The following is a 72,089-nucleotide window of genomic DNA, read 5'->3' on the forward strand; positions in this document are numbered from 1 at the left end:
CTAATGTGAGTATCATCTCAATTTGCATAACTTCACCATAATCAAGATTTTTTAAACATGGAAAGAGGTATCAAGTTGATGCTTTCCCCTAAATCACACAATGTTTGCTCTATCTTTAGTTTACCAATGGTACAAGGGATGGTAAATCGCCCCGAATCTTTGAGCTTATAGGGAAATGTTCTTTGGATAATCACATTACACTATTTTTTTAAAGCTATCTTCTCATGGTACTTTGGATTTTTCCTTTTGGTCAAAAAATATTTTTCACACTTTTCACCTCCCATTATTTTCTCTACAACTTCACAAAAGGGTATTCTATACAGCCCTCTAGAACATAGTTGCCATTAGTATGCCCCTGACCATAAAAATCACATCGCATTTTCTGAACTTGACTAACGTTGGCCTGGACAATAGAAGTTACAACTAACTGTGTTGAAATAACCTCTAGTTGTGCTAGAACTGTTGTATACAAGTCTAATTCAAGCACACCATTTGGTTTGATTGTTCAGTCACTTATTGAGCCATACTCATTCTAGCACATTATTTCAATTAAGTCTTTTACCTTGTCTTCATTCTTAGTCCTTATGATACCTCCAACTTATGCATTCAAAAGAATTCCCATTTGAGCTTTAAGACCTCCGGTAAAATGTTACATCTTATTCATATTTCTCATATTTTGATTCAAGTATCTTCATAGTATCAATAATACCCGACAAATGCGTAAAAAATTGTGTTCGAATACATTTGAACTAATTAAAAAAAAGATTGTCACCACAGGGCATGCAAATTTTAACAAGTTTATAATTATACAATTTAAAGTAAACACATGGGGTTTTCCGATAGGTTGGTAAAAAAAATTACATGAATAAAAGTTAGTAAAATATACGATAGTGAGAGAGATAAGATCATATTCGAGTCCCTTAATTTACCCCTATTGATGGTTGTGCATTATTTGAATCGTGTTGACTTATAACTTCACAATGAATTAAAAATATCACTATACCAAATTCCTTGGTGTACAACTTACTAATTAAGACTAAAATTCCCTAACTCCTTAGTCAAATTCAAAGTAAACCTAGGTGATTTACGTGCGTTAATTCTATAGCCACATCTTATAGTTTTCTATTCCTAGTTAATTACAAAGTTGAACAATTGCCCTATTTCTATTTAGTAGACTTACAGTTAACAATCCTTATTCATCTAATTTAACTTTGTGTGCTCGTCAACACAGAAAGAGCATTATGAATAAAAGTACTTGAATATAAAATATATAATCATAACATTCAAATAACATCAAATAATCATATGATCCAACATAGTAAAATCAAATTCATCTTTTGAGACCTAATAAAGAGAAATCTAGATATTCATAGTTAAATAATGAAATACCGTGAGTTTAGATGAAGGGTGTATGTAAATAAATGAAGAAATAGATCACAAATGGCTCTAAAGACTGGCAAAATCTGTGATGTAGAACTCCTTGTTGTCACTTTCTTTTCTCCAAAATCAAAATCCTTTCAAAAGTGGCCCTTTTCTCCTTTTAAAGTTGCCAAAACGCGTTTGACACGTGGACTATCGCGACTGCGATATGCAATATCACAATCTCAATACTTTTCCATCGTGCCCACAAAAAGATCATCGCGGTTGCAAGAATTCTATGGGAAATTCTTGCTATTTTGCTAGCTATTTTTTCTTATTTTTTGTAAGTCCATAATTTTTCTTCCTTGGGAATTTTTTTCTCATTTTTTCGTCATTATAGCTCATATTTTGCTCAAAATTTCACTAATTCTATCGAAAATACTCGTAAATATTACGCAATGACAAAGTGACATAAATTAGAAAATGTATTATAGGTTTGTTGAAAAACTTATTGTCCTGGCGCAAAAAATAACTGGGAGTTCACACGCTCGAAATAATAACTGAGTCGCCACTGAAGTTTATTGATTCCAAAAGGAAAGGAAAATATCCATAAAACTATAAAAATAAAAATAAAATGGTCGTCGCAACCAAATTTGGGTTCGGAAGTTGGTTATACGAGGGGAAGGTATTAACACCCCTCACATCCATTGTACTCAACAAAAACTGTTTTGTTAGATTTGTGAATATGAGTGCTAGCTTAATGTCTATGGTTTCTTTTTCTTATTAAAAAATTTAATGGAAAAAGAAAAGGACTAAAAATAAGTTTTATTATGAGGGTGCTTAACAAGATTGTGGGTCTAGCTCCGACGTATCCTCAGGTGGGATGAGGAATTCAAAACTACTTAGTTCTGGGTTGAAAATATATTTTTGGATTTTTATTATAGTGTTTGACGAGACGTTGAATCTTGCTCCTACGTATCCTCTAGTGCAACGAGGAATTCAAAGCTATGTATTTTTGGGTAGTAAATATTTATTTGTTGGTCGATTTTAGAGAAATATATTTAGTCACATTCGAATGAAAAACATTGTTTGCTACCAAAAACATGGAGAAGTGAACATTTCCATTGCCTCATAATGGACAACATAATCTGGATTCTTACAGATTTACGTTCTCATTGCATTCGAGCGGAAAATGTTGTTACTTCTTGTGAATGGTAGGAACAAAATGTTGTTTGCATCATCTTGTAATAGGCTAAGCATCTTTTGTTTATGAAATTTTTTGCGTCACGCTAAGGCGAAAAAAAGGTTTCATTGGTTGAGTTTATTTTAGGCGGAAGACGAATATTCGAATGGTAGACTAATTACGACCATCATCCCAATACTCGGGGACTAGGATGGATAATCACGTCCAACTAATCATTTTTTGTCCAAGTTATTTTTTAAGTTTGTGAGGCTAATTAAGTAATGTTTCCTTAACGAAAGACAAGTATTTGAACGGTAGGATAATTACGGCCATCATCCGAATTCTCAAGGACTAAGATGGATAATTACGTCCAATTAATCATTTTTCATCCACTAAAGAGATGAACTAGATTCAATTATTTATTGTGTTTTAAACATATTTATTGTGTTTTAAACAAAATACAAATACTCAAACGGTAGACTAATTACGATCATCATCCAAATACTCGAGGACTAGGACGGATAATTTTAGCCAATTAATCCTTTTTCATCTGATTGTTTATTGTGAAAAAGATTTCAAAGTTTTTTTTATTAAGTGGAAAATAACTTGATGTTGGTCAAGTATTTGATTCGCAACGTATGAAATGATTTGATTACGAAACGATTTTGAATTTGAAGAGTGATGAGATGTTTTTGAAAATTACTTGATGTTGATCAAACACTTTTTGTTTTAGAAAATTTTGATTTTAATAGCTTTTGACTTTATTAAAATTTATCAATTAAACAATTACCTAATAAAAAAATCAAAAAAAAAATCATAAAAGATAAATAAAAGGAATGGGTGCACTATCAATACTATGGTAGAGTGGAAGTAATGAATGATGGGCCTAAGACCCAAAAAAAATCTAAAATAAAAACAAAGGAAGAAAACAAATAAAACAAAAAAGAGAGGGGTATATGAATGAATATGGGGGTATGGGTTAGAAAAAATGCAGGAGGCCCACTAGGTTAGGCTCATTAGTCCAAACATAAAAAATAAAAAAACTAGCTATAATCTGAACCACTTGATGGATTCAAGGGCGAGATCTGGCCATAAGATCCAATGATTTAGGCCCTTTAATCTTAATCTTGTGATCATAAGATGAGGGTCTATGATAGACCCAATGGGGGATCCTATACATGATCTCTTCATTTAAAATATAAACCAACCAAAATATTCCCGACATGTGGCAATCGTAATTAAAAAAGAAGAAGAAAACAAAACAAATAAATAAATAAACAAGAAAAGAAAAAAATACTAAGTAACTTCCCTCTCTCTCTTCTTCGTCTTCTACTTTTCACTTTTATCATTTCTCTTTCTTCTTCACTCTTTCTTAAATATCTCTTTTTCTCTTCAAAATCAAAATCAAACAAATCAAACTTTCTTTTACAACAACAATTCAAACGCATATGAAGCAACAAAAAATTTATCTTTCTCGATCAAAAAAAATTAAAGGGTAAAGGAAGGACCTAGGTTTACTTGTGAGCTCAATGGAAGTGGCAACAAGTGCAATGGAAGAATGCGCACGAATGGAGGAAGGTGGCCGGAGATAGCGTTCTACATAGTTGATTCACGGTGTGGTGGCAGGGTTAGGAGTTGTGATGGCCGGTGGTGTAGAGGTTTGAATTCTGCGGTGGCTATGTTGGCTCAAGTGGTGGTTGTGTTTGCGTTTCGGTGTTGCTTGCGTCTGGTTGCATTTTGTTCTCCTTGTTAGAAATAATTCATATTGAGTAGTAGTAGTATTAGTTTTTTTAAAGCTTAATCTAGCTAGTGTAGGTTAGCATTTTTCCTACATGGAATTATTGTTGTGTATATAAACAAGTGTAGCTGTCAACAGTGGTGTGAACAGTGGGTATGTGTAACCATTTGCTGTAACTATTTTGTAAGAGTAGTGAAAGTTTATTATTCTCTCTCTTCCCTCTCTTCTTTAGTCTTTAACTTCTTCATCTTGTGCACCAAAAATTGGTATCTAGAGCTCCAATTCAGATCCATAAGGAAACACGTTTGAACGGTGAGGAGTTGTGTGATTGATTTCGTTTCTTGAATTTGTGTCAAAAAAATTTCTCAGAATCGCAACAGAATCGCATTTTTTGATTCTACGGGATTGGAAAACACTAGTGTTTTGGTGAGATCTGAGTGAATTGCACAAGGTTGAAGATGAATGAAAAGGGTAATATGAGTACTAAGCTTCCAGTGTTTGATGGAAAGAACTGGATTCGATGGATAACTCAGATGTGTGTGTAGTTTGGCGCTCAAGATATTCTTGATCACGTCAATGGCGATTACGTTTCAGTTTCACTTCCGGAAAATGCAACGGATGCACAGAGGAATTATCATCGTGATCTTAGGAAGAAGGATCAGAAGGTGTTATTCTACATCCATCGGTCTATGGATGCAAACATGTTTAAGAAAATCGTTGATTCGACAATGTCGAAGCCTGCGTGGGACACACTAGCACGGTGCTATGATGGTGATGCATCAGTGAAGATGGTGAAGCTTCAGTATCTATGTAAGCAGTATGAGAGTATCATCATGAAGAATAATGATAAGGTACCTGACTACATCTCTAGAGTGATTCTAATCACAAATGAGATGAATTCATATGGAGAAACTTTTTCTAAAGAAAGGATCATTAAGAATGTACTTAGGTCTCTTACTCCTAGTTTAATTACATTGTTGTGGCAATTAAAAATTCTAAAGGATCTTAGCACCATGTGAATTGAAGAGCTGCAAAGCAGTCTAGAGGCACAAGAGTTGCGTCTGACTGAGAGAAACTCTGAAATAGAGATAGAGCAACAGGCTCTAAAAATAACTTATGGTAAGAAATATCAGAAGCAATCTTGGTAAGCAGCCAGGAAGAGATCTGATGGTGTTCAGAAGTCAGAAACCTCAACTTCTGAAAGGCAGAAGAGTGCTCAGAAGGGGAAGGATAAGTATGACAAGAGGAAGGTTCAGTGCTAGTGTTGTAAGAAGTTTGGCCACTTTGTTACTGATTGCTGGTCAAACCAGGAAGGAAGTCAGAAGAAGCAAACGTAGGCATATGAGATTCTGATGATGAATCTGCGTTATTAATGGCTTCTGAATCTAATGATGCGTATTAGGCAGACTGGTGGTATATTGACACTCGCTGCTCAAATTATCTTACTGGAAATAAGAAATGGCTGGTTGATTTTGACTCTAGAAAGAGGACAAAGATCAAATGTGCTGATGATAAGTATTTGAATGCTAAAGGAATGGAAAATGTTAGCATACTTCAGAATAATGGTAAAAATTGCATTGTTTTAGAACGTGTGGTATGTTCCTAGCATCAAAAGCAATCTAATTACTGTAGGTCAATTAATTGAGAAAGGAATTTTCTGTTACCATGAAGGACAATCTTTTGAAGTTGTATGACTGTAATCAGAAGCTGATTATGAAGTCAGAATAAGGAAGGAATTGAACATTCAAAGTGAATATTAAAACTGCAGACTCTGAATGCCTTAGTGCAACAAGTGTTGTGAAGGAAAGTGAGTTGTGGAACAAAATATTTGGTCATATGAACTCTAAAAGCTTAGGGCATTTGAATTCAAAGAAGTTGGTACATGAAATTCTTGCAATTAAGAAGCCAGAGAAGTCATGCAATGTGTGCATAAGAGGGAAACAACCAATATTGCCATTTGCATCTGCAATACCTCTAAAAGCAAAACATGCTCAAGGTGTGGCGCATTGTGATGTGTGTGGACTATTTACAGTACCTTCAATTGGAGGGAAATACTTTGTGTAATTTGCTTATGAGTTCACAAGGATGACGTGTGTATCCCTTATAAAGTTCAAACATGAGGTGTTTGCTGAATTTAAGAAATTCAGAATCAAGGTTGAGAATCAGAGTGGTCAGAAGTTGAAAGTTCTCAAAAATGATGGTGGATATGAATATAACTCTATACAATTTAAGAAGTATTGTGAGGAGAATGTAATTGAGCATGAGGTGACTGCTCCATACACTTATCAACATAATCGTCTTGCTGGAATAAGAAATTGAACTTTGCTTCATATGACAAGGAGCATGCTGAAGAAGAAGAAGTTGCCTCACACCTTATAGGGAGAAGTTGTTGCCACTATAACATATGTGCTCGATAGGTGTCCAACTAGAAAGCTGGAGAAAATTGTTCCTTTAGAGAAGTGGACTGGAGATAAGCAAAGTCTGATCTATCTAAAAGTGATTGGTTCTGTTTGTTACAAACATGTTCCAAATGCTAAGAGAAGGAAGTCGGATGACAGGAGCAGAGTTATGTTGCTTTTAGGGTACCATAATACATGTGCTTATAAGATCTATTGTCTTGTCACTAACAAGGTTGAATTCAGCAGAGATGTCATTCTGAAGGAATCAGAAGCGTGGGATTAGAGTAAATCTCAATCCAACTCTGGTGTAGTGCCAACTTATGAAGATACTTCAGAATCTGGAGGTTCTAAAGATGAGTCAGAATTAGAAGATGATTCTGAAAGTGACTCTAAAGGCGAGCCTGACTCTGAATGTGGATATGCTTCTGACCAAAACTCTGATGGTGATTCAGACTCTGGTGGAGATCTAGACTCTGGGAATATTCCAGACTCTTAAGGTGGTTATGCCTCTGAAGTGGTACTTTTAGGGTTCCAACATCTGATACTATTCCAGTGTTCGAAGAAGATTCTGAACAAGTTCAGAGGCCACAAAGAATCAGAAACATTCCAAGAAGGTTTGTAGAGTTTGACATGCTGCAAGATACTGAAATAGACTCTAAAGGAGAAGTCATTCAATGTGCCATATTAGTAGACTCTGAACTAGTTAGTTTTAAAGAATTTCTCAAGAAGAAAGTGCGCTGAAGTCCGTGAAAGAAGAACTTGAGGCTATAGAAAGAAACAAGTCTTGGGAGTTGACTGAGCTTCCAAAGGACAAGAAAGCCATCAATGTCAGATGGGGTTTCAAGGTGAAACTAAAGCCAAATGGATCAATTGGCAAACACAAAGCATGATTAGTAGTAAGAGGTTTTCTACAGAAACCTGAGTTAGACTGCTCTGAGGTGTTTTCTCCTATAGCGAGACATGAGACAATCAGACTGATGATTGCGATAGTTGCTAACAAGAATTGGCCTTTGATGCATTTAGATGTGAAATCTGCATTTTTGAACGGTTCATTGCAAGAAGAGGTATATGTGTCACAACCTCTTGGATTTCTAAAAAACAATCAGAAAGGGATGGTGTGCAAGTTACATAAAGCGTTGTATGGGCTGAAACAGGCTCCTAGAGCTTGAAATCTAAAAATTGATTCATTTTTCAGGCTCAAAGGATTGAGAAAGTGTGAGATGGATTATGGTGTCTATGTTCAACATACTTCTAAAGGAAATATGATTCTAGTATGTTTGTATATTGATGACATATTGCTAACAAGAAGTTGTAAACATGAGATAAATAAGTTCAAGAAGGTGTTGATGAATGAGTTTGAGATGACTGATATAGGAAATATGACATATTTTCTAAGGATGAAGATTATGTACTCTGAGAAGGGTATCATTATGCATCATCTTAAATATGAACTTGAACTTGTGAAGAGATTTGAGCTGCTGAATTTTAAGATTGTAGTCCCACCTTCAAAAACAAATCACGAATTGGATTCTAATCCCGAGGGTGATGATGTAAATGCTAGAAATTTAAATAAGTTGGTTGGATCTCTAAGGTATTTGTGTAATACCAGACTTGGTATTTTCTATGCAGTTGGAATGGTTAGTAGGTTCTTGAGTAAACTGAAATGGTCTCATTACCAAGATGTTATAAGGATTCTAAGGTATATTAAGGGGAATCTGAAGTATGGAGTGTTGTTCCCTTCTGGTGAAAAATCTAATTCAGATCTGATGTGAGACTCAGACTTTGATTGGCGTGGAGACAAAGTTGATAGAAGAAGTACTTCAGGATATTTGTTTAAGTATTTGGGAGGTCTTATTTCTTGGTGTTCCAAGAAGAAAACCATTGTTGCTTTTCCTACCTGTGAAGTTGAATACATTGCAAGTGTTGTGGGTCTATGTCATGCTATTTGGCTTCTGAATTTATCGTAGGATCTGAAGACCAAGTTAAACAAGCTTCTGAAGCTGATGATTGATAACGAGTCTGCAATCAATCTTACCAAAAACCCAATGTTTCATGGGAGAAGCAAGCATATTGAGACTAAGTATCACTTTTTGAGAAGTCAGATTCAGAATGGAGTGCTAGAAGTTATGCACTGTAGCACCCATAAGCAACTGGCAGATGTTCTTACGAAAGTGATCAAGATCGATCAATTTCTCCACTTGAGGGATGAAATTGGTGTTGTCAGTTTTGATTAGCTGAATATGAATCAAGGAATGGTGTTATAAATAATTCATATTAAATAGTAGTAATATTAGTTTTTGTTAAGCTTAACCTAGTTAGTGTAGGTTAGCATTTTGCCTATGTGGCATTATTGTTGTGCATATAAGCAAGAGTAGTTGTCAATAATGGTGTGAATAGTGGGTGTGCGTAAACATTTGTTGGAACCATTTTGTAAGAGTAGTGGAAATTTGCTATTCTCTTTCTTCTTCCATCTTCATGTTCTTAACCTTGTGCACCAACACTCCTTACTCTTCTCTTTCTTTTCACTTCTCTTCTTCCCCTTTTTCATAATTCTCGCTTCGTTTTTGCTTGGATAGTTGTTGTGATTTATGAATGGATTATGTTTGTAGGTTTATGTTAGATTAATGGTGGTTTTGTTTGAATTTTGGGGGGTGGGGGTAATGTTGGCGTGTTCATGGTTGATGATGGAAAGAAGTAAGGTTGTTATGAAGATGGTGGAGGAGTGGTGAATGAAGGGTTTTGGTGGAAAATGAAGAAGAAGTGATGATGAAGATTATGGAAGAGATAATGGTTGGTGAAATGGTGTTGGAAATGAGTTATGGAGGAGGTTGTTTGTATGGTTTAATGGGGGTTTGTGAAAGATTGAGGAGAGGTTTTGTTATAATGATCAAGAATGGTTGAAGTTTTTGAAGGTTCAAGAGAAGGAGTAGAGTATGAGATTATGATGGAAAAATTTGAAGGTGGTTCAAGAGAGTTAAGGAGGAAGAGAGTGCAAAAGTAGTATTTTCGTGAGATACATTGTGTAGTCTCTTGTGTTAGAACAAGATTTTGATTCTGCAATATATCTCTAAGTTTTAATGATAATAAAGAATAAAAAAATTTGGTATCCTAATAATTTTCTCTAAGTGTGAATGTTTCTAAGGAAAAATGAATCTGAGGAAATGAGGAAACAAATATCTGGCATCAGATATAGTCCAGAAAAGTTGAACCAACACGAAGAAAACAGATCTGACTCTAACAAGAACACTCTTAAGAAGCAATCACATACAAAATCTGATGCTGCAGTTCAACTCTAATATCTGAAGAATCTACATCTGAATGTCAGTCGAGATAACATCTGAAGACTATTCAAGAGAATCTATCTGAAGACTATTCAAGAGAATATATGAAGACTGGAAAACTCTGCTCAAAGACTCTGACTCCGCTCACTCTGATTCACGCTCAACACTTTATCTGACATCACCAGATCAGAAAACTTAATCAAGAAGCATTCTAAATATAGTACAATTCTCTCTAAGGAAATTATGGATTATGTTCCAAGACTGCTATGGAAAGGACAAGGAAGTTAATACCTTTAATTCCCATAGTTGGCAAGAAATCTATCTTGATTTCCCTCCAACGGTATCATCTCAAAGTACTATATGAAGGCCTCATCACAACATGCTGAAAACACACTTCGATCTGCAACTCTCAATACACAAGATATTCTCATATCTCTCATTGTAATAGTCAATGTTTGTACAAGAGTTGTTACTCATATTGTATGGTCATTGTGTCATTGTTCTTAAACGCGTGTTTATGCTACTTACCTAGAAGCACCTAGTTAAACTCTTGTATTCCTAAAAATCTTTATAATTCCTCAAGTGACTTGTTTAGGTCTGTATACTTGAGAGTGTCGCATTACGTGAAAAACCGGCGGGAAAACAAGAACAACAGAGCCGCCACCGTGCGTTATTTATCCCAAAAGAGGGAAAGGAAACGCTCAGAGTAAACCTGGGAAAAGACATGGTCTCGCGACCAGAGAGAATGGGATCGGGAGTCGGTTATGCGAAGGGAAGGTATTAGCACCCCTACGCATCCGTCGCACTCGACGGGATCCACGCACAATAAGAAGGAAAAGGGTTGCTAAAAACGCTGCTCAAAGCACACACACACTGGCTGAAAGAGACACAAGAAAACTGACTGAAACTGACTCGGCAGGATACCGCATCCTGGGCCTACTTAGTCTATCAGGCATAGACATCAGAGTCGAAGTAGTTCGGACTGGGGAAACGACACATGCTCGCTAGGATATCGCATCCTATGCATACGTATCTCCTTGGACGAAGGAGAATGAGAGCATTCGTAGCTCGGCTGACACGCACACAAACGAACACAGGCAAAGGCAAACATGGAGCCCGACTGCTAATCACTGGACTTACATCAGCATCCGAACCAAAACACACCCACACTGGAACCCGAATGCCACTCGATGGACTTACATCAGCTTCCAAGCACACAACAACACACACAAAGAGGCAAACATGGAGCCTGAATGCCAATCACTGGACTTACATCTGCATCCGAACCAACAAACCCACACTGGAACCCAAATGCCACTCGATGGACTTACATCAGCTTCCAGGCACACAACAAGACAAAACAAAGACACAGGCGCCCGGAGAGATCAGCTCATCTCCTGCCTACGTACCTCATCTGGTATGAGGATCAGGGCGACGTAGTTCCCCTACGGAGGGATAAAGGACTAGCCTAACCAGATAACAGAGGGAGACACAACTAGGGAGACTACGACTCGAGCCTAGATGTTATCATGCAAAATCATCCCTAAGTTAAGGTTTCTAGCTAACTTACACAGGAAGCAAGCCTATCCTAATCATGACTTGCACAGGGAGCAAGCCACACCTAACTTGCACAGGAAGCAAGTCAAACTAAACCTAACTTGCACAGGAAGCAAGTCAAACTAAACCTAACTCGCACAGGAAGCAAGCTAAAGCAAACACACAAGCACAAGTAGCACACACTATATGCAAGCAATGGGCTCAAACAAGGTCAGGTTTTAGTCGAGGGGTCATATCAACCTCAACAAACAAACCACTGGAACTGGGTAGTGTTAGCTCTTAACCTTGCCATTGAGGGGCTAAGGTGAAGCTGATGAAAGGTGGGTGAAGATGAGACTTCACAGCTCTTATCCCTGGCCTGGGAGAGCTTAAGACAAGAATGTGTGGGTTCAGAAGGTGGGAACCCTCCTACACATTTGAAACTGACTCAACTGTACAATTGTACAAGATCTTGGGTTTGTATCTGCAATGCATCAACACAGTGGTATGAGCAAAGCAGATGACACACAGAATAGCAGGGGATAGATTGCATATCCCTTGTGTCTGCCAATGCCTCTTCACTTAGGAGGTCTTTGACTCTATACAAGGACAAATGTAAACAGTCACAAACATTGCCTCTTAAGGAGGACTTCAGACAGGTGCCTGGCCAAGTAACCGGCCAGGTCTTCCAGACTACATGGAGATTAGAAATATACCTCAATGCAAATTGCTTATACAAGCAAAGCAAAGCAAAAGTTCACAAGGAACTGAGCAACTAAAAGCACCTGAAATAGTCAAGCAAACATTAGTATGCAACTTCAAAACAAAGCAAAAGGAAACAGAAGTCAACCAGTCAACACAAACAAACTAAGTGTGCAATGCACAAGGCTCAAGGCATGTGAGCCAAGCAACCTACAATTTTTGAAAGTTTTGAAGTTCAAGAATTTTTGAAAATGAATTGATCATATCTTGCCAACCATACATGGGAATTGAGAGTTCTTGGACTTTTTGGAAATGGGAGAACAAGATCTTCAACTTTCATGTTGGGAAAAAATTCATTTGAAGCTTGTATCATGATGTAAGTTTGGGATCAAGAAGTTTCCATTTTTGGCAGGTTTCAATTACAGGTCCAGTTTCTATTTTTGGAAATTTCTTATCTGGCTTCAAATTCTTCCATGATGGTCTTTGACATGATACATGAGGCCTATTTGGACATGAATGAGCTCTCTCAAACCAAATCCCATCATCAAAACCATAAAAATCAGTAACAGTTGACCAAGTTTGACTTTTTAGGGTTTCTGGCAAACTGAGCCAAGACTGATGACTTCTGAACATCCAATCCTTGACCAAAATACTTCAAAAGGACCCCTAGGTCATGTGAACATGTTGGACAAACCCTAGGGCCTTGGCTCAATGAGAATTGCACTTGCTTGCTTGATTGACTGATCTCCTGACCAGTTTGACCTAATTCTTCTGATGACTTGCACTTGAGGCAAAGGGGACAATGCAATGTTATGCAGTGGACCATGTTATGTTATGACCAAATATGAAAATGTATGTACAATGATAGGTGCAAATTTGAGGTGCTACAGCTGCCCCTATTCAATCAGCTGGGAACCCGAACGGATGATAGCAACGGCTGTCAGACTTTCAGGGTAAGCAGGGATTGAATACCAAGAACCGTAGAAATTTGCACTCTGTCGGATATGATACAAGAAGAACCACGTCATTTACTGATGCCGCCTGCAATTGATAACTTCAGAAAAACGAAACCATTTACCGATGGTCAGAAACTGGTAACTTGATATTTACCGATATCAACTTCAACTCGACCATTTACCGACGGCTGCTGGGAAACAACTCTGATGTAAAAGGAAGCAAGACCATTTACCGATGGCGGCTTCAAAGAAAACTTGACATTTACCGATATCAACTTCAACTTGACCATTTACCGATGGCTACTGCAACTGGGGATCCGATATTTACCGATATCGAAGAAAACGGGGCCATTTACCGATGGCGGATAAAACTGGGCATTCAATATTTACCGATATCGAAGCATACAGGGCCATTTACCGATGGCGTCTCCACTTGGGGAGGAACAAAATCTTTGTGGTGTAATCAGACAAGACGTTTACCGACGACTTCTGGGGATCTTGATTTTATCAACAAGGAAACAAAACATGACCAGACATTTACCGATGACTGGGATGAGACTCGACGTTTACCGACATCGAAAGATGATGTTTACCGACATCCAAAAACGACCAGACATTTACCGATGACTGGGGAACACTTCACTAAGGGAAAAAACAAATATTTGCAACTGGAAACCAGATAGGACATTTACCGATGACTCTACTGGGGATCTCTAGCTGGGGATTATCAGACATTTACCGATGACTGCAGAAAAGACTCGATGTTTACCGACATCGAAAGATGATGTTTACCGACATCAAAAAATGACCAGACATTTACCGATGACTGGGGAGAAAACCCGATGTTTACAGACACCGAAACAATGGTGTTTACCGACACCAAAAATGATGACCAGACATTTACCGATGACTGGGGAGAATACCCGATGTTTACAGACACCGAAACAATGGTGTTTACCGACACCAAACAAAGAAACACACGTGGGTGCTGGCATGACACTTACCGGTATCACAAGAACGTCATCTTAGATATGTCAAGGCAAGGTTGACCACTTGCTGGGGGTCTCACTGGGGAGAAACAAACTTTCTGTCGCCAACGGGTGAGGTAATAAACCTCTGTGGGGATATCAATCCTGAATGCTGTTAAGAGCAACTGTAGCAGACTTGCTGTGCTGATGTTGAATGAAATGATCCGCCTCTGCCGGGGATACGGTCTGGTGAGGTTAACACATGAATGCATATGTTTGAATTTTTCTATGGCGTAATGCTCCATATTGAATGGGAATGCTACGCAGTTTGAGGATGCAATGATCACTAAAATGCAAAAATGCAAAAAGGATGAAAAACTCCGGCTGGGGAGCCAAAACTGATCGGGTACTCCAACTCTGCGGGGAGACTCTGTAGGGAGAGCAACGACTTCTCACTCATGTTGGAGAATAGCACTGCTGCCGGGGAAAGGTAAACTCCGCTGGGGATATCCTTCAGTCCACAGATAGGATAAATGCTGGAGATAAATTTCAATGAACCTGCCTCACTCGGGGAGGAAATCGGCAAATACAGGCCTGCTGAGGGATAGGCAATCCTTAGATCTGTTGGGGAATAGAAGGCACTATCCACAGACGTCTCCGCAGGGGAACATAGCTCTGATAGCTTCCAAACTTGCTTGGGGAAAATATCTGCTGAGGAAACGTCCTCACAGATGCCAATCCTGAAAAACAGCACAACAAAATGCCCCCAGGGGATACATGGACAAGATACGCTCAAGTGTCCTCAACATTCAAAATGATTTTCAAATGTTTTGTCTTTTTGCACGTTATTGTGTAGCCTTCATGTTCTTATATGCAATGCTTATCAAAAATTCGGACATTTTTGCAAACAAAACAGTAAAAATAAAAACAAAAGAGCCATTTATCTGAATAACGACTTTTATTGATTAAAAATGCGCCTGAAAAGGCAAATACATTGGGAGGCAATTCCTAGAAAGAGGTAATTGCGCACAAAAGGAAATATCTATCCTAATGGTAATGTGAACACGGCATCCGCTATTTCCCAATTCTGTTATAACTCACAGATCATCAGTTTTCCTCCCAACTCCTTGCTTTCTGAGAAGAATGACTGGTCGGATCACATCTTTCGAGATGGCAGACGACAAAGCTTGATGAAGTACAGACAACTCAGACTGTAATCTTCGCTTTAATCCCTCTTTTGGCTGGATCGCCCTTTCGGGTTTTCAATCCACCGGGATACCCATTTTTGCCTAAGCCGCCCTTGCGGGTTTTCGACTTACCGGGTCTACATTTTTTCATTTTTATCCCTAATTTTTGCCCGAACCTTTTTTTTTCTGTTTTTTGGTTCGCCGGGATGCCCATTTTTTGCCTGGACTCTTTTATTCTTTTTGTCCAGCGGGTCAATTTATGCGAAGTATTTTTTGACTACATCTGAGTTAACAGAAGACGGAAAATCTTCACCATCCATAGTTGTAAGCATCAAGGCTCCACCGGAGAATACCTTTTTCACAACATATGGACCTTCATAATTAGGAGTCCACTTGCCCCTGTTATCTGCACCGGGAGGGAGGATCCTCTTCAAAACTAGATCACCGATCTGATAGCTTCGAGGACGCACTTTCTGATCAAAGGCTCGCTTCATCCTTCGTTGATACAACTGTCCATGGCATACAGCTGCTAGCCGTCTCTCTTCGATAAGGCTCAACTCGTTAAACCTTGTTCGAATCCACTCGGCTTCGTCCAGCTTGACATCCAATAAAACTCTCAGAGAAGGAATCTCCACTTCAACAGGTAGGACAGCTTCCATACCATACACAAGGGAGTAAGGGGTTGTCCCGGTCGACGTACGTACTGAGGTACGGTACCCATGCAAAGCGAAAGGCAGCATCTCATGCCAATCCTTGTACGTAACGACCATCTTCTGCACAATCTTCTTGATATTCTTGTTCGCCGCTTCTACAGCACCATTCATCTTCGGTCTGTAAGGAGAAGAATTGTGATGTTCAATCTTGAAATCTTTACACAGCTCCTTCATCATCTTGTTATTGAGATTCGAACCATTGTCAGTGATGATTCTCTCAGGAACTCCATAACGACATATGATTTCTTTCTTGATGAACCGGGTAACCACTTGTTTGGTAACGTTAGCATAGGAAGCTGCTTCCACCCATTTGGTGAAATAGTCAATCGCTACCAAAATGAAGCGATGTCCATTCGAAGCAGTAGGCTCAATCTTCCCAATCATATCAATGCCCCACATGGCAAACGGCCAAGGCGAATTCATGACATTCAGAGGGCTTGGTGGTACATGCACCTTATCAGCATAAATTTGACACTTATGGCACTTCCGAGCATACTTGAAACAATCGGATTCCATAGTCATCCAGTAATAACCCGCTCTCAACAATTTCTTAGCCATTGCATGTCCGCCGGCATGAGTACCGAAGGAACCTTCATGAACTTCCTGCATTAACATGTCCGCCTCGGGTCTGTCCACGCATCTGAGCAAGACCATGTCAAAGTTTCTCTTATACAACACATCATCCTGATTCAAATAGAAGCTTCTAGCTAGCCTTCTCAGGGTTTTCTTGTCATTCTTCGACGCACCTTCGGGATACTCCTGAGTCTTGAGGAAGTTCTTGATGTCATAATACCACGGCTTCTCATCAATCACAACAGACTCGGCTGCAAACACATACGCAGGCCTCTCGAGTCGATTCACCGCAACATGTGGCACATGATTCCACCAATGAACTTTGATCATAGACGACAAAGTTGCCAAAGCATCAGCCATTTGATTCTCATCCCGGGGGACATGATACAACTTCACCTTCTTGAAGAACGTCAGTATTCTTCTGGTGTAATCTCTATACGGAATCAAATGCGGCTGGTTCGTATTCCAATCTCCGTTGACTTGATTGATCACTAGAGCGGAATCTCCATAAATGTCAAGAGTTTTGATCCTCAGATCAATGGCTTCTTCTATCCCCATGATACAAGCCTCATACTCAGCTTCGTTGTTGGTGACGTCAAACGTCAATCTGGCAGAAAAAGGTATATGAGCGCCTTTAGGATTGATCAATACTGCACCCACACCGTTACCGTTCATATTCACAGCCCCATCAAACATCAGTGTCCATTTGTCATCCGGATCCGGTCCTTCCTCAACAAGAGGCTCTTCGCAATCTTTCATCTTAAGATACATGATGTCTTCATAAGGGAATTCAAACATCATAGGCTGATAATCTTCAATCGGTTGCTCGGCGAGGTAGTCTGACAGAACACTACCTTTGATGGCCTTTTGTGACGTGTACTGAATATCATATTCTGTTAGAATCATCTGCCAACGAGCAACGCGTCCGGTGAGAGCCGGTTTCTCAAAGATGTACTTCACTGGATCCATCTTAGAAATCAATAAGGTAGTATGGTTCAACATATACTGCCTCAGTCGGCGAGCAGCCCAGGCCAAAGCACAGCAAGTTTTCTCGAGCAGTGAATATCTTGTTTCACAGTCGGTAAACTTTTTGCTAAGGTAGTATATGGCATGCTCTTTTCGACCAGACTCGTCATGTTGTCCCAATACACACCCCATCGAGTTCTCAGTCACTGACAGGTACATTATCAGAGGTCTCCCTGGAACTGGAGGTATAAGGATTGGAGGTTTCTGTAAATACTCTTTAATCTTGTCAAAAGCTTTCTGACAATCATCATTCCACTTGATCGCCTGATTCTTTCTAAGCAGTTTGAAAATTGGTTCGCACGTGGCTGTTAGATGAGATATGAACCTTGCAATGTAGTTCAATCTCCCTAAAAACCCACGGACCTGCTTTCCGTTTTCGGTTCAGGCATCTCTTGAATAGCTTTGACTTTTGCTGGATCAACCTCAATCCCTTTCTCACTGACAATGAAGCCTAAAAGCTTCCCTGATCTCACCCCAAACGTACACTTGTTCGGATTCAACCTCAGCTTGAACTTTCTCAACCGATCAAACAGCTTCTGCAAATTAACCAGGTGCTCCTCTTCTGTCTGCGACTTCGCAATCATATCATCTACGTACACTTCAATTTCTTTGTGCATCATGTCATGAAAAAGAGTCGTCATTGCCCTCTGATAGGTAGCACCAGCATTCTTTAGCCCAAACGGCATCACCTTATAGCAGAACGTGCCCCAAGGTGTAACGAATGTCGTCTTTTCCATGTCCTCTGGCGCCATCTTGATCTGATTATATCAAGAGAAACCATCCATGAAAGAGAATACCGAGGATTGAGCTGTATTATCAACCAATACATCAATGTGAGGTAATGGGAAATCATCTTTCGGACTCGCTCTATTCAAATCCCGGTAATCGACACACATTCTGACTTTACCATCCTTCTTCGGCACAGGAACGATGTTGGCCACCCATGGGGGATAACTCGTAACAGCCAAAAAACCTGCATCCCACTGCTTCTGAACCTCTTCCTTGATCTTAGCTGCCATATCAGGACTCGTTCTACGAAGCTTCTGCTTGACCGAAGGACATCCTTCTCTAAGAGGTAATCGGTGCACCACAATGTTTGTATCCAAACCAGGCATATCTTGATATGACCAGGCGAATATCTCCACATATTCTCTCAACATCTCAATCAGCCTCCTCTTGACAGAGTCCTCTAAAGCAGCCCCAATCTTGATTTCTCTTGTGGCGTCCTCAGTACCCAAATTAACAACCTCCAACTCCTCCTGATGAGGTTGGATGACCCTTTCCTCCTGCCTCAGCAATCTGACCAATTCTGCAGGGAGTTCACAGTCTTCCTCACTCTCCTCTTCAGCTTGGTAGATGGGATTGTCGAAATCATACTGAGCCATAACAGAACTGTTCATAGTGAATGCCATAAGATCGCTTCTGCATGTTTAATGCTTTGTTTTAGAAAAAGAGTTCAATAAAGTCACAAAAAAAACAAAAACATTGCCATTTTTATTGTTTTTTTTTGAAAAAGATGAAAACAAAAAATAGAAAGACAGGGATCACAAAGTTTGATTGCAAAAAATGTCCTTCATTAATGATAATCATTAAAACATGATGAGGCCCTACAATGAATCACTACGCCTTGGGCAGATCGTAGGATTTTCATGCAAAATGACAAAACAACAGAAAATTACTCTGTCTGAAGAGTAACTTGGACCACTTCTTCAGCCGTCCAGTTGTTGATAGACTCCCCTGGTGCACACGGGCGAACCCAGTTGTCCAAATCATAATTACTGTCACAGTCTTCACTACCGGTTGCAGAGACGTCGCCATGATTCATCAGCCCAGCGCTGGTAAAGGTACTCGGACCCGCTTGACCATTCTGCTCTGCCCGGAGAGGCTCATAACCAACGCCAAATTTGTCTTCTTTGACAGGCAAGTCCACCATCTTGCCCCAGCCTTCAGCTTTGCCGGATTTAACAACCTCCTTAGCCTGCTTGTAAGAAGTAATTGAAGCACCTGGCTTCCTCTGCTCAGCGTACGCCACTTTCTCAAGAGCCACAGTCTCAAACGCCTGGCATAAGGTTTCGTGGATCTCGCCATCCACCTCAACATATTTGAACGAGGATAGATGACTCACCAGAATCTCTTCTTCACCGCACACGGTCACAATCTGACCGTTCCAGACATACTTGAGCTTTTGGTGGAGAGTCGACGAGACTGCCCCTGCTGCATGAATCCATGGACGCCCCAATAAACAACTATAGGCGGGCTGGATGTCCATAACATAGAAGATGATATCGAATACCTCAGGACCTATCTTCACAGGCAAGGTAACTTCCCCACACACAGAACGTTTGGATCCGTCGAAAGCACGAACGATCAGGTCACTAGGAGTAAGCACAAATCCTTCCACATCAATCTTCTTCAGAATCTGCTTAGGCAACACATTCAGCGACGACCCGGTGTCTACCAATACGTGAGACAACACTGCCCCCTTGCACTCCATGGTGATGTGCAAGGCTTTGTTATGGTTCCGCCCTGCAGGCGTTAAGTCCAGGTTGGTGAATCCTACACCATGCCTGGTGCTCACATTGGCTATCACACCCTCCAGTTGATTGACAGAAATCTCCTGAGGCACGTAAGCCAGATTCAACATCTTCAGCAAGGCATTACGGTGTGCCTCAGAGCACAACAACAGTGAAAGTATAGAAATCTTGGACGGAGTTTGATTCAACTGATCTACAATCTTGTAGTCACTCTTCTTGATTATTTTCATAAACTCCTCCACGTCTTTCTCAAATGAGCCCTCGGGCGCTTCCTTCTGGACAGGCTCTTCCTCAACCACAGCTTGCTTACCCTTTGCTTTGGCGAGAGCCTCAGCATTATTGTCCCTCAAAGGCTGCGGTGCGAACAGACGACCGCTTCTGGTAAAACCTCCTGGACCCCCTACATTATCCACAGCCGGACCAACAGTTGCAGGAACTCTATTCGGTAAACCAATTGTCACTGGAGTTTGATTCACTGGTCTCGTCTGACTTTCAGCCCTTCTGTTACTGCGGTAAGCATTATCATACTTCCATGACACGGCTCTACTATTCTCAACAGCCCTTCTTCCAGACGCAACGATAGTAGTCGGAGCACTGATGGTTACAGGCACGGAAATGGTAACTGGGGTGCCATTTGTTGCAGGTGCACTAACGACCCTTTGTCCACGTCCTTCAGTTGGTTTAAAGTAAATGGTGATAGTTGACACTGTTCCACGATCTTTTACAGCCCTACTGAATTGCAAACAACCCTCATCCATCATACCCTGGATACCGGCCCTTAACTGGTCGCAACCATTCTCAGATTCGGCACAGCCCAAACAATCCTCATCACAGCCCGAGTAGATACCCCCATTCAGCAGACGGCCCTTCACAACTAGCAGAGAAGTCTGAACATCATCAACATTAACAACCAGATCTTCAGCTTCTTTCCCCTCAATATTGTTCACTCTATGCCCACCATGCTGAGGCATAGGGTTGTTTACAACGTTAGGCACTGGAGCGAAGTTGATCGCCTTGGCATCGATCAAATCTTGGACCTTGTGCTGGAGAGCCCGACACTTCTCAGTATGATGCCCTGGTGCCCCAGAGTGAAAGTCACAACGGACGTTGGCGTCGTACCCAGGAGGCAATACTGTAGGCGGAGCCATTGTACGCAACTCAACCAACCCCAACCTGAGTAGTTCGGGCAGCAGTTCGGCGTACGACATGGGTAGCGAATCAAAACGTCGATCAGGCATCCTTTGTCTGGGCTGATACGGACGTTGCTGTTGTTGTTGTTGCGGTTGTTGAACTCTTTGTTGTTGTTGTTGACGAGGTTGAGGCGCCAGAATGGTCACTGCAGCAACCTGACAGTGTTGACTTCTGTTCTGATCTCTGCGGTATTGAACAACATTAGTTTCACCCTCTCTTCGACGAGGTGCCCCAGCAAACGGCTTCTTAGAAGAAGAGGAACCAGCATCTTGGATCTTCCCAGTTTTAATCAAGCTCTCAGTCCTCTCTCCACAAATGACAACATCAGAAAAACTACCGAATGGGCAGCTCCCCATCCGGTCCATAAACACACCCTGAAGAGTACCGATGAACATATCTGTCAACTCCCTCTCCAGCATAGGGGGTTGAACTCTAGCAGCCAGTTCACGCCACCTCTGGGCGTACTCCTTGAAGCTCTCCCCGGATTTCTGACATAGACTCTGCAGCTGAGTCCGGCTAGGCGCCATGTCCATGTTATGTTTATATTGCCTCAAGAAGGCCTCACCCAGATCCCTCCAGCATCGGATCGAATCTCTCTTTAATTCCATGTACCAGTCTAAAGAAGCCCCAGATAGACTATCTTGGAAAAAATACATCCACATCTTTTCATCATCTGTATACGCAGAGATTTTTCGATAATAAGCCTGCACATGGGTGCGAGGGCAAGAAGTACCGTTGTATTTATCGAAGGACGGTGCTTTGAACTTGTAAGGGATTCTCAAACCTTCCACCAACCCCATATTGGTAACATCAAAACCGAGAGAATTCTGACATTCCATAGCTCTAATTTTCTCAGCAAGGGCATCAACTTTACGATCCCTCTCATCAACCCTTCCCAGAACGTCTTCGTCTTCACTGAGCAGAGTGAACATATCCTCTTGTCTGTCAATAATCGGAGCAGAATTACGGGCCGGGGCACGGACTGCTCTGGCATTAGCGGCATCTGGAGCAATAGGTTGACCGTTGATTCGAATACCCCCCAACTCATCACCTACTACATAGTTGTTGATGGGTACAGCAGCGGCAACATTATTATCATTGACCGGGCCTCCCTCTGGCGGCGCATGGTTGACCGGTGGAGTTGCAGCCTCTTGTCTCTGAACCATGGCTCGAAGTTCTTCTTGACCTTGTGCAACCCCTTGCATCATATTCATAAACTGGGCCATGTTAGCCTTCATCTCAGCCAACTCAGCTTGAACTTGATCCATACCTCTCTGTTGATTCAGTCTTGTTGAGTAGCGGTGCGGACGTTGATCAGCTATCCTGCCTAAAACAGGAACCAGAGTGAGAAGTCACGACCAAGTACACCTGTTATGCAAAATGATATGAGTATGGTGCTAATGATGCGTATGATGCACATGATATGTTCATTTCTCAGGCATTCAAAGAGCCTGAGTCATCCTCAAAAGATGGCAACCTGCAGCAAGAACAACACAGAAGCACAGAAACAACATACACAAGAGTGATGAGTACAAGGCGAAACCAACAACCTCATCTATATGAGTAACAGGATCATACAACAAAGTCGACAAAGAAAATCCAAACAATCGGAGTACAACAATGAATCCCATCCAACAAGCCTGGAGGTGATTCTCAACATACACATCAAAGATACAAGCTAAGACAAACGGCCTCCCGGAATGAGAGTCTTCAAGTACTGACACTGGTCTATCAACAGGTCACATTCTGAACATTCTGGCAAAAGAGTGATCTTCTCCTTCAGTTGTCGTCTAAGCTCTACCACTTCTCCTCCAAGGTGGTTCTCTGATGCCTGTCTCAAGTCTACTTCCTTCTTCAACTGGATGTCTTTATCTCTGAGTTGCTTCTCCAAGTCTCTGATCTTCTTCTGATAGCTGGCCTCAACTCTCTGCAACCTCAAGCACTCCCGGTGTTCTGCATCTAACATGCTCTCCATCTCCTCGTAGGATCTCTTCTTGCTTCTCAGTCTGCTAGCATCTTCTTCTCGCACTCCTCTGAGTTGATGAGCCAAGTTCAAACTATCAGCTTTGGCTTTGTACAGCTCCATCTGGGTATCTTGCTCCTTCCCTCTCAAACGGCGATTCTCCATCAGGGCTTGCTTGTAGTGCTCCGCAGGCACACTCTCAGCAAGGATCAAAGGTGGTTGCTCCTGCAACGGCTCCGTCCTATCGTAGGGTAACAACAAAGTTTCTACTCTCTCCTTGACCCAATCAGTGTAATCGGGCATAGCAACGGCAAACTTCTTCCCTAAGACAGATCCATCCTTCATACCAATAGACTTCCAAGCTCTTCCTACCTGCTCCAATCTATCCGGGTCACTCTGCTTCTCAAAATACACACTTTCTGCTACCTCAGCCTCAAGTGGTCTTCCCTTCATCACAAACCCCAACTGGCGGAGAGAAAGAACCGGGTTGTAATTGATGCAACCCCTAGTCCCTATGAGTGGCACATTACGGAATCCTCCACAGCTCATAATGACGTTACTCACATCCATCCGGTAAGATTGCCACCTGATATCATAGGAGGTAAGAGACATAACCCTCTGAGTCCACTTATGCGTGCTCTGAGCATCCACAAAAGGTCCACTGACTGGCAGGAGAGACAAGAACCATCTGAGCAAAAGCGGGAGACAACACCTGATAGCCCCACCCTTACCATGCCTACTGTGAACAGCATAGTAAGTGTCAGCTAACAGAGTAGGAACTGGATTTCCTCCAATGAAAATACTGACTGCAGCATAGTCAACAAAATTGGGCATACTCGGAAACAGGACGATCCCATAGATCATGACGGCCAACTGAGCATGGAAGGCTTCCCAACTTCCCTTCTCTGCTTCTTCTCTAGCTACCCTCAACAGAAACTTCAAAGGCAATCCTACAACATCCCCACTGGACTTCCAACTATCGCTGACTTCCTTGATACCCAAATGGAGAGCTCTGGCAACAACTCCGAAATCAACCTCCTTGGGCACATCCAAGAAAGGAACCTGATACCGGACCGGGACACTCAGCAGAATGGAGTACTCCTCAAGAGTAGGCGCCAACTGATAATCTTGAAAGGTGAAACAATGAAGCTCTGGGTCGTAGAACTGTAGAAGAGTCTGCAACGGCACCGGATCGACTACCATCTTCAACAGTGTCAGAATATCTCCATACTGGTCAACAAACCCCTTCTGGTTACCACTGGTCATAAGGTTACTCAACTCAATCAGAGACGTCAAAGGTTCACGGTGAAAGCTGTAGGAACAAGTCTTCCGCTTCAACCCTGGGACTGTTGCCATCTCTATCAGTGAACAAGCTCTGGAATGTACCTGAGAAATGATATGCATGCAGGGATTAGTTTTTTTCCTTTTCTTTTTCCCCCTTTTTTTTTATTGCGTATTTTTTTTGAAAATAAACATGTTATGATGCAAATGATGCAGACAAGACTGGTTGGCTGTGTCTCTCAGAACACAGGATCAAAGCTTCGGCTTGAACTCGGAACCACAAATTCATCTGAAACCCAAAGTCATCTGAGACCCCAAAATTCTGAACCAATAGTCACCAACAGGATCACAAGTCACCAACAAGTCACCAACTGTACCTGTAATAATGATCATTCCCTCCCCACTCACGGGTGTCATCTAGGCCAGGGTAAGGTCGAGAGAAACGCAGCATAAATAACCTTTCGCAGAATATCATCATATACACACCCGAAGTATGTAACGATGATATCCCACCAGGGTCTGAACTGCTCGTGATATCAATGTTCCGCTAAGTGGCGCAATACCACCCGCTTCCCATGAATCACTCTATTCCTAAGTATCCTAGATTTCACTCATGGCCTGGGTATTGGGCCTTTTACCTCATGTAACTCCCACCCCAACAGAGAGAAACAGACAACCAGCCAGGTGAACAGATGAATATGAATGCAAACATTAATGCAAACAATAAATGCAAACAGTAAATGCAAATATATACAAATGAATGGAATAAATACAACAGCAAACAGCAACCAAAACCCTAACCTAGAGAGCGCTAGGAGAGACTCGCTTAGGGAAGACGGACCAGCACAGGTCAACTTCTCTATTCCCCAGCAGAGTCGTCAGCTGTCGCATTACGCGAAAAACCGGCGGGAAAACAAGAACAACAGAGCCGCCACCGTGCGTTATTTATCCCAAAAGAGGGAAAGGAAACGCTCAGAGTAAACCTGGGAAAAGACATGGTCTCGCGACCAGAGAGAATGGGATCGGGAGTCGGTTATGCGAAGGGAAGGTATTAGCACCCCTACGCATCCGTCGTACTCGACGGGATCCACGCACAATAAGAAGGAAAAGGGTTGCTAAAAACGCTGCTCAAAGCACACACACACACTGGCTGAAAGAGACACAAGAAAACTGACTGAAACTGACTCGGCAGGATACCGCATCCTGGGCCTACTTAGTCTATCAGGCATAGACATCAGAGTCGAAGTAGTTCGGACTGGGGAAACGACACATGCTCGCTAGGATATCGCATCCTATGCATACGTATCTCCTTGGACGAAGGAGAATCAGAGCATTCGTAGCTCGGCTGACACGCACACAAACGAACACAGGCAAAGGCAAACATGGAGCCCGACTGCCAATCACTGGACTTACATCAGCATCCGAACCAAAACACACCCACACTGGAACCCGAATGCCACTTGATGGACTTACATCAGCTTCCAAGCATACAACAACACACACAAAGAGGCAAACGTGGAGCCTGAATGCCAATCACTGGACTTACATCTGCATCCGAACCAACAAACCCACACTGGAACCCAAATGCCACTCGATGGACTTACATCAGCTTCCAGGCACACAACAAGACAAAACAAAGACACAGGCGCCCGGAGAGATCAGCTCATCTCCTGCCTACGTACCTCATCTGGTATGAGGATCAGGGCGACGTAGTTCCCCTACGGAGGGATAAAGGACTAGCCTAACCAGATAACAGAGGGAGACACAACTAGGGAGACTACGACTCGAGCCTAGATGTTATCATGCAAAATCATCCCTAAGTTAAGGTTTCTAGCTAACTTGCACAGGAAGCAAGCCTATCCTAATCATGACTTACACAGGGAGCAAGCCACACCTAACTTGCACAGGAAGCAAGTCAAACTAAACCTAACTTGCACAGGAAGCAAGTCAAACTAAACCTAACTCGCACAGGAAGCAAGCTAAAGCAAACACACAAGCACAAGTAGCACACACTATATGCAAGCAATGGGCTCAAACAAGGTCAGGTTTTAGTCGAGGGGTCATATCAACCTCAACAAACAAACCACTGGAACTGGGTAGTGTTAGCTCTTAACCTTGCCATTGAGGGGCTAAGGTGAAGCTGATGAAAGGTGGGTGAAGATGAAACTTCACAGCTCTTATCCCTGGCCTGGGAGAGCTTAAGACAAGAATGTGTGGGTTCAGAAGGTGGGAACCCTCCTACACATTTGAAACTGACTCAACTGTACAATTGTACAAGATCTTGGGTTTGTATCTGCAATGCATCAACACAGTGGTGTGAGCAAAGCAGATGACACACAGAATAGCAGGGGATAGATTGCATATCCCTTGTGTCTGCCAATGCCTCTTCACTTAGGAGGTCTTTGACTCTATTCAAGGACAAATGTAAACAGTCACAAACATTGCCTCTTAAGGAGGACTTCAGACAGGTGCCTGGCCAAGTAACCGGCCAGGTCTTCCAGACTACATGGAGATTAGAAATATACCTCAATGCAAATTGCTTATACAAGCAAAGCAAAGCAAAAGTTCACAAGGAACTGAGCAACTAAAAGCACCTGAAATAGTCAAGCAAACATTAGTATGCAACTTCAAAACAAAGCAAAAGGAAACAGAAGTCAACCAGTCAACACAAACAAACTAAGTGTGCAATGCACAAGGCTCAAGGCATGTGAGCCAAGCAACCTACAATTTTTGAAAGTTTTGAAGTTCAAGAATTTTTGAAAATGAATTGATCATATCTTGCCAACCATACATGGGAATTGAGAGTTCTTGGACTTTTTGGAAATGGGAGAACAAGATCTTCAACTTTCATGTTGGGAAAAAATTCATTTGAAGCTTGTATCATGATGTAAGTTTGGGATCAAGAAGTTTCCATTTTTGGCAGGTTTCAATTACAGGTCCAGTTTCTATTTTTGGAAATTTCTTATCTGGCTTCAAATTCTTCCATGATGGTCTTTGACATGATACATGAGGCCTATTTGGACATGAATGAGCTCTCTCAAACCAAATCCCATCATCAAAACCATAAAAATCAGTCACAGTTGACCAAGTTTGACTTTTTAGGGTTTCTGGCAAACTGAGCCAGGACTGATGACTTCTGAACATCCAATCCTTGACCAAAATACTTCAAAAGGACCCCTAGGTCATGTGAACATGTTGGACAAACCCTAGGGCCTTGGCTCAATGAGAATTGCACTTGCTTGCTTGATTGACTGATCTCCTGACCAGTTTGACCTAATTCTTCTGATGACTTGCACTTGAGGCAAAGGGGACAATGCAATGTTATGCAGTGGACCATGTTATGTTATGACCAAATATGAAAATGTATGTACAATGATAGGTGCAAATTTGAGGTGCTACAGAGAGGGATAAGAGGTTGTTAAACTCTTATACATTTTTGTAATCTGTTGAGATTATTGGATTAAGTCCTTATTGAAGGCGAAATCACCTTGGCCGGGTGGACTAAAGTAGCTGTGATTTTCAAGCGAACCAGGGTAAACTCCTTGTGTTGTTAGAAATTATTTTTGTGTGTGTGGTGTTGCAAAAAGGTTTTTGTTTACTGTGAAAAGAATTCAAACCCTCGTTTCTTGTTTTTCTCTACCTTCAATTGGTATAAGAGCTTAGGCTCTATTATTGATTTTTGAATTAAACACTTAACAGTGTAGAGAAACCCAGGGTGAGAAAAACCTCATGGATAACACAAATGAAATAGATATCTACAATGCAAAAACTCAAGTTTTTTATGGAGAAAAATTTGGCTACCGGAAGGACCAAATTAAAAGTTTCTTCCTAGGCTACGACGCTGATCTTTGGGATATGGTTTACAAATGGCTATGAGATACCCAACTCTGAACTTGGTACTCCCATTCCAAGAAGATAAATGAATGAAGATCAGAAGCGTGATTTCAAAAATCACCATAAACCAAGAACCATTTTGTTAAATTCCATCTTCTACAATGAGTACAAGAAGATAACCAGCAGGGAAACAGCCAAAGAGATCTTTGACTCCCTGAAAATGATGCACGAAGGCAATAATCAAGTTAAAGAGACTAAGGCTCTAACCTTAATCTAGAAATATGAAGCCTTCAGAATGGAAGATGATGAAGTTGTTGAAGTGATGTTCTCAAGGTTCCAAACCTTAGTTTCATGACTCAAGGTTCTGGACAAAGGATAGACTATATTAGATCATTCCAAGAAGATAATCAGAAGTCTTCCCAAGAAGTGGAGACCTATGGTTACTTCTCTAAAGTTATCCAAGGATCTGAACAACATAAGTCTTGAAGAACTTATCAACTCTCTCATAAGTCATGAAATAGAGCTTGAAGAAGATGAACCTCAGAAGAAAATCAAATATGTGGCTCTAAAGTCTAGATCAAAAAGAAGAAAGCCAAAAAGGAACAAAGCCTTTCAAGCTAAAGAAGGAGAAGTTGATGACTCTGAGAGTGAAGATTTTGATGATGAAGAAGAATTACCTCTTCTTTCCAAAAGGATCAAACAACTATGGAGAAAAAGACAAAACAACTTCAGAAGGCCCAGACCGAAGGGAGATCGTCCAGATTCAACCTCCAGATGCAGACCCAACAAGGAAGTTACGTATTATGAATGCAAAGAGCCTGGACACTACAGAAATGAATGTCCAAAGTTAAAGAAGGATAGCTCCAGAAAAGAAATCTTCAAGAAGAATTATTTAAAAGCAAAGAAGAAAGGACTCATGGCAACATGGGATGATTCTGAATCTGAAGCATCAGTATCTGATTATGAAGAGGAGCAGGAAAAAGTAGCATTCATGGCAACTACCTCTGGAAGTTCATCTGAAACAGAGTCTGACTCTGAAAAGGTATTCTCTGATTTTTCTTGCTATGATCTGGAAGCTTGTTTGTCAGAAACTCTGAGCTTGTATCAGAAGCTTCGATAGAAATTCAAGAACCTGAAAAAGGTTCATGAAGGAACTGTTGAAGAGTGTGAAAAGCTTGAGAAAGAAGTTTATGAACTTAAAGAAAATAATTTTATTCTTGAAAGAGAAAAATAATTTTCAACTAAGAAATATTCAAAACTTGAAGAAACTCTTTCTAAAGCTCCACCTACTTCTGACACTATCATATACAAATATGAAAAAGCTTTTTAGAAATTTCTAAACAACAACCTGGATAGAAGCAAAATGGCTTCTATGATCTATGGTGTACGTCATAATGAAAAAAGAGGAATTGATTATGACTCTGATGAAGATGATCTGAAACCTTCTACAGAAAACAAATCAAAATCTCCTTTTTCTTATCACTATACACCTGCACAGACACATAAATTCTGCAATGCTAGAAAGCCCAAAGTTTTCAGAAACTCTGGGAGAACTAATCATAAAGGACCCAAAAGATTATGGGTACCAAAAGATAAAATAGTGTATGTTATAGATGTCTTATACAGCAGAGTTGAAACACCAGTCATGGTACCTGGACTCTTGATGCTCGCGACACATGATGAGAAGAAAGCATATGTTCCAAAAGCTGGAACTTAAAGATGCTGGTTTCGTAGGCCTTGGAGGAAATCAGAAAGGAAGAATCAGAGGATCTGGAACAATTGGTAATGGATATCTTCCCTCTATCTCTAATGTCCTCTATATTGGGGGATTAATGCATAACTTGTTATCCATAAGTCAATTAAGTGATAACGGTTAGGATATAATCTTTAATCAAAAAACGAGCAAAGTTGTTAATCAGAAAAATGGCATAGTCATTTTCACTGGAAAGAGGAAGAACAACATTTATAAAATAAAGCTTTCATATTTGAAAAATTAAAACGTAAAATGCTTGATGTCTGTAAATAAAGAGAAATGGGTATGGCATAAACACTTGGGTCACATTAGCTTGAGGAGGATTTCTAATCTAAATAAACTTGAGCTAGTCAGAGGCCTACCTAAGCTGAAGTTTTCTTCGAATGCTCTTTTTGAAGCATGTCGGAAAGGTAAATTTTCTAAAACAACCTTCAAAACCAAAAATGTTGTTTCTACCTTCAGACCTCTAGAACTTCGACACATTGATCTTTTTGGACCTTTTAAGACAACGTCAGTCAATGGTAAGAAGTACAAACTTTTCATTGTTGATGATTATAGTCGTTGGTCATGGGTAAGATTCTTAAGGCACAAGAATGAGTCACATTCTGTGTTCACCAGTTTCTGTTTAAAAGTGAAAAATGAATTTGACTCTAAAATCATCAAAGTCAGAAGTGATCATGGTGGCGAATTTGAAAATAAAATTTTTGAAGAACTTTTTGACTCTAATGGAATATCCCATGATTTCTCCAGTCCTAGAACTCCACAATAAAATGAAGTTGTAGAAAGGAAGAATATGACTCTCCACGAGATGGCTAGAACCATGATCAAGGAGACTAATGTGGCTAAGCTTTTTTGGGCAGAAGCTGTGAATACAACATGTTACATTCAGAATAGAATATCTATTAGACCTATTCTGAAAAAGACTCCTTATAAACTATGAAAGGGAAGAAAACCCAACATCTCTTATTTTCATCCTTTTGGATGCTCCTATTTTATTCTAAACACTAAAGATAATCCGAACAAGTTTGACTCTAAGACACAAAAGTGTATTATGTTGGGATACTTAGAAAGTTCTAAAGGATATAAAGTATACAATATAGAAACAAAAATTATGGAAGAATCAATTCATGTCATATTTGATGATAAGCTTGACTCTGAAAAGTCAAAGCTAGTTGAGAATTTTGCAGATCTGGAGATCATGCTTGTAGGTTCTGATGAAAAGACAAAAGATTCTGAAGAAGCAGAAAAAGGAATTTCAGAAGCACCTGAAATCATAATAAATCAGAAAAGACAAAGAAACAGGCAGAGTGTTTCTGAAGAATTATTTCTGGGAAACAAGAATGAACCTGTCAGAACAAGATCAACATTCAAAGTTTCTGAAAAAACACTTATGGGACTAGTATCTCTGATAGAGGCAACATCATGTGAAGAAGCTCTTCAAGACAAAGAATGGATTCTGGAAATGAAAGAAGAACTTGATCAGTTTTACAAGAATGATGTTTGGGATCTTGTACCAAGACCCAAGGGAACCCATGTGATTGGAACCAAATGGGTCTACAGAAACAAGCTAAATGAAAAAGGTGAAATGGTCAGAAACAAAGCACGGCTGGTGGCACAAGGTTATATTCAACAAGAAGGAATTGATTACAATGAAACCTCAACTCCAGTCGCAAGGTTAGAATATATTCGTCTTCTTGTATCTTTTACTATAAACTACTCCTTTAAATTATATCAGATGGACGTCAAAAGCGCGTTTTTGAATGGTTATATTTCTGAAGAAGTGTATGTCCATCAACCTCCTGGCTTTGAAAACTCAAAACTTCCAGAACATGTTTTTAAACTTAAAAAATATTTTTATGGTCTGAAACAAGCTCCCATAGCTTATTATGAAAGACTCAGCTTATTTCTTCTAGAAACTGATTTTACCAGAGGCAAAGTGGACTCTACACTCTTCTGCAAAAACATCAGAAACGATCTTATGATTTGCCAGATTTATGTTGATGACATAATATTTGGTTCTGCTAATCCCTCTGTTTACCAAGAAATTTTTGAGTTAATGTAGGCAGAATTTGAGATGAGTCTGATGCAAGAACTAAAGTTCTTTCTGGGGATTCAAATCAATCAAACATCAGAAGCCACATACGTCTATCAAAGCAAATACATAAAAGATATTTTGAAGAAATTTGACTTGTCAAAAAGCAAACCAGCTAAGACTCTCATGCATCCCACTTGCATTTTGGATAAATAAGAGGTAAGTCAAAAGGTTTATCAAAAACTCTATCGTGGTATGATAGGTTCTCTCCTCTATCTGTCTGTTTCGCGTCCAGATATATTATTCAGCATGTGTCTATGTGCTAGATTTCAGTCAGATCCAAGGGAATCTCACTTACTTGCTGTTAAGAGAATCCTTAGGTATCTGAAGGGAACACATAACCTTGGCCTGATGTATAAGAAAACATCAGAGTACAGAATTTATGGGTATTGTGATGTAGATTACGCTGGAGATAGGTTAGAATACAAAACTACATATGGGAACTGTTAGTGTCTGGGAGGAAACCTCATCTCATGGGCAAGCAAAAGACAATAAACCATTGCACTGTCAACTATAGAAGCAGAATACATTTCAGCTTCACTGTGCAGCACTCAGATGCTCTGGATGAAGAATCAACTTTAGGACTTCCAGATATATGAGCATAATATCCCTATCTTTTGTGACAATACTACTGCTATATGTTTAAGTAAGAATCCAATTTTACATTTCAGAGCGAAGCACATAGAAATTAAACATCATTTTATCAGAGACTATGTTCAGAAAGGGATGATTACTTTAAAGTTTATAGATATAGACCATCAATGGGTTGATATCTTTACAAAACCCTTAGCTGAAGATAGATTTCTTTTCATTCTGAAAAACTTAAATATAGAAGATTGCCCAGAATGAATCTGAACATGTGGTTCTCCTCTCTAAGGTTAAATCATACTCTAACTCAAACATATGTTGCTTGTCTGATTCTGGTTCTAATACTTCAACAAGTTATAAGATATCTGGATCAGAAACCTTCTGAGTCAGAAACCATTTGGTATTCTTGACTCCAGAAACATCAACATGTGATACCTCGAATGTGTGGCTCTGGATCTTCTAGACACTTGTCTAGCTTAGAACTCAAGGACCAAACTGTTGAGATCCCCTCGAGCAGTGTGCATATTTTTGAGATTAGACATCCATCATTAGCTGCATTTAATTCTCCCCACGCTTGTCAACTCATATTTTAGCAGTCATAATTACTTTTGTTCCCTCTTAAACTAACATTGTCGTTTTGCATGTGTTTTGAACTTGTGTGTATATATTCCCACGATTCCCACATTCACACTTTTCACTCTCACAACTTACACAAACCCTCTCTCTATCTCTCTGTAACTTCTTCATATCCTTCAACTTCAACAACTTCATGGATCATCATCAACAACAAGTGTTCGAATACCCATAACAAATGAACGTTGTTGAGAAACAAGTTAAAGCTTCACAATCAGATGCAACCCCTACTACTGCACCTTCAACAACTTCCTATCAGGAACCCCATGTTCTTGATCGTCCTCCTCACATCAACCTTGCTACTCCATTTGAGAAACTTGAAGTATTGTGTAAGCTATTGGTTGATTTCGACAATCTCAAGAAGAATGATATGGATTTAACACAAGAGCTGGAGAACCAAGGGTGGGCTAACTACTTCAAACGTCTTTATGGCCCCGTTTACATATTCCTGATGAAGGAATTCTAGAGATTTGTTGATTGCGATGATCATTGCATCGTGTCGTATGTTCTAGGCATCAAGACAGTGATCATAGAGAAATCAATAGCCAAGCTTCTGGACATGGAAAAATCTAGGGGGAGAAGAATCTACAACATAAACCCTAGGGAAAATTATATGTCCCAGGAAATTATCCCCACTATTTTTTCTCATAACCCAGAAGGGAAATCATCCAAGAACAAAGAGCTTCATCAGAATCTGAGAGTTTGGTTGAAGATCATTCTGGGAACCATCCATCATCGTCCTACTTCCAGCTCCTCTGATTACATTAACACTGACCAGAAGTGCATTCTGTACTGTCTTCACAAAGGGATGAAGCTGAATCTTCCCCCCTACTCTTCAAGTATCTGAGGGACTCTGTCAGAGACATCAGAAATAACATGAAGCCCATAAATTATATTCCTATGGGAAGATTAATTTCTGACGTGCTGATTGAGAGTGGTCTGAAGGACCATCTCATATCTATGAATATGATGGAAGACGTCATTGTGGACGTGGGGAAGCCTCTGAATACGAAGAATCTGAAGAGCATGGGCTTAATAGACAAGGTCAAAGTCAACCCCACAAAGAACACCTCCTAGGAAGCTCTGAAGGATAAAATGGGGATATCAAATGGTATGTACCTCTTATCCAAGATTGATCCCCTAGAGGTCATCACTCACTACCTTCAGGATTTGGAAGCTCAAGGAATTGACATTTCTAGCTTCACCTTAGGCTGACTTCCAAATCAACCACCAAACTTCATGAAGAGGAAGAGAGAACCCTCTGAGAAGAAGAAGAAGAAGCTGAAGAGTCTGAAGATGGGAGAATCTTCAGCAACTCAGAAGCAACCTGTGCCTATGAGCTTTTAAGCACCTGGTAAGTCCTCAATCTTAGAAGTTCCTGATATTTCTAGTTCTAGGAAAATCCTCTCATCACTACCTTAACCACCCCCACCATCTCTTCCTCTGAACCTACCATTTCTTTACCTACACTCTCTGAACCTCAAACTTCTAAACCCCATACTTCTAACCCTAACCAATCTTCACCTCCACTACCTCAATTTAACCTCACAACAACATCCATCCCCATATCTGAAGCCTTACTGCTCAACGAACCCATATCACCCCCTCATCTACCCCTAGTTCCCCTCCCTATTACGACCTAACATCAGACTCAGAACATTCAGATATCCCTGACCTAACTTCTCCAACTTATACAAAACTTCAGGCCATAGTTGACTCTGAAAAGGCTCAGTCTGTACCAGAACCTTCTGACATCATCCTACCTCCTTCTGAACCCACTTCTGAACCTTCTGAACCCACCTCTCAACCCTTTGAACCTGACCTTACTTTTCTTACCATTGATGAGGCTTTTTCCAAGTTCTCAGAGAACTCAGCTTCAAGACCCACGAAGCTATCTAAAGAATCCAAGGTCAATGATAATCCTTCTGAAGTAAGGACTCGCTGGAATGAGTTTCTCAGGTGGATAACATATGAAGTTTTTAAACTGAAGGGACTTTTTTGAACAAGTTAGAAATGACTATATCAGATATGTTGAAGAGAGTCTGGAAGCGCGTCTGACGCAGGAGGCTGCTGAAAGGGCACAAAGAGAAGCTGAAGAAAGAGTTGTTGTTGAAGCTGCTGCCAAGGAGGCAGTTGAGAAAGCTGTTGCAGAGGCTGAAGTTGAAGCTTCTCACATAGCTGCAGAAGACGCTGAGAGGATTAATAAGGTTTCTCTGACTCGAGGTGAGTCACTAACATCTGACTTAGCTCCTCTAGTCCTCAATACTCTGGAAGAGCTACAGAAAGAAGAGCAATTGGTCAGATCTAGACTCGACCAGCAGGATCAAGTCAACTCCAGCATCCAAAATCTACTTGCTTAACTACTTCAGAGGATGCCTCCTCCTCCAAACCCTTAGACACTCTAGGATTATTTGCTTGTAATTTTTCTAAGAATTTTTTCCTCTCATGCCTTTTTTCTTCTATGTTCTTCTACGTTGTATCTCTCCGAATTATCAATGAAATTGTGCTTTCTGTGAATTTATCATTTGTGTTTTTTGTTAACTTTTTGAGTCTGACAAAAAGGGGGACAAATGAATATAAGCCTTTCCGATGAAATAACACATCTAACTCTCAGAATGCACTACTTACATTCTGACATTAAAATCAATTGCATAGTCTAAGTGTTTTTACAGGATCTATCTGAACAAAGAAAGAAATGAATATGTATCTGATAAACAAGTAATAACAAGGCAATCAACCTAAGAAGATCTAGTAAGAAATCCTCTACCCAAAAAACATTTCTGATACAAGTGTCTTTACAAATTTTCTAAGTATCAAACTTAGGGGGAGATTGCAAATCTCAGGGGGAGTTATACTCTATCTGACTCTGATTCATTTAAATTTGTATCTTTGTAAAGTACCATTGTTTCATCAAAAGTATGAGTTTTTTTCATCATAAAAAAGGAGGAGATTGTTAGAATAAAATTTTAATTATGCATTATATCTCTAAGTATTGATGATAACAAAGAATGAAACAATTTGGTACCCTAATAATTTTCTCTAAGTGTGCAAGTTTCTAAGGAAAAATGAATCTAAGGAAACAAGGAAACAAATATATGGCATCTGATATAGTCCAGAAAAGCTGAACCAACACGAAGAAAACATATCTGACTCTGAACAAGAACACTCTTAAGAAGCAATCACATACAAAATCTGACGCTGCAATTCAACTTTAATATCTGAAGAATCTACATCTGAAGGTCAGTCGAGATAACATCTGAAGACTATTCAAGAGAATCTATCTGAAGACTATTCAAGAGAATATGTGAAGACTGCAAGACTCTGCTCAAAGACTGACTCTGTTAACTCTGATTCACGCTCAACACTCTATCTGACATCACCGGATCATAAAACTCAATCAAGAAGCATTCTAAATATAGTGCAATTCTCTCTAAGGAAATTATGGATTATGTTCCAAGACTTCTATGGAAAGGACAAGGAAGTTAATACATTTAATTCCCATAGTTGGCAAGAAATCTCTCTTGATTTCCCTCCAACATTATCGTCTCAAAGTACTATACAAATGCCTCATCACAACATGCTGAAAACACACTTCGATCTATAACTCTCAATACACAACATATTTTCATATCGCTCACTATAATAGTCAGTGTTCACACAAGAGTTGTTGCTCATATTGTGTGGTCATTGTGTCATTGTTCTTAAACGCGTGTTTATGCTGCTTACATAGAAGCACCTAATCAAACACTTGTATTTCTAAAAATCTTTGTAATTCTTCAAGTAACTTGTTTAGGTCTGTATACTTGAGAGGGATAAGAGGTTGTTAAACTCTTAGACATTTTTGTAATCTGTTGAGATTATTGGATTAAGTCCTTATTGAAGGCGAAATCACCTTGGCGGGATGGACTGGAGTAGCTGTGATTTTCAAACGAACCAGGATAAACTCATTGTGTTGTTAGAAATTATTTGTGTATGTGTGGTGTTGCAAAAAAGTTTTTGTTTACTATGAAAACAATTCAAACCCCCCTTTCTTATTTTTCTCTACCTTCATCTTGCTCATTTTTTTGGTTTATGTAGAGTATTGTTAGCATTTCTAGATCCATAATTTGTGGGAATTTTGTGTGAATGAATTGAGCAGAGAGAAGAATGTGAATGAAAAAAAGTTGGTTAGAGGAAACGTGGGATTGTGATAGAGGGATGAAGATATTTTTTTTGTCATGTTGTGCCAAATTAATCAATTCATTAATTAAAAGAAAAAGTTAATTAACCAATCAAAATTAAACAAGTTAATTTTTATATGATAATTACTATATATTTTAATTATTTGGATAAAAAATTGAACAAAAAAGAATAAAATTAGGTAAACGCGAAAAAAATAAAATGAACACAATAAACTGACCTATGCGTAACACGGTTCAGTAAAACAGACAGTTGCAGACCAATTATTACAGTTGAAAATACCTGGATGAAAAAGCTCGAACTAAGCTAACTTACGCGAATGCGCGTATATGCGAGAAAAAATAAATGAGCGCACCAAGCTAACCTACGCGTACTGCAACTCAATAAAACAAACAGTTGCAGGCCTAAACTTGAAAATATTTTCTCTGATTTTACGCATGATTAAAAAATTGATTCAACTGGTGTATCTGCAAAACTGAAATTTTATTCTGAACGCAATATAACTGGTTTCCTGAAGGTTTAAAAATATCTGGACAAAATTGGGGTATGACATTTATACACTTATGATGCTGGTCTTGTTGTAAGTTTAATCCATTATCTATTTCGTGCAACAATAAAGGAGTTTCATTTACAAATTGCACTTTAGACTATATAATATTTGAAGGGAACTCTAATCAGAGGATTTTTGTTTAAATGTAACGGAAGTGTGAATCTTGAAGCATATACTGATCTTGATAATGCAGGGTCAATTGTTAATAGAATATCAATTATATAATCCTGTGACTTAGAAGAATAGAAAATAAAGTGATGTATATAAATCTTGTATTAAAGTAGAGTTTAGGGAAATCTCACAAGTTACATGCAAACTAGTATGACCGAAAATGATTTTAGAAGATTTGAGGATAAAGACTAATGAATCAATGAGACTTTATTATGATGATAAGTCTACTATATTCATAATGTATAATCATTGCAACATGATAAAATCAAATTTGTTAAAGTTTTTTTAATAAAGGCAGATTATTTAAATTAAAAAGGAAAAACAAAAAGGATATGGGGATATAAAACCTAACCCATCAAACCGTCAACAAAAATGGTAGTTGGACAAATCCAACCTATTCCTCAATTTTTTTTTTCAAAAGTACAAACATGAAGTGACTCCCGCAAAGTATCATAATCAACCAAGAACTTGCATTGCTTAATCTATATCCACATTCATTTCTCTTTTTAAAAATGTGAGATATCTTGAATATAAAGTAGTGTATATTGTGTAAATTATTCTTCCATTTAATTAAAATATATCATTGGACAATATTCACATTAAAAAATGCACGAATTGTGAACATTGAGTTAGTTTCAAGTCAAAGATTTATTTAATTCCTTTTGTTAGCATATTCGATAACAAACATGATTTCATACAATTTATCTTGAAAGGAGGTGCAAACTCCAATCTTAGCTGAGAAAGCTCTCAACAATATTCTAAATTATCCCTAAATATGCTATCACAAGTTGATAATCTAGGATTTCCTCTTGAAACCATATGCACTAACTCTTTGAATCAGGTTGTCTTTTGTTGCAATAACATTATACATTCGCTTCGAAGTCGCCAATGACTTAGCATGTGGTATGTAAGGCTGCTAAATAAACTTTGTTGAAGAAGACTTAATGTGATCACTCCATATACATTTACATTTGTAGACATCTTTAAATAATAGATCATTATTTGCACGTTTTGTCCAAATGAGTTAATTTATAATAGTACTATCAAATGAAAAATTAATCATCAAAATGTCTTCAACAATTTGAGGTGCCAAAATAGATAAGTCATTTTTCAATTGATGTTTTGGAAAATTGAATTCACCTTATCAATTTGTATAAATTTAATATCCATTGACAATACTAAATGTAAATCTTTAATTTTATATCCCAACCAATCGTTAATTCATATATCAATGTTTATCAATGTTTTTTCCATTATCAATCCGTCACTACAAGAAAAACTCCCCCCTGCCACATGATTATCACGTGGCAAAGGTGAAAATCACTTCACTAGTCAAAAATAGCGACGTGTTGATTCACGTCGCTGGAACGCGTGTGGCAACTTTTTGTGACGTGATAAACACGTCGCTAATTTGCCAAAGGCAAATCACATCGCAACATTGTGAATTAATTTCCTTCTGCACTTAAACTTTGCCACGTGATATTCATGACACAACTTTGCCACATGAATATCACGTCACAACATTTGAAAATGGATGGTATGTTGCCACATGAAAATCACGTGGCAAATTACCCACGTGATTTACACTTCACAACATAAAAGATAAAATGTATTGTTATTATTAAATTATATTATTAATAAAAGATAAAATAATTAATAAATAATAAAATATAGAATAATTAATAATTAAGTGAAATATTTTTAAATTAAAATTACACATATGAAAATGTATTATAAAAATAGCAAAGTAATTATTTATACAAAAATTAATATTTAAAACTAAATAAATATTACACATCAAATTCGTCGTCATCTTCATCGTCTTCACTTGTTCTTTGATTTTGATTTCTACTCATGGACTGCATAAATTGTCTCATTTGCTCCTCCATATCGTGTTGTCTTTTTTTCATTTCCTCTAATTCGGCCTTTAACGCCGCCTCACGCTCCGCCGTCTCTCGTCTAGCCTCTGTTAGAGCCAGTTGCCTCACCGTTTCCATCATTTCAGGTGTCAATTGTGTTGGACGGGACGTTCCTTCCCCACTTGCAACTCTATCAAATAAAGTTCTATCTCCGGTTCTGTAGTTGCCAGCCAAAGGACCAACACCAAAAAAACACCCATTACGTCCCTTCCCTCCAGTGACTAAGCTCCAAATATACATATCCACGCGTGGATCAAGCGGATTAGAACCAACAGGTGTATATTGAGGATTTTCAACTAGAAATTGTGTGAGCAATCTTTGATACTCCTCCTACACATACAACAAATAAAATAATTAGATACAGTTGTGACATGAAAAGAATCCCACATATATTGTTGCCACATGAAATTCATGCCACAAACATTATTACCACGTGAAATTCACGCCACAAAATTGATAGAATTTTAACAAAAAAAAATAAAATAGAAACAACTTACTATAGTTCTTCTCGACCGATCATCAACCAAATCCCCCGATTTTTTTGTACGGGTCTTCACAAACAACTCATTAAGTCGGGGGGGTCTTCCTTGTGCCTTAGTCTGATTAATATAAATAAATTTAATTAAACACATAATAAATCAAAATATAATTTTAAACCGTAGTTATAATTTTTACCATCCGTTTTGCATGTTCTCCAATGCTTATACTTCCTGTAGCATTAAGGCAACCCCCCCTTTCGGATGCTCTCATGTCTTTTGCTTTTTGAGATTTAGCTTTAAAATTATCGGTAGCCCAATAGGCAAGAAGTTCGTCAAATACTTCCTTGCCTATCCAGTTGGGACGAATATTTCGTTCTTCCCAATCAAGTCTGACACGCCTAAGCATGTCAGAAAGTCGGACAGATGTTCTTCCCCGATAATTTTTTCTAATCATATATTCATCCATTACATTCCACGTACACTTTTCCTACAATGTTGTATGACATTCAAAAAAATTGTTAGATAAGTGTTAGATAATATATTACAATAAAATAACTAATTAAAATAACAACAATAAAATTTATTTTACCTTAAATTTATCAAACCATTCATCTTTCTCATCCTTGGAAAGTTCTTTGAATGACTTCCAAGCTTTTTTATACATTTGTTGAATCACATGTTTTACACACTGTGCAGCTGGCCTACTCGGAGAGAAACTAAACAACAATTTGAATAAGTGTTAATTATAAACATGGAAACATGGAAACATGTATACTAAATAAAATTTATAAATTAGATACTTACGATTTTCCACATGGCTCAATAAAATATTTGCCATCAATCATCTCATACTCTGTGGGATTTGCAGTTGGTTGCTCTAAAACATGGTCATCCTGCTGCTCCTGGTCATCCTGCTCCTCCTGCTCCTCAGGCACGGGTATATCTGTGGCACGTGGTGGGTGTGGGGTGCGAGATCCCCCATGATGCGTGGATGATGAGGGCATGTGTGTGGTAGGTGGGGTGTGGGACCTCGAAAGCGTGGATGATGATGGTGTGTTTGTGGGATGCTGGGACGACAGAGGTACCTGTGTGGGATCTGGAAAGATCCCAGACTGCATGAAGGGTGGGGGTACCTGTGAGGGATGAGGAAAACTAGATCCCCCAGTCTTATGGTATGATGAAGTCCCAGATGGGCTAATAAAGGATGGGTTCCCAGATGGGCTAATAAATGATGGGTTCCCAGATGGGCTAATAAAGGATGGGTTCCCAAGTTGGGCCATAGGATAACCATGGGATGATAGTAGCGAGAGAAAAGGCTGTGAACCCATGGTCATGGGATCTACCTGAGTCTGTGGAGGAGGATACCCCATAGATGACTGCAGTGGCATAAAATGTTGAGAGGTCGTAGACATGGGCTCTACCTGACTCTGTGGGGGAGGACATACGGCCGACTGAGGAGTTAACATCAAGTGATTGAAATAATGACTGCAAAAATGTGATGTTTCCCGATGCAAATAATGTGCACATATAGATCCTTCAACTTTAGCTTTATTTTTCACGGATCTCTTCGAATCACCCATGAATCTTTCAAACGGATACATCCACCTATATTGAACAGGGCCTCCAAGATAAGCTTCATATGCAAGATGCACAGGTAGATGTTCCATAGAGTCAAAAAAACCAGGCGGAAACACTTGTTCCAACTTACAGAGAATAACTGGAATATTTTTGTCCAACTTAACGATGTCATCCACTCTTAATTTTGATGCACAGATATCTCTAAAAAATTGACTAATTTCAGTGAGTGGATTAAGCACATGTTTAGGTAGTGAAGAGAACGCAATTGGAAGCAATCGTTCCATGAAAACATGGCAATCATGGCTTTTCATTCCATGCAACTTTCCGGTGCTAGAGTCAGCACACCTTGCTAAATTTGACGCATAACCATCAGGCATTCTCAATTCGTTTAACCATCGACAAATCGCTTTAGCTTCTTCGGAAGTTAGACTGTAATTAGCCTTGGGTTTTAGTAACTTCCCATTCGGTTTAACCTTCAACTCCAACTCCTTTCGATTACACAAAATCTCCATGTCCTTTCTAGCCTTCTCATTATCCTTTGTTTTACCTTGAACATCCATCACTGTGTTAAACACGTTATCAAAAAAATTCTTCTCAATATGCATAACATCAAGATTATGTCGCAACAAATTATCTTTCCAATACGGGAGATCCCAAAAAATACTTCTTTTTGTCCAGTTATGTGTATCCCCATATCCTTCAATTCTGCAAGCTTTACCATAATCTGTGAATTTTGGCAGTTCACTAACTCGGTTCCATACTTCACCGGGTGAGAAACGAGGGGGAGGCAAGTCTGTTACTCTTATGCCTTTTTTGAAGTCATTCTTATTTATTCGAAAGACATGATCTTTCGGTAGGAATCTGCGGTGACAGTCAAACCACGAACTTTTCCCCCCTTTTTCCAACGTGAACGCATGAGAGTGTTCCATGCAATGCGGGCATCCCATTTTTCCATGTGTCCCCCAACCGGACAACATGCCATATGCGGGAAAGTCGTTTATAGTCCACATCAAGGCTGCTCGCATAGTAAAGTTTTGTTTGCAAGATATATCATAAGTCCATTCTCCAATCCATAACCTCTTCAAATCATCAATTAAAGGTTGTAAATACACATCTATTCCAGCTTTTGGACTCTTTGGACCTGGAATGAGGCAAGTCAAAAACATGTATGGTTTTGTCATGCACATCTCAGGAGGGAGGTTGTAAGGGGTAACAATAACTGGCCAACAAGAATATCCACTTCCAGACGCTTGGACATATGGAGTAAAACCATCAGAGCATAGTCCAAGTCTGACATTTCTAGGTTCTGCTGCAAAATCAGGATGTATCATATCGAAGTGCTTCCATGCCGCACCATCAGATGGATGTCGCATTGTGCCCGAACTTGTTTGGTTTGTATGATGCCATGTCATTTGACTTGCACTATGCATTGAAGCAAACATTCTTTTTAACCTTGGTATGATCGGCAGATAAAACATGGACTTCACTGCCACATGTTTTTGCTTACGGTTAATGGCTTTACTGCGAACTTTGTATCTCGGACTCTTACAAAACTTACATTCCTCCAACGATCCATCATTAGTACCAAACTCATTATCGTAAAACAACATGCAACCATTAGTGCAACAGTCAATCTTTCTTACCTCTAAACCCAATTTCGACACCAACCTCTTTGCATCATAAAAACTTGTGGGAAGGTTGTCTTTCGTAGGAGTTGCGTCCAACATCATTTTTGCAAAGAATTCCAAACACTGGTCAGGAACATTCCAATTGGACTTGGCGGCCAATAATCTCACACACATCGATAATTTTGAGTCTGACGACCCTTCAAACAACGGCGTATTCATTTCTTGCAACAATTGATAAAATTTTTGAGCTTCCTCATTCGGCAACTCTTCCTGATCGAAGTCTTGAGGTTCATCATAGGTCACGTTAACCCCAAAAGCATCGCCAACCATGTCACTGATCAAACTAAATTCTTCCCGGTGTTCCATATGTGATCGACTGCTAGAAGCATGTGTAGTCGTAGTCCTTTGTACATTACTCGGCAACTGTTCTCCATTATATGTCCAAACCCAGTAATTTTTAATGAAACCCCTTCTCTTCAAATGACGTTCTACTTCCTCCGGGTCACTAATTATAGGTCTACATTCACATTTTAGACAAGGACATCTTACTCCTCCTTCGCTTAGACAACATTCTTGAGCGAAAGCCCATGTGATAAACCCTTTAACTCCTTCCTCAAAGTTCGGTTTAAGTCCACGTCTTACTGGATACGTTCTATCGTACATCCAACTACGATAGTAATGAAAATATTCCATACTGCACATTTACAAAATCGTTACTATTTTAATTTCAAAAGTGATATTCCTCTATCGTCCAATTTAAAAATCGTTCTATCGTACATCCAACTAATTATTACGTACAATTTAAAAAAAATATATTATACTATTAATAAATATATAATATAACTATTATATACTTTATTGTTTAAACTAAACATATATTTATAAAACATATACCCTAATATGTGTTATTTAAAAAAAAAAACATTTTAGACATACATATTATTCATACTAATTTTTTTTATAAACATATTTTTAATATAAAAATATATATGAAATTAATGTTTTGTTTTTTTATACATTATTTTAAACATAATATTAATAATACAACTTCTATTTATTTAGTTATCTAAATAATATATATACACACTTATCAATTTTTACTCAAAACACTAATCTATTATATTTTTTAAACTAACCATATTATCTAAATAATAATACAACTTCTATTTTTAGACATGATTCATATTACTTTTTCTAATAAACAAAATATTTCGTTTTTTTTTATAAATATTATTCTGTTTTAATATTTTGTTTAAAAAAAATTATATATTATATTTCTAAAAAATATAATGTGCACATATATAAAGGCATTAAATAGTTTCTAAACAAAGTAATATCAAAGTTTTAATATTTCCAAACTTGACATGATTTTCTTTTGAAATTTATAATTTCTCTAGAAATAATTAAAAATGATTTTATAAATAGGGTATTAATAGAGAGGATAGTATTGGTATTAATAGTATATTATATAAAATCTATTTCTAAACTATAAAAATTTAATACATAAAATATTCTGTTTTTTTTGTATAATACATTAAATATATAATACATTAAATATTCTGTTTTTTTAAAACTATTATATATTATATTTCTAAACAAATTCTAAACAAATTCTGTTTTAATAATACATTAGGGTATATGTTTTATAAACAAATTCTAAACAAATTCTAAATATATAATACATTAAATTTCTAAACAAATTCTATTTTAATACATAATGTGCACAAAAACAAAATCCAGTCCAAACAAATTCGGTTTTAATACATAATAAGCACAACACATAATCCAGTCCAAACTCAATACATTTAACTAATCTGAAAATAATTAAAAAAAAAATTAAATTTCACAATTTTGAATATACCTGGATGAAGACTTTGAATCTGTTTGCTCCAAATTCTTGAATGAATAATTCACTCTTAGCTATTTCTTAAAAAAAATATACAATAATTAAAATAAAATTCATATATATTAAACAGAAATGGGTTTAAGTTGAAATAATAAAAGTATTTACCTTTAAATTTCCAATTTCAAAATGGATCTGAAGCTTGAAGGAGAGAAATGGGTTGAAGGGGAAAATGGGTCTGCAGGTGGAAGGGAAGAGGAAACGAAGAAGAATGAAACGGTGAAGGGAAGAGGGAGAGAAGAGGGAAGGTAAAGGAAAGGTTCCCACGTGGTAAACACGTCGCTATTTGCGACGTGATTTACACGCCACAAAACATTCAACGGTCATCTGTAACGTCTCTCTGAACCCAGTACCCACATGCTTGTCACGTCGCTATTTGCGACGTGATTGTCATTTCGGAAATTAAATTACACCACATGTACCCACGTGATCAGCACGTCACTAGTTGCGACGTGAATTACATTTCACAAAACATTATTTGAATTTTAAATTTAAAATAGCGACGTGATCTGCATGTCACTACCAAATTTTAATTATTTTCATTTCCCCCCAACCTGAAAAGTTGTCATTCCATTTTTTTATTATATTTTACCTTTAGCCACGTGAAATTCACGTCGTAATTGACATTTTTTGCCACGTGCATTTCACGTCACTAAATCACGTGGCTGCACAAAGTTATTCTTGTAGTGCGTCATGTAATATGTTCGTCCAAAAAAGAAAAAAAAATGTTTAATCTGAGACCATATTGAAGAAGAAATATGATGCATGATTGATTTTTTGTGCGTGAAGTATATACTAATAAACATAGAAGATAATTGATTATTGATAGTCAATAGCTTTTAACAAAGATAAATAATCATCTTTATTTATTGTCTTAATATCTCTCGGACCAATACATCTTTCTGATGAACTAATAACCATCTAAACATAATAATCAACTTTCTATTGTGTATGCTACTTGTCCATACAAAATTTCTAATGCAAAAAATTATTTTTATTAAAAAGATGATTGATCACTCATAAATTCTAAAATTATACAAAAGCATGTTGTGTTTGACGACTATAACTAAAATTGAGAAATACTTCGCTAAAGGAAAATTAAATAGTAATTTTATTTGCACGTTTCTCATGTCTAATTTTGATAGTTATACTCAAATTTAAAAATGAATTTAATTTTATATATATAGTTAAATTATGAATTATTTTACAAAATTATAGTTGATTAATAACCTGATAAAGATGAACTAAAATAATTATAAAAGATGATTGATAAAGAATAATTAATATTTCATTTATAAATAAATTTTATATTTAAATAAAAGGAATTAATCTCAAACTAAATGTATGAAAAAGTGTTAAATGCAATAAAATAAACATTATAAGTTGAAGAGAAAGCAGGAGATATATCAAAAATATAAAATTATTTTACACTTAACATGTCTAACAGAATAGGAGATACACAAATTGTAAAATTATTTTACAGTCAATTATCCATAATGTTGATGGTGTTGGGTCTCCACCTAAACAAATTGCATTTGATTTTGTAATGTTTATCCGAAGTCAAAGTCAATTTCCTAGCAAATATGAAAAGGAAAACAGGTGGTCCTTGAAATGTGATAAAAGTGCAGACTCCACCGACAGAAGAATCGAAAACAGCTAGCAGGTAAGCAAAAGGGACTATTAACAGAAAGTGGTTTCGTATTTATATGCTATTGGAAATTGAAGGTTGGTGTTCAAATTCAAAGGACGGTCTTATGTTGGTGTCAGAAGTCATTCTGTGACGTAACAAATAAAGCCATTGGCCCTTTTTTGTAGTTTGGCCATTGCTGATTATTTTAGGTTAGAGACGGTGGTCAAATAGTCAGATTAGTTTAGGTTGTTGTGAACAATAATTTAGACCAAGGTCCACAGTGCTGAACCAAACAAGAAGACAGAGTCATGAGTCAACATTTATAATATTTTTTATTAGTAAAGTTTATGTGGGTTTCATCACTTATTATGAAACTTATTTCTTCTACTAGTAGTTTATAAAATAATGTTGCCCACATAAAATTCAGAGATTTATTTGGTTACCGAATTAAGAATGTGAGACATTGTCAACAATCTAACGTGACCAAGATATGGGATATCTAGTGTTTAGGTAAAAAGTGAGTGTCATTTTCTTTTGAAGAGCCTTCCCATAAATAACCTCTCAGCATCATCCTGTTTGGGATGGTGGGCAGTCCTAATTCGGTTGTGGACGTGTACTTGGTGGCCTAGCCAAGTAAATGGATGTGCAGAGCTCTTAAGGTTATGGACTACTGGGTGATGTGTTATATGGTTGGAGTAGTTTTGGATAGAATATAGTATTATGTTATAATTAGGTATAATTAATTTTCTATAATTATATTGTATCATAATTAGATAGTTGATCAAATGTTACATATTGATGTATATATATTTTATTCAGATCAATGAAAAGGACACGATTTCCATTATCTTACATGGTATCAATCCTAACTGATCTCTCTCTCTAAAAAAAGCAAACGCAGAAACGCGTTTCTTCTTCTCCCTCATTCAGTCCGCCGCCGCATGCTTCTTCTCCCTCCTTGAAGTCTGCCGCCGCAACAGGACTACCGTACTCTGTACCGCTGCTGCCGAACACGAGAACCACCATATTCTCTCGCCTTCCGTCTCTGTTCGCGCCGCCGCCATCGCACCTGCAGCCATGTCTGAATCAGACCATTCAGAACACAGTGACGCCGATACCCACAAATCTGCCACCGATACCCACAAATCCGTCGATACTGGTGATTCCGGTCAGCCCAAGAACATCACGTTTCGAGGTTCTAAATTGGAGTTTCATCCCGCACTTGCCGTCTCCAATATTAGGAACCACATTCCTATTATTCTCGAGATGGAAAAAGATCAATATGGTACCTGGGGCGAGCTTTTCCGCATCCATGCTCGCTCAAATCGAGTCCTGCATCACATCGTTCCATCTATCGGAAAAGAGCCACCAGCCATTACCGACGCCAACCATGAACAATGGTCCATTCTTGATGCCACCGTTCTTCAGTGGATTTATTCAACTATTTCTACCGATTTACTGACCACTATTCAAGAACCCAACTCCACTGCAATGGAAGCATGGAATCACTTGGAAGATATTTTTCAAGACAACCAAAATGCTCGAGCTGTCACTCTTGAGCAAGAGTTTTCTAACACTCGTATGGAGGATTTTCCCAATGTCTCAGCTTACTATCAGCGTCTTAAGATGCTTTCTAATCAGTTGAGAAATGTCGGCTCCCCTATCAACAATCATTGTCTGGTCCTTCAACTGATCTCTGGTCTCCCAGAAGCTTACCGAAGTGTTTCTACTTTGATTCGCTAGAGCAACCCTCGTCCGACATTCTATCAGGCTCGTTCCATGCTCACTTTGGAAAAAGCCAATATGGCTAAGATGGCAAACACAGGCTCTCATGCTGCTATGAACACCACTCAGCCGAAACCTATTGAAGACACCTCTCAGCGTGACAACCGCCACCCCGACAACCGTTCTCGCTCCCGTGCCAACCAGGGTCGCAGAGGGGGATGTGGTAACCGCAGTGCACCTCACTCTAGAGCTCCTAACGCTCCCTCACCTTGGTCCGCTCCTCCTTGGCAACAACAACAGCAGTACCCAACCTGGCAACCATGGGGTTCGATTCCATCACCATTGACTATGTCACCGTGTCCGTATCCCACCTCTCGGTGGACACGTCCTGCCGGTCCTCCTAAGCAGTCAGGCATTCTAGGACAGTGTCCTCAGGTTTATGAAACCTCTACCTCATCTCAGATACCGACAGACATTGAGACCGCAATGGACACCATGTCACTCCACACTTCTGACAATCAGTGGTACATGGACACGGGCGCAACATCTCACACAGTCGCATCACAAGGTAATCTCTCGTCTTATTTTTCAGTAAGTAATTCAAATCAGAAAGTCATTGTAGGCAGTGACCATGGAATTCCAATTCACGACACCAGACACACACAAATAACCACATCTCACCAACCCCTTCACCTTAACCATGTTCTGCATACCCCAAAAATTATTAAAAATTTAATTTCTGTGAGATGACTCACCACTAATAACAATGTTTCTGTTTCCTTTAATCCTTTTGGTTTTACTGTCTCTGATTTTCAGATGGGGATCACCCTTCTCAGATGTGACAGTCATGGAGATCTTTATCCAGTTACCACTCTTCCCAGTTTTGCCGGTCTCACATCCAATCTTTGGCATAGTCGTTTTGGTCATCCTAGCGTGTCTGTTTTGGATTCCCTTCGCAGAAATAAGTTCATATGTTGTGAACCTTTTAATTCTTCTGTCGTTTATGACTATTGTGTTTTAGGCAAACAGGTTGAATTGTCATTTTTTATTCTCAAACTACGACTTTGGTGCCTTTTGACATTTTACATAGTGATTTATGGACGTCTCCAATTTTAAGTTATGCTGGTCATAAATATTATGTCTTATTCTTATATGGTTTTACAAACTTCTTGTGGACTTTTCCTATTAGCAGAAAATCTCATGTGTTTGAAACGTTCAAGTCACTTACTCAACTCATTCAAACTCAATATTTGCAAAAAGTCAAAACATTTCAATGTGACAATGGCGGTGAATACAATAATGAGCTTTTTCAAAAATATTGCACTGATCATGGTCTAGTTTTTCGTTTCTCTTGTCCCCACACATCCTCACAAAATGGGAAAGCGGAATGCAAAATAAGAACCATTAATAATATGATACGCACTATGCTAGCTTATTCTTCTGTTCCCCCCTCGTTTTGGCATCATGCTCTCCACATGGCAACTTACCTGTTAAATATTATTCCCTGTAAAACACTTCATAATCAGTCACCAACACAACTCATGTATCATCGTGATCCCACCTACACACATCTCAGAGTCTTTGGTTGTCTATGATATCCATTATTCCCGTCATCTACCATTCATAAGTTACAACCCCACTCTACTCTATGTGTCTTCTTGGATTATCCGCCGAATCATAGAGGTTATAAGTGTTTTGATTTGTCTAATAGAAAATTAATAATTTCGAGGCATATTATTTTTGATGAAACTCAATTTCCCTTCACCAAGATACACTCCCCTTCATCTCACTCTTATCAATTCCTAGATGATGACATTCACCCCTACCTTATACATCAGTGGTAAAATCAAATTTCACCACCTGTTGCACATAACCAACTAGCACTCACAATCCCAATTGACCAACCACTACCCTCAATAAACCAACAATCATTATCTCCTGTGGTGATGGCAGGTCATAGGTTGCAGGTGTAGATTGTGATGAGACTTTTAGCCCTGTGGTAAAACTCGCTACCATTCGAATAGTGCTTACCATTGCTCTCTCCAAATCCTGGCCCATTCACCAACTGGATGTCCAGAATGCCTTTTTACATGGTGATTTTCATGAGACTGTTTACATGCATCAGCCATTGGGTTTCCGCGACCTCCATAATCCAGATTATGTATGTCAGTTGAAGAAGTCATTGTATGGTCTCAAGCAAGCGCCTAAGGCATGGTACCAACGTTTGCTGACTATGTCACCACCATTGGCTTTCGCTATAGCACATCAGACCACTCCCTCTTCATATATCGACAAGGTTTAGACATAGCCTGCATTCTGTTGTATGTAGATGACATCATCCTCATCACATCCACTCAGGTCCTCCGCCAATCAATTATGTCACTCTTAGCATCTGAGTTTGCAATGAAGGATTTGGACCCTCTGAGTTACTTTCTGGGTATTGCAGTATCTCGTCATCCTGATGGCATATTTCTTAGTCAAAGCACTTAGGCATCAGAGATCATTGAACGTGCTGACATGGCGTCCTGTAAACCATCAGCCACTCCTGTTGACACCAAGCAGAAACTCAACACCTCCTCCGACACTTCTTATGAGGATCCCTCCTTGTATCGGAATATTGCAGGGGCCCTACAGTATCTCACCTTCACTCGACCTGATATATCATATGTTGTTCAACAAGTTTGTCTTCACATGCACGCCCCTCGCACGAAACACATGCTTGCTCTTAAGCGCATTTTGCACTATGTTCAGGGCACCTTACATTTTGGACTACACTTATCCCCATCTCCCATTACAAAGCTTATCTCCTACACTGATGCTGATTGGGGTGGATGTCCTGACACCAGACGTTCTACATCTGGGTACTGTGTTTTTCTAGGTGACATCCTTATTTCTTGGTCTTCCAAAAGGCAGCCAACTCTCTCCCGTTCCAGTGTTGAAGCCGAATATAGGGGGTTGCCAATGTTGTCTCCTGGAACTCCATTTTCCTATTCCTCATGCCACTTTGGTGTATTGTGACAATGTTAGTGCCATCCATCTATCTGGTAATCATGTGCAACATCAGCGCACTAAGCATATTGAGATAGACATTCATTTTGTTCGGGAAAAGGTAGCTCGTGGTCAGGCTTGCGTCCTTCATGTTCCCTCAAGACATCAGATCGCAGACATCTTCACCAAAGGACTTCCTCGCATTCTCTTTGATGATTTTAGGATCAGTCTAAGCGTCCGTGAACCTCCCGCTTCGACTGCGGGGGTGTGATAAAATAGAATATTTTGTTATAATTAGTCATAATTAGTTTCCTATAATTATGTTGTATCATAATTAGATAGTTGACCAAATATTACACATTGATATATATATATATATATATATATATATATATATATATATATATATATATATTCTATTCAGATCAATAAGAAGAACACGATTTTCATTATCTTATAAATTTAAACTACTTATATAATGTTATTTTTCTGTAGGGTTAACTTTTCTAGAATTGAACTAGATATATATCGGCGTTGTTATTTAAACTTTTGTAAGTTGCTTAATGAAATAATGCTTTTGTAAGTTGCTTAATGAAATAATGAAAAAAAAAGTGTTGTTTAGTATTAGAAAACATTATAACCATCACAATTGGTGGCTCAAATATAAAAAATTATAAATTGATAGAACCAAATATAGATTGTTCATTAAAATCATCATAGAAGTTGAATCATATTCGGATTAAAAAATCATATTAAACATGTTTGTTCATTCTGGTACATGTTTTTCAGTACCTGTATAAAATCATAGTAAAGAACCTGGTATATAAAAATACATTTTTTCTATGCACATATTTTATATGCCACTGCTTCATGTATCTGCTATATGCAAAACCGTGGGTAACGTTAATAAGAGATTTTTTTTCTCCATTAGGATTAAAAAATCCTGAGTGTGTTATATGGGTTTTGTTCATTCGAATTGTAGAATCCGAAAATTATCAACTTAAGAGAAAAGTGAGAAGAGGAAAGTTTCGTGTGTTATAGAGATGTTTGGATTCTAGAATCTGGAGAGTGTTTTTAAGTGTCTGAATTCTGGATTCCTGAAAGCATTTCTGGCCATTTCAAGGAGTTTCTGAGAAGTTTAAGGTATGAAAAAAGAAAAACTCATTTTTCTTCTTTATGATTACATGTTAAACCCCAAAGTTTCTGTTTCTACAATCCTACATGTGTAATTTCTTATTGCCTGTTTGTTCTGGCGGTGTTCAATATCTAGCTTTTTACAATCACAATGTAAGTGACTTTGAAATGCAAGATATATAATTTGGACACAACCAAACAATGCATACCTTCTAAAACACCATTGCGAGTGAAAGAATACCAAGGTTACCCAAAATACATCCAAACCAAGAATATGATGTTTCAGCTCATTCAAGATATATCATCCTAATCCTGCAACCAAATAATAAGGATAAATCGCGAAAAGGAAAGAAATCCGGATACAGAAACCGTATTTTGAAAACATGGTACTCACTGCATCTTTTGGTATTATTATACTGTGAAAGAGTGCTCAAATATCTACAAAGCACAAGGCCAGAAGCACAGAAACAAAGAAAGAATATCTATTCACAGAATAAATAGAATATGTTGCAGTGTATGCCAAAAAAATAAATCCAAAAGGAAGAGTAAGGATATGCAATGGGGAGCCAATCGACTTCATGCAATAATATGTCCCCTTCACAAACAATCTCAGGAACAAAATCCGACACAATAAGGATATTCTGAAATCTATAATGTCAAAATATAAGACATCGACACCGTTATATATAGAAATTATTTAAGCATTATTTATTTATTAATAATTTAAAAAATTAGAAAATATTATAATCAAAATTAATATTTTAATTATTTGTTAATAACATTATTTAAATACAGATTTTAACAATTTTAAATTTGTGTTAGATTTGACCAAAATAAGTACAAAGGAGTGTTAAATAAAAAAATAATATTTTTTTTCAAACATTCGTTTGAATTGTATGATAAACAAAAAAATATTTATTTTTCTTGTTACAAATTATAAGAAAAAAAACATCAACTTTATTTCATTTAATCATTTTATTCTAAAAAGTTCATCTTTTTCAAGATAAAATTAAATGTAAAGTGTATTTAATTTGATTTCTCTCTCATTTTTTCGATAAACAACAACCAATCAAAATTATTTTTACATCTTCCAAAAAAATATATTTCAAAAAAGATATCAAATTTTAAATTTTCTTAATAAGCATGAAATATTGAATTTTTGCTTATAAATAGGTACGGAGTAGTATGTGTTATGAGGGTCTTACGGATGTCAACCATTTATTTAAAGAGTGTCGAAAAAAAATATTTTTTAATGAACATTTGTCTGATTTTTTTCGATATTTCTTTGACTTTTTTTCAACACGTGTACAAGTGTCGAACACCGACGCAGGGTCACCAGCAAGACACCTAATTCTAAAAGTGTCCGTGCTTTATAGATTAAGCTTAAACTTGTAAACCTGTTATGTGTACATAAATTTAATATACCTGGAAGCAGATTATACCCAAATTGAAACCAATAATAAGGATTGCATTTCTAAACTCAACCTGATAACAGGTTTGGTTTTGTCAAACTAGTTTCCAATCCGGATTTAAAACCAGGATTCTTGTTTGATATTTTGTAAGAAAACATTGGATCAAAAGTTTATCACCAGTAACGTTCAGATACACCATCAGCTTGCCATCAATAAGCAAGAACATTTCAGTTTGCAACCAATCTAACCAATTGACTCTTGTTCTTCAATCTAATATTGCCACTACTAGAATAATAAATGATATTGGTCAACTGAGCAGTACAATCACAACATCTTGGTCCCAAATTCCTTGTTACACCTGTATTTTGTTCAAAACCCAATTTTCAATCAAGCTTTAAAACCTGCTTCAAAACCGGTTATGGTTTGGTTCAAACTCGGTTTTAAACTAAAAGTAAACCAGTTTTGGGGGAATATCTGGCTCAATTTTGAAATCAAGTCCTTATTGGTTGAAATTTCGTTATGGCTTGGTTTTATAAATATCCAAACCATGCACAGTCCTAGGTTACTAGCTTTACTGTTGGAAGAAGGAGGCAGCTGTGGAATGGTGAAAGAAATTTGATAGTTTAAGGAATTGAATAAAAAATGGATATGAAAAAGGATAATGTGGATATCCAACCCGTTAACAAAACCAAATAACCAATATAGAGTTTAAAAGGTAAAACACATAGGTTAAAAATCAATTTTAATAACCAGGTCTTAAATATGGTTTGGATTTGGTTTACTTCACTTCACTAATAAAAACCTGATAGGTTGAATAGGCCTAAAAGCAATGCTTATGCACTACATTCTGGCAGATCGAGCAATTGATTACTATCAGGTAACAACACTTTAGAATTAATCAATTAACAAGAGATTATCCAAATAGAGAAACGATCCAACTTTTCAAAGTTAACTTACCTGATATCTCAAGAAGTTTCAAGCACATGTTTGAGAATCTCCTTCACCATTTTTATGATATCTTCTTCCTTACAAGAGGTTGCGAAATTTACTGACAACAAAATCTCTTTGATGGTTACTCAGTATGCAAAATTAGTTCATATGGTTGTATGAATAGGTTTATAGAAAACTAAAACCTAAAAACATAATATTTGAACCTAGATTCAGTTTCTTACCCCATGCAACAACTGGGAACTCCCATTTCTGTTTAGGGACTGTCATTAAGTATGATACAACCTGCAAAAGTAAATCACATTTTTCCAAAATCAAAAGCTTATATGACATTATTTTGAATATGAAAATAGCTAAGGAAAAGGAATATACAGATTACCAAGATTGACGCAGCAAGGGAGTGAGGAGACCTATAAAGAAATGATGTCTCTTCCTTTTCATAAAGAAGATCCATAATTTCCATGCAAGCTTCAAAGCTAATCAACTCACCAACTTTTGCTACTCCCCTTAGCCCAACCATTCAAAAGCACGAATCATCATCGGTGTTAGACACAATATAAAAACCATTCTTCATCTTAAGAATAGCATACTCACTTGATTTGAATCCAAAGCTCTTGAAGGAACGAAAAGGCTATATTTGATGTGCCAATCTCAAAGCTCAACACCTGAGGAAATCCAAAACAATGTCAAAATCAGATGATATACCTCAGCTGAGTCCACACTTCAATTTATACCTGCATGAAGAGCACCTCCTGCAGATCAAGTACTTCAAATTTGAGAGAAATACAAAACAAAAAGCTTCATGGTATATCAAAACGGAAAACAAAATACAATCCTATATACCATGCAAATATTATGCATTTTATAATTCACAAGAATCTCTATTTGCTGAAATAAAAACAAAATTAACCCAATAGACTTGTTTTCTTACTGCTTCCATGAAATTACGGTTTGTGAAGTGTTGTTCCTTGATTGATTCATCCGCCAAAGACTTCAAACTTGCAACAGAGAGCGGTCGAGAATCATGTATCTAGAAACAAATATCAACAACACAATTACAGTCTCAAATCACAGTGAATTATATAACAAACAGGTGTGAAATCTGAAAAGTAAAAATTGAAACTCCCACTTTGCTTGAAATCCATAGAGAAATAAGCACAAACAGCTGCAAGGTGCTTTCGGTGACAGGTTTCAACAGCCAGTTCAACGAATTCGCGCGTTCTATAAAACTAAGTATCGAAAAATAAGACAATTAATCAGTAACAAAACCTCAACAATGCAACATTCATAGGGAGAGAGAGATTACGCTGGTAATGAGAAAATGAAGCGATCGGCGAAGAAGGAGAATGCTGAGTATTTAACAATGGGGGAAACTTTGAGATGCTATAGTTGGAAGAAAGAGGATTATGAGAAAGTGAAAAGAGTAAGAAGAGAAATGAGATAATGGAAGAATGGTTAGTAGTTACTTGTGATGATTTGATGAGAAACTCAACGGTTTTGAGGCGCTGAGACGAAGATGCCATTGCTTGGACTCTACGTTATGGAGTCACTGAATTTGATCTTTTATGTTTGGTTCTATATAATTGAGTATTTTTTTTTAAGTATTTTCTCTCTGAAACTAAAAAATCATTATTTGATTTTTACATTAAAATTTAAATTTATCTGTTGTATAAATGTATCTATACATTTATTTTATTTTATTCAATTTGTTTTTTTTATTAAATTAATTTATTCAAAATTTATTTTTAGGAAGTTTTTTATAAATAATTATCATTGGAAAAACTCAATTTTTGTGAGTGGTGTTGATAGCAAAAGTGTCTAAGACAAGCCTTATCACTCACTAAGTGTTTAAACAAGCATTATCTTCTTTAGTTCTCTTGTTTGGGTTTCCCTATTAGAATTTTTAGATCACAATTGTAATATTATACGTGTTAGGGTTATTATATAATTAATTAAAGTTGTGGTGGTCTAATTAATATTAAATTTGTGGTTAAAAGCATAAATATCATAAAATATAAGATTAACGTTTAGATACCATAAGTCAATATCTAATTTGATGAGAGGGCAAATTAAAATATTGAAAACTAAGAAATAACTCTAAGGTTATTTATTAGGGGTTATGGTCCCCATTTGTAGACAATGCAAAACAGTTTATCAGAAATTCTCTCTTCATCTCCATCAGAGGAGAATCAAAGAGCCATAGATGAATTCTACAAATTGAAATATCAAATACACACAAACCTTCGGTGATTTCCTTTATTCTCTTATTGAATTATGATATGGGTTTAATAGATACAAGTTGATGGGTTATCGATTCATAAGAATTAGTGTCGCAACCTGAAAAAGGAGATGCGAAAAAATAACCGGCGAGAAAAGAAATGACAGAAGAGTTGCCACCGCGCGTTATTCATCCCAAAGGAGGGAAAGGAAACGCTCGAAGTAAATCTGGAGAAAGGAAAGGAAAAGACAAGGTCTCGCAACCAAATCTTGGGTTCGGGAGTCGATTATGCGAAGGGAAGGTATTAGCACCCCTACGCATCCGTAGTACTCTACGGGATCCACTCTTGTTGTTCTTGTCTAAAGGGTGTGGGTTTATCTAATGTACTATTTACTAAAAGAGGGGGTCAAAAGAAAATGACTCGCACGGATGTCGCATCCACTGCATGCGTATCTCATCTAAATATGAGAATCAGAGTCTTCGTAGCTCGACTACCTATGGGTTAAAGAGGAGTGTGCTCGCTAAGACATCGCGTCTTATGCCTACGTATCTCATCTGGAATGAGAATCAGAGCAAGTCGTAGTTCGGCTACCTACGGGTTAAGGGTTGTGTTTTGGGGTGAACGATGTTACTACGCAATCTACCGGATGCTCGACCTTTGGAGACTTACTCGCCTGTAGCAGAAGGAGTTAACGTGTTCTTAGGAGAAGAAAAATCAATGAGTTGGTTTGTGTTTTAGGAATGCTCATGCAAAAAGGAAGTCCTAGACGAAGGAACAGTGCTACCTTAATTAACATGCAAACGGGAGACTATACGAAGCCTAGCAATCCTATGGGGAGACGATCACACCATACAAAACAAATATGCATAAAGTAAACGCACCAACGAGGGGGCTCAAACATACATGGGTAGGGCTTTAGTCAAGAGGGGTCATATCAACCTCGACAAACAAGCCATGAAAAAGGTAATCAAATGGGCTCTTAACCACTAACATTGAACATCAGGGTGAGCAGATCAAAAGGGTAATGAGGATAAGACCTCATAGCTCTTAACCCTGGACAAGGTGAGCTCATGACAAAAAGTGGGGATTCAGGAAGATGGAACCCTCTCCACTGACTGACCGGACAAAAGATCTTGGGTTTTTGTTCTGAAGCATCGACACGTAGTGTGATCTTAAAGAACGACGCACTGAATAACGGGGGATTGATTACTAATCCCTTTTATCCGTCAATTGCCTCTTCAGGGAGGTCTTTAGCACTGATGCCTCTTCTTGGAGGTCTTTGGGTACAAAAGTAAACAAACAAAAGAAAATATTGCCTCCTATCGAGGTCTTCAAGATCAACGTTTGACTGATGAATAGACCCCATTTGAACATGTTGGAAGTATCTCAAGCCATTCCCTTGTGTTGACTGATCACCCAGATAGGACCCACAAAGTGTCTTCGATGATATTCAAGCTTCTTGGATCTAATTCCTATTGACATGATGAAATGCAATATGAAATGATATATGACCTAAAAATGAATGCATGAATGATGGGGGCAAATTTTGAGGTATTACAGCTGCCCCTATTCAATCAACTGGAGACCCGAAAAGAAGATAGCAGCGACTTTCACACTTTCGAGGTATCAAGGGATTGAATACAATAAAAGCCCGAAATTTTGCACTGAAGTGAAGTGAAGTAACAATGCCTGTCAGAATCGGCAAAGAGGTGGTCTTGAAAGAAGAATCCGTCTGGTACGGTGAGAGTCAGTCTGAATACCGAAAAAGAATGTTAACTTGGATACCAAAATAAATGGTAACATAGAAATAACCATGGCCTGAATGCCGCTCATCAGTCTGAATACTGGAAATGACTTCGATCTGAACATCGGAAGATATGAGATTATTAATATCGGTCTGAACACCGAGAGGCTGGCCTGAATGCCACAAGTTGCGTCGACCTGAATGTCGGAAACTTCTTCGATCTGAACATCGAAAAACTGGCCTGAAAGCCACTTCGATCTGAATATCGGAAAATTGGCCTGAATGCCACTTCGATCTGAATATCGGAAAATTGGCCTGAATGCCACAAGTTGCATTGACCTGAACGTCGGAAACTTCTTCGATCTGAACATCAGAAAACTGGCCTGAACGCCACTTCGGTCTGAATACCGGAAACTGGCCTGAATGCCACAAGTTGCATCGACCTGAATGTCGGAAACTTCTTCGATCTGAACATCGGAAAATTGGCCTGAGCGCCACTTCGGTCTGAATACCAGAAAAACTTCATGCCTGTCAGCATCGGCAGAAATAGGGAAAGATAATAGAGGCGGCGCATGGGCCAATAAAGATAAGTCATGAACAATCTTCAGTCTGAGTACTGGAAGCAACTTCTGGCTTATCACTTGGGATACCGAGAATGTTTTATGCTTACATGCGTATGTTTGAATTTTTCAATGGCGTAATGCTCCATGAAAATGGAAATGCTACGCGATTTGGGAGGATGCAATGCAATATGATTCTACATGCAGGGATGCGAAATGCTGGGTAGAATGTCAAGCTGAGGCAAGGGAATTTGCTGGGGAAATGATCACCATCTTCTGGACCCTGACAAGGCTGTTGGAGGTGCACAGCGCAAAGAACTCTATGGGGAAATGACCCGCCACACGGTGTTCTAGCAATGACGAAATACCGAGACTCTGACTAGGGAGAGAACGGCACTGAAAACCTACTGTTGGGGAAAGCGATAGTGGTTCTGGCAACCATAATCTGCGAGAGAGACGACTTAGCAGGGGAAGCAAACACCGATATGGTACCAAGATTCTTCTTCAAGGAAAGAGACCATGGATCTGGCGTCGAGATCATCGATCTGGCATCGAACCCTGAGGAGCAGCCGTTTCTGCTGGGAAGATACATTCTGGCACTGTCAACTCCGCTGGGGATATATAGTCTGGCACTGTCAACTCTACTGGGGAGTGTATATTCTGAAATAACCGCTTGGGGGAGGTACAGCAGTGAGAGCCTACTGGGGATCAAAGAATCCAATGCTCTGATCAGCTCTGCAGGGATAAGATACCAGCTTCGACTGTTGGGGGAAAACATTCGCGATCATCGGCGGGGAACCTTAAGGAAATGCTCCGAGGGTACCTGTTCTAAATGGACGATCTAAACCACTTAACATTTACAACAATTTTAAATGTTTATTAAGCATGTACCTATAAAGCTCTTATGTTTCATGATGCAATGTTTATAAAAAATTCGGACGTCATTTTTGCAAACAAAATAGTAAAATGAAAATGAAAACAGAGATATACTGAATAACATGATTTTATTGATTGAATGGCCTCTGAATAGGCATTTACACCAGGAAGCAATCCCTGGAAAGAGGTAATCGCACAAAAGATAAAAACAGAAATTAATCTAATGGCAATGTGAAAAGGATTTCTATTGGGTTCCAATTCTGCTATGACTTGCTCGTCTTCAAGATCCTCCAGATGATCAGCTTTCTGAAACGAGTGATTGGACTGTTTCCTATCCTTCAAAAGTTTCCATTCATTGACACGAGATGAGATTCATAACTACTCAGAACGCAGTAATTCGTTTAATCCCTAACTTTTGCCTGGATCGCCCTTTTCGGGTTTTCAATCTACCGGGATACCCATTTTGCCTAAGTTGCCTTTTCAGGTTTTCAACTTACCGGGTGTACGATCTTTTCATTTTTAATCCCAAATTTTTGCCCGAACCTTTTCATTTTCTTGGTTCGTCGGGATGCCCATTTTTGCCTGGACTATTCTTTTTACTGTCCAGCGGGTCTATTTTATGCGAAGTATTTTTTAACTGCGTCTGAGTTCACAGGGGAAGTGAAGTTTTCACCATCCATAGTTGCAAGCATTAAGGCCCCACCATCAAAAACCTTGGTGACAATATACGGTCCATCATAGTTAGGAGTCCACTTGCCCCTGTGATCTGTCTGAGGAGGAAGGATCCTTTTCAACACCAAATCTCCGACCTGGAAGCATCGAGGATGCACTTTCTGATCAAAGGCTCTCTTCATCCGACTCTGATACAACTGCCCATGACAAATGGCTGCCATTCGCTTCTCTTTGATAAGACTCAACTCATTGAACCTTGTCCAAATCCATTCAGCTTCGTCTAACTTGACATCCAACAGGACTCTTAGAGAAGGAATCTCCACTTCAACAGGTAGGACTGCTTCCATACCATACACAAGGGAGTAATGGGTTGCCCCGGTCGATGTACGTACTGAAGTACGGTACCCATGCAAGGCGAAGGGTAGCATCTCATGCCAATCTCTGTACGTAACGACCATCTTCTGCACAATCTTCTTTATGTTCTTATTGAAGGAGAATTGCGGTCCAAAACGCAGCGGAAATTAAAATTTTCTCCTTTAGAGATCCTTACGAATGGTCATGATCAGTGATAGAATATTTACCTCTTGTGACGATTGAAAACTTTGGTGCAGATCTCTTGTGACGATCAAAACCTTTGATGCAGATCCACGAAGCGATCACGAACGTTGAACGATGACAACGTCTCTACTCAGTCCACACGAACGGGTTCCTTCAATCTCAGTGCTAGCTGGTACGAATGAAGGCTTTGAGTGAGAGAGAGAGAGTGAGAGAAAACGAAAATAATGCAACCGCGTTGAATGCTTCTGCACAAGGGTTCTATTTATAGAACCACTTGTGTGGGCTTCAAGCTAAAAAGCCCACTTAAGTGTATTTTGGCCCATATCTTATAATATGCCCAAAATCACTTAAGCCCATGGTACCTTACCATATTTCGTATTCTACTCAAGTACACCGTACCTTACGATGTTCTATAATTCACTTAAGGGCACCGTACCTTACGGTATTCCTTAGTTACTCTATCTCTCATCAATCCGTCCTTTGTGTGTGACCCTGTAGGTTTTCATGACGTTGGCAATTATATTAAATCACGCATTTAACATAATAAACAGTGAGCGGTATCTAGCAACACATCACTGCTACCCAAGACACGAAAATGTCATGTGATCTGACAAAACCTTCTGTGATAATAATTATGTGTATAATTACCCTTTTGCCCTTATGTCTATATTGAACACAAGGCATAGACCGTGTCATCCTTGTCTAGTTCAATATTGGGCCCATAGACATTTATCCTGTTATGTAGGATGGGCAAATTCCATCTAGGTCACTCATGTCCCTCAGCATGCTTTGTGGAGTACCCATCAACTGTCTTTATGGTTATCCAGTTACGGACAACGTTGGATCAGCAATAAAGCACTCGACTCTACATCTAGGATCCATAGTGGTTTCAGGTCGAAGAGTGATATACACTATTATCACCATGAGAATAACTTATGACACTTTGCATAACTTTCTATATAGTATTCTCATAGCGGGTCAATCCGGTATAAATATTACTCCTAATATTCATACCTATGTTTAAGACTTGATAACTCTTTATCCATGATCCATGAGATGTGATCATCAATCTACAAACATAATAGTCTCAATGCTTTAATGTTATCCCACTTCACACTAAAGCTCGACTACGGATACTTTAAGAATAGTGTCCTTATGTTTAATGTGTTCTCATGATTAAGTCACACTTAATACATTAAACGGACTATCTGTTCTAGGGACTTTATTAATCAACCATAATAAAGAAAATGCCTTTTATTATTAATAAATAATTCGATACAAGTACCAAAAAGTATTGGCCTCTAGGGCTTACACCAACACTTATTTGCCGCCTCAACAACACCGTTCATCTTAGGGCGGTAAGGGGAAGAATTGTGATGCTGAATGTTGAAGTTCTGGCACAACTCCTTCATCATTTTGTTGTTGAGATTAGAACCATTATCAATAATGATTCTTTCGGGAATCCCATAACGACAAATGATTTCTTTCTTAATGAATCGGGCAACCACGTGTCTGGTGACATTCGCGAATGATGCTGCTTCGACCCACTTGGTGAAATAGTCGATGGCAACAAGGATGAAGCGATGCCCATTGGAGGCGGTCGGCTCAATCTTTCCAATCATATTGATGCCCCACATAGCAAAAGGCCAAGGCGAAGACATCACATTCAAAGGATTTGGCGGCACATGTACCTTATCAGCATAAATCTGGCATTTATGACACTTCCGAGCATATTTGAAACAATCAGATTCCATGGTCATCCAGTAATAACCTGCTCTCAACAATTTCTTAGCCATTGCATGTCCGCCGGCATGAGTACCGAAGGAGCCTTCATGAACTTCCTGCATTAACATGTCCGCTTCGTGTCTATCCACGCATCTGAGCAAAACCATGTCGAAGTTCCTCTTATACAGCACATCGTCTTTGTTCAAGAAGAAACTGCCTGCCAATCTTCTCAAAGTCTTTCTATCATTGTTGGATGCCCCTGTAGGGTACTCTTGATTCTTCAGAAAGCACTTGATGTCGTGATACCAGGGCTTGTCGTCAACTACCAGTTCAGCAGCAAACACATATGCGGCCATGTCGAGGCGCATCACATCGATCCTGGGAGCGTGGTTCCACTGAATCACGTTGATCATGGAGGATAGAGTGGCAAGAGCATCTGCCATCTGGTTCTCATCACGAGGTATGTGATACAGCTTTACTGTTGTGAAGAAAGTCAATAGTCTTCTCGTGTAATCTCTGTAAGGGACCAGATTGGGCTGAAGGGTGTTCCAATCACCATTCACTTGATTGATCACTAGAGCTGAATCTCTGAAGATGTCCAGAGTCTTGATTCTCAAATCAATGGCTTGCTCAATACCCAAGATACAGGCTTCATACTCAACTTCATTATTTGTGCACTCAAAAATCAGACGAGCGGTGAAAGGCATGTGGGCACCTTTCGGAGTAGTAATGACAGCACCAATTCCACTTCCTCTGGCGTTGACGGCCCCATCAAACAACAAAGTCCACTTTTCGTCTGGATCAGGTCCCTCCTTAACAATTGGCTCTTCACAGTCTTTCATCTTGAGGAACATGATGTCTTCATCTGGAAAATCAAACTTCATCGGCTCATAATCATCAATCGGCTGCTGAGCAAGATAGTCTGACATAATACTCCCTTTGATGGCTTTCTGGGATGTATACTGGATATCATACTCTGTCAGTACCATTTGCCTACGAGCAACCCTTCCGATGAGAGCTGGCTTCTCGAATATGTATTTGACTGGATCCATCTTGGAGATTAGTAAGGTTGTGTGAGACAGCATGTATTGTCTCAAACGCTTAGCAGCCCATGCAAGTGCACAACATGTCTTTTCAAGCATCGAGTATCTCGACTCGCAATCTATGAATTTCTTACTCAGGTAATAGATGGCATGCTCTTTCCTACCTGTCTCGTCGTGTTGACCGAGAATACAACCCATAGAATTGTCGAGTACTGTCAAATACATAATCAGCGGTCTCCCTGGGACCAGAGGCACAAGGATAGGAGGATTCTGCAAATACTCTTTTATTTTCTCGAAAGCCTTTTGACAATCTTCATTCCACCTGATAGCCTGATCTTTCCTCAACAACTTGAATATTGGCTCACACGTGGCTGTTAGGTGAGAGATGAACCTTACAATGTAGTTCAACCTCCCTAAGAAACCACGAACTTGTTTCTCTGTTCTTGGCTCAGGCATGTCCTGTATTGCTTTCACTTTGGCCGGATCTACCTCAATCCCCTTTTCACTAACAATAAAACCCAGCAGTTTCCCAGATCTCACCCCGAAAGTACACTTGTTCGGATTAAGCCTCAGCTTGAATTTCCTCAAACGCTCAAACAGTTTTTGCAGATTCACCAAATGTTCTTCTTCTGTCTGAGATTTGGCAATCATATCATCAACATAAACCTCGATTTCATGATGAATCATATCATGGAACAGAGTCACCATCGCTCGTTGATATGTTGCTCCGGCATTTTTCAGACCAAACGGCATCACCTTGTAGCAGAAGGTGCCCCATGGGGTTATGAATGTTGTCTTCTCCATGTCTTCTGGTGCCATCTTAATTTGATTATAGCCAGAAAAGCCATCCATGAAGGAGAATACCGAGAACTGAGCTGTGTTATCCACCAAAACGTCGATGTGAGGTAATGGGAAATCATCTTTAGGACTAGCTCTGTTCAGATCCCGGTAGTCAACACACATCCGTACCTTTCCATCCTTCTTAGGTACTGGAACGATATTTGCAACCCATGGCGGATAATTTGTGACTGCTAGAAACCCTACATCCAACTGTTTTTTCACTTCTTCCTTTATCTTGACAGCCATCTCTGGTCTTGTTCTTCTGAGCTTCTGCTTGACCGGAGGACAACCTTCTTTGAGAGGAAAACGGTGTACCACAATATCTGTGTCAAGCCCTGGCATGTCCTAATAAGACCAAGCGAAGATGTCAACATATTCTTGCAGCAATTCAATCAGCCCTTTCTTCACATTATCTTCCAAAGCAACCCCTATCTTGATTTCTCTCTTGGCGTCCTCGGTGCCGAGATTAATCACTTCAACAGACTCTTGATGCGGTTGAATGACCTTTTCCTCCTGTTTTAATAACCTGGTAAGTTCTTCAGGGAGTTCACAGTCTTCATCACCCTCTTCTTCAGCTTGAAAGATTGGATTTTCAAAGTCGAAGCGAGCCATAGCAGAACCGTTATCAATAGGATCCGGTGACATGCATCTGTATGAGTGATGGTATATGCTTATGAATGTGAACAAGAAGTGGAAACTAAACAAAACATTGCCAAATATATATTTTTTAAAACTGCAAAAATAGAAAGACAGTGAACAAAATATTTGAATGCAAAAAGACGTCCTTTATTTATGATAAAAAATGCACGTATCCACATAGATGAGCCATACAATGAGTCATTACGCCCTTGGCAGAACGTAAGACTTGGATATGCATGAATAAACAAAGAAAATTACTCCTTCAGAAAAGTGACTTGGACAATCTCCTCAGAAGACCAATTGTTGATGACTTCACCCGGGATCCTCGGACGCACCCAGTTATCGATGTCGCAATCACTATCCCCATCTTCATCGTTGACCGCAGAGACCAATTTGGCTTCTCCTTCAACCATGTTAACATTCGCACTACCATGCTGTGGCATGGGATTGTTGACGACATTCGGAGCCGGTGCAAGGTCGATGGCCTTTGAATCTATGAGGTCCTGAACTACGTGCTTAAAAGCTTTGCAGTTCTCAATATCGTGGCCAGGTGCCCCAGAATGGAAGCTACACCTAGCGTTGACGTCGTAACCCACCGGAAGCCTACCAACAGGAGGAGCCAGAGTGCGTAACTGCACAAGTTGTAGTTATTGAAGACTAGAAAGCAACTGAGCGTACGACATTGGGAGAGTGTCGAAACGCCGGTCCATCGTACTTGGCCTCTGTTGATAAGCGGGTCTGTTACCCGGTTGTTGTGGTTGGTACTGAGCTGGTTGACGTTGGGGCTGTTGTTGTTGTAGTGGTGCTGCAGCTGGAATGGTCACAGCCGCAACATACAGTTGCTGATGATAGTTCTGAAAGTTATTCCTCCGGTTATCCCTGTTCTGATAAGAAGATATGGCACTTGCATCCCCTTCTCTCCTCTTCTGTCCCTAGATGAACGACTTCTTCACCCCTGATGAAGATCCACCTCCACTCTGGGTCTTGTATGTCTTCAGGTAATTCTCCACCCTCTCTCCGATAGAGACTACATCAGCAAAGTTGGAGGCATTGTAACCCACCAGGCGCTCCAAGTAAGGTCCGGGCAGAGTGTTCATGAACATGTTAGCCATTTCCTTTTCCAACATAGGAGGTTGAACACGGGAGGCTGTTTCTCTCCAGCGTTGAGCATATTCCCTGAAGCACTCATTGCTTTTAAGAGACAGATTCTCAAGTTGAGTTCTGTCCGGAGCCATGTCTGCATTATACTGATACTACTTCACGAAAGCCTCCGCCAAATCCCTCCAGCAGCGGATGTGGGCTCTGTCCAGCCTCATGTACCATTCCAGGGATGCCCCAGCTAGGCTATCCTGGAAAAAGTACATAAGCAACTTTTCATCGTCAGAGTATGCAACCATCTTTCGAAAGTAGGCTTGCACATGGGTCTTCGGGCAAGAGTTGCCACTGTATTTGTCAAATATCGGGACCTTGAATTTCGGTGGCACCCTTACGCCTGAGACCAATCCCAAGTCAGCAACGTCTACTCCCAGAGGATTTTGTCCTTCCACTGCCTTCAACCTCTCTTCCAGTCTTCGAAACATAGGGTCCATACCATGACCCATACCAAAGTCCTCCTGAAGCAAGGGGAACTGATCCTCCTGATCATCATGGACGGGTTGCTGACCGGAGTTGACAAGTAGGATCGGAGTAGGCCCCGGTCCACTGGGTTCATTAACCTCTCCAGCTGGAGGATCAGTCAACGTCTCTGGTTGAGTAGTGGCGGGATTCCTCTGCATCATCTGCCTGAGCTCTTGCTGTCCCTGAGCCACCCCTCGAACCACATCCATAAACTGGTTCATGCGGATCTTCATCTCGGCGAACTCTGCTTGTAGGCTTTCCATTACTCTCTGGTGGTTTCTACGAGTACCGTACCGGTGAATGCCTGAGTCAGCTATCCTGCTAGTGGAACACCAAACAAACTGAGAACACTGCGGCGGTACCTGTTATGTAAGACATGCTAATGAATATGCAAATGCAATGACATGTTTATCAATTCCAAAAGGTATTCTACCCCCTTGATTCCAGTCTCACATTTGATCAACAGTGTAAGAAGAAAAACCCCGACTAGAATCAAGAAGAAGATATGAACCCCTGGGAATAGATAAACATGTGTTGAATGATATGAATGCAAGATGATGTGATGTAATGCAGTGATATGGGAATCAAGGTTTCTGTATCTGCTTGAATATCTGTCGGGTTGCACTATCTGAAGAGAAACCCACTAAAGAATATAATACAAGATCAAAGCTCTGCTCCAGAAAACCGGGTTGGTAGGAGGTTAAGGTTTCCTGAATTTAGCCCGCCCCTCACTGGTAGGTTCTAAGAACAGAAGTTTGTCAACTTCGGCCCTTCGGTCGAGAATAATACGTTTACCACTAAAGGTTTGGCATTATTACGGGATAAAAGACCTCCGCTGACTCCCCTCAACAGGACATCCTAATAGCAAGTTCCCAGTCTCGGGGTCCTCGGATTGATCAGCGAGAATGCGCCCACCAAAGCTAACATAATCACGTCTCGGAGGAGAGGCCTCGACTGAGTTCTCGGGAAATGGTCACCAGAGTCGACGATTTCTAGAGGAACATCTGCTGTTATGGAACACCCATAGGACAGAATATATCCAAAAGAAACCTCGTCTGGATGTGGGTCTTCATGAACGACTTAACGTAGCAACACGCCATGCAAGCCTCATGACTATCCACTCTAAAACCTGTGTGTACACTCAAGCCTGGGTAATGGGCTTATCTCTCATAGAACACCCCATCCCAACAAACAAACAAACCAACAACAGAGCCAACAGATACAACAATGATATGTACACAATGCAATGAAGCAGGTAAATGCTGAAAAATAAATAACTGTACAAAAGAATGAACACCCAATAAACAAACAACCGACAAAAGCTAGGAGGGACTCGCTCAGGGAAACCAGGGTCCCCAGCAGAGTCGCCAGCTGTCGCAACCTGAAAAAGGAGATGCGAAAAAACAACCGGCGAGAAAAGAAATGACAGAAGAGTCGCCACCGCGCGTTATTCATCCCAAAGGAGGGAAAGGAAACGCTCGAAGTAAACCTGGAGAAAGGAAAGGAAAAGACAAGGTCTCGCAACCAAATCTTGGGTTTGAGAGTCGATTATGCGAAGGGAAGGTATTAGCACCCCTACGCATCCGTAGTACTCTACGGGAAAGGGTGTGGGTTTATCTAATGTACTATTTACTAAAAGAGGGGGTCAAAAGAAAATGACTCGCACGGATGTCGCATCCACTACATACGTATCTCATCTGAATATGAGAATCAGAGTCTTCGTAGCTCGGCTAACTATGGGTTAAAGAGGAGTGTGCTCTCTAAGACATCGCGTCTTATGTCTATGTATCTCATCTGGAATGAGAATCAGAGCAAGCCGTAGTTCGGCTACCTACGGGTTAAGGGTTGTGTTTTGGGGTGAACGACGTTACTACGCAATCTACCGGATGCTCGACCTTTGGAGACTTACTCGCCTGTAGCAGAAGGAGTTAACGTGTTCTTAGGAGAAGAAAAATCAATGAGTTGGTTTGTGTTTTAGGAATGCTCATGCAAAAAGGAAGTCCTAGACGAAGGAACAATGCTACCTTAATTAACATGCAAACGGGAGACTATACGAAGCCTAGCAATCCTATGGGGAGACGATCACACCATACAAAACAAATATGCATAAAGTAAACGCACCAATGAGGGGGCTCAAACATACATGGGTAGGGCTTTAGTCAATAGGGGTCATATCAACCTCGACAAACAAGCCATGAAAAAGGTAATCAAATGGGCTCTTAACCACTGACATTGAACATCAGGGTGAGCAGATCAAAAGGGTAATGAGGATAAGACCTCATAGCTCTTAACCCTGGACAGGGTGAGCTCATGACAAAAAGTGGGGATTCAGGAAGGTGGAACCCTCTCCACTGACTGACCGGACAAAAGATCTTGGGCTTTTGTTCTGAAGCATCGACACGTAGTGTGATCTTAAAGAATGACGCACTGAATAACGGGGGATTGATTACTAATCCTTTTTATCCGTCAATTGCCTCTTCAGGGAGGTCTTTAGCACTGATGCCTCTTCTTGGAGGTCTTTGGGCACAAAAGTAAACAAACAAAAGAAAACATTGCCTCCTATCGAGGTCTTTCAGCTAAGAAAGCGGTAAAATGCGGGAAAGATGTGTAACACCTCAAAATTTGCCCTCCTCTTCTTGGGACTAGTTTAGCATATTGCATTTCATTTTTAGGGCATTAGACATTGCATTTTGCATATCATATGAAAATAAGAAAGTCATCCTCCAAAGTCTTTTCAGAAGATGGAGAGGTTACATGATTCAAGCCTGAGGGTTTTCATGGATTGATGATCAACCATTTGAGGGTTTGCACTTCAGTCAGGGTTACTTGATTCCTCAAAGGTCTTGAACATTATCTTGGTTGCAAGGGTATATCACCATCATCATGGTTCTATCATCATCCAGGGTTTCATGATTATCAATTTCCTTTGGATTAGGGTTTTGACCTCTGGTCAACCCTAATCAATGGCAGTTTTCCAGCTAGGGTTTCTCAAGGAGATGAGGTATTTTTATGGGATAAGTATCACATGAGTATTATATTGAGCTTACATGAGCTAGGGTTTCATTTCTGAGCATTTTTCTCAAGTGGTAGAGGCTCAAGCTGATCAGGGCATGTCAAGGTCATCTGTGGACCAAACAAGTCAACTGTGCAGTCAACTGAGGGCTATGAGGTGGGGAAATGAGTTTCAACACCTCAATCATGTTCAAGAAAGGTTCATTTTTCATTTCAAACATCTATCTTGAAGAATTTGAAGTCAGGGCAAAAGTTTCCAAAAATGGAAAGTGACTTGTAATTGAAAGTTTCCAAAGATGGCAAGTTTTTGGTCCACATTCAACTTGACTTTTCAACATCAAAGAAGCTTCAAATGGATTTTTGGTGAACATGAAATTTGAAGATCTTTCTCTCCCCTTTTCAAAAAGTCCTATTTCATGATCATCTGATGATTGGTTGGGAAGTTATGGCCAAATGATCACAAAGTGTACATGGAAGTTCAACATGGCATAACTTTTGATTCAAAACTCCAAATTGGTCCACTCTTTTTGCAAAATGCTTGTCTTGATCAATACTTTCCAAATGAATCATTGCATTGCATGAAAGAAGCTCATGTGATCATGTGTTCATTCATGTACATTTTGGAGGGAAATTCAAAAATTCAAATTTGGTTGATGCTACAAACAAAATACCACTTCCATTATGTTTATTAGATGATTTTAAGTGGATTTGCACCTCAACATGGCATTGTTCACGTATGGATTGTACATGCTACCTCACACTTGCCATTTTTGCAAAACACCTCTCATTTCACTAATTTCAATTAACCATTGTCTAATTTTGATTACAGCATGATTAACACATCATATAT

The 72,089-nt window shown here is 39.1% G+C and overlaps 4 protein-coding genes across 5 annotated transcripts; 2 read left to right on the top strand and 2 right to left on the bottom strand.

The window, feature by feature from the left end:
* Positions 1 to 40,180: 40,180 nt before the first annotated feature.
* Positions 40,181 to 41,602, bottom strand: LOC127095063 (uncharacterized). Its single transcript, XM_051033807.1, has 4 exons — positions 41,378 to 41,602; positions 40,985 to 41,275; positions 40,807 to 40,908; positions 40,181 to 40,639 (listed from the first exon to the last, which is right to left on the bottom strand). The coding sequence occupies exons 1-4, from the start codon at positions 41,450 to 41,452 to the stop codon at positions 40,181 to 40,183; spliced, it is 927 nt and encodes a 308-aa protein (XP_050889764.1). The 5' UTR covers positions 41,453 to 41,602.
* Positions 41,603 to 48,604: 7,002 nt separating this feature from the next.
* Positions 48,605 to 49,270, top strand: LOC127095064 (uncharacterized). Its single transcript, XM_051033809.1, has one exon. It carries the CDS (start codon positions 48,605 to 48,607, stop codon positions 49,268 to 49,270), a length of 666 nt encoding a protein of 221 aa, XP_050889766.1.
* Positions 49,271 to 51,769: 2,499 nt separating this feature from the next.
* Positions 51,770 to 52,270, top strand: LOC127095065 (uncharacterized mitochondrial protein AtMg00810-like). The gene has a single exon (XM_051033810.1). The coding sequence runs from the start codon at positions 51,770 to 51,772 to the stop codon at positions 52,268 to 52,270; it is 501 nt and encodes a 166-aa protein (XP_050889767.1).
* Positions 52,271 to 54,821: 2,551 nt separating this feature from the next.
* LOC127092844 (cyclin-J18) lies at positions 54,822 to 57,319 on the bottom strand. 2 transcript variants are annotated; one of them, XM_051031735.1, is made up of 10 exons: positions 57,201 to 57,319; positions 57,041 to 57,117; positions 56,864 to 56,963; positions 56,666 to 56,764; positions 56,469 to 56,486; positions 56,329 to 56,399; positions 56,114 to 56,240; positions 55,959 to 56,019; positions 55,744 to 55,834; positions 54,822 to 55,144 (listed from the first exon to the last, which is right to left on the bottom strand). In XM_051031735.1, exons 1-9 carry the CDS (start codon positions 57,255 to 57,257, stop codon positions 55,752 to 55,754), a joined length of 693 nt encoding a protein of 230 aa, XP_050887692.1. In that variant the 5' UTR covers positions 57,258 to 57,319; the 3' UTR covers positions 54,822 to 55,144; positions 55,744 to 55,751. The 2 variants fall into 2 exon arrangements, with proteins under 2 accessions (XP_050887692.1, XP_050887693.1); XM_051031736.1 differs by lacking the exon at positions 56,469 to 56,486.
* Between the last annotated feature and the right edge of the window lie 14,770 nt (positions 57,320 to 72,089).

The sequence above is a fragment of the Lathyrus oleraceus genome, chromosome 6 (genome assembly GCF_024323335.1).
Source record: "Lathyrus oleraceus cultivar Zhongwan6 chromosome 6, CAAS_Psat_ZW6_1.0, whole genome shotgun sequence".
NCBI lineage: Eukaryota > Viridiplantae > Streptophyta > Magnoliopsida > Fabales > Fabaceae > Lathyrus > Lathyrus oleraceus.

Excerpts from the sequence above, each read along its gene's own strand:
- LOC127092844 (XM_051031735.1), bottom strand. The coding sequence starts at position 57,257 with ATGGCATCTTCGTCTCAGCGCCTCAAAACCGTTGAGTTTCTCATCAAA. Across the intron at positions 56,765-56,863 it reads CTCTATGGATTTCAAGCAAA|ATACATGATTCTCGACCGCT; the intron begins GTGGGAGTTTCA and ends ATTTGTTTCTAG. Across the intron at positions 55,835-55,958 it reads GTTCCCAGTTGTTGCATGGG|TAAATTTCGCAACCTCTTGT; the intron begins GTAAGAAACTGA and ends TTTTGTTGTCAG.
- LOC127095063 (XM_051033807.1), bottom strand. The coding sequence starts at position 41,452 with ATGTATAAAAAAGCTTGGAAGTCATTCAAAGAACTTTCCAAGGATGAG. Across the intron at positions 41,276-41,377 it reads AATGGTTTGATAAATTTAAG|GAAAAGTGTACGTGGAATGT; the intron begins GTAAAATAAATT and ends ACAACATTGTAG. Across the intron at positions 40,909-40,984 it reads GAGAACATGCAAAACGGATG|ACTAAGGCACAAGGAAGACC; the intron begins GTAAAAATTATA and ends TATATTAATCAG.
- LOC127095065 (XM_051033810.1), top strand. The coding sequence starts at position 51,770 with ATGGCGTCCTGTAAACCATCAGCCACTCCTGTTGACACCAAGCAGAAA.
- LOC127095064 (XM_051033809.1), top strand. The coding sequence starts at position 48,605 with ATGTCTGAATCAGACCATTCAGAACACAGTGACGCCGATACCCACAAA.